General features: G+C 38.0%; 2 protein-coding genes across 3 annotated transcripts; one reads left to right on the top strand and one right to left on the bottom strand.

Annotated features, from left to right (window-relative positions):
• The first annotated feature begins 30,850 nt into the window (after positions 1-30,850).
• On the top strand, positions 30,851-46,884 carry LOC145636166 (subtilisin-like protease SBT5.6). Its single transcript, XM_081687639.1, has 9 exons — positions 30,851-31,078; positions 31,251-31,443; positions 31,936-32,127; positions 35,075-35,186; positions 44,078-44,639; positions 44,809-44,906; positions 44,997-45,354; positions 45,471-45,684; positions 45,793-46,884. The coding sequence occupies exons 1-9, from the start codon at positions 31,004-31,006 to the stop codon at positions 46,326-46,328; spliced, it is 2,340 nt and encodes a 779-aa protein (XP_081543765.1). The 5' UTR covers positions 30,851-31,003; the 3' UTR covers positions 46,329-46,884.
• A 173-nt stretch (positions 46,885-47,057) lies between these two features.
• Positions 47,058-59,523, bottom strand: LOC145636167 (pentatricopeptide repeat-containing protein At4g18975, chloroplastic-like). Of its 2 annotated transcripts, none has more exons than XM_081687640.1 (6): positions 59,390-59,523; positions 58,933-59,116; positions 58,405-58,507; positions 57,896-58,039; positions 56,103-56,315; positions 47,058-47,529 (listed from the first exon to the last, which is right to left on the bottom strand). In XM_081687640.1, exons 2-6 carry the CDS (start codon positions 59,076-59,078, stop codon positions 47,326-47,328), a joined length of 810 nt encoding a protein of 269 aa, XP_081543766.1. In that variant the 5' UTR covers positions 59,079-59,116; positions 59,390-59,523; the 3' UTR covers positions 47,058-47,325. The 2 variants fall into 2 exon arrangements, with proteins under 2 accessions (XP_081543766.1, XP_081543767.1); XM_081687641.1 differs by having other exon boundaries at positions 58,933-59,087; positions 59,390-59,512.
• Between the last annotated feature and the right edge of the window lie 12,566 nt (positions 59,524-72,089).

Below are 72,089 nucleotides of genomic sequence, written 5' to 3'. Positions count from 1 at the left end.
TGACAACAACATCACCACAAAGATGCGCACCCGCTGCTCTCAGGTGGTCGCATCGTCATCAAGAGCCGCTGCCAGTGTCGAGCGGCGAATTCCTCTAGCACTAAACTGAGTCGTCTCGACCTCAGCTCGGGCCCGAATAGCGATCGGCCCCAATAGCTCCTCGACCTCTGAAGAAAAGACGTCGATTCCGCTGTCAAACGGCAGCGGCACAAAGGTGAACTCCAGTCCTGTGATGAGACTGAAGTCCGTAGGGGTGACCATCATCTCGCCCCAGGGGAAATGGAAGGTGTTGGTGGTGTCCCAGAAGAACTCCACCAAAGCGCGCACTACATGGTGACCCCCGCTGGAGGCCATCATAGCCTCGGAGGTCTCGAACAAATTAGCTAGTCCGCAAGACTCCCATAGGAGTCTCGTCTCAAGATCCCTGGCGATGTACATCATGTACAAATCACCTAAACCATCACAGCCGGAGCCGTGATGCCGCGTCTTCCCGGGCGCGATGCCCCGTCTCACCCTCTCAGAAATGTGGTACACAGGGGCGAAGAACAGGGTCCGCTCATCCCACTCCGGGAGTCGACCAAGCGAAGTGGACGGCTCGGCGTCGTCCTCCACGGGCTCATGCTCCCGTCTAGCGTTTCGGGACCGTGAACCCGAGCCTCGCTGTCTAGCCATGCTACATTGTGCAAAATTATCATAAATTAAGGTTCCATATAGTATCTAAGGTTCGCCTAGCCGCATGATACTATGTTCGCAAAAACAGAGTACGTAGTACTAAAACAGAGCACAAATTCAAATTGAGCATAACAGCATTTTTCAAGCGATCAAACAATTTCTTGCAATACTATAGTAATTATTGTGACGAATTGAACAAGAATTGCTAGCAAAAATATCAAGAACAAGCCACATTGTTCTTCACGACCTTAGGAGGTCCAACAATGGCAAATTGCTCATTTCTTCACCAAATTGAGTCAAACAAGTCTCAAATTACTCCCAAGGCAATATAGAAGCATAATCAAGCAATTTCATGGCATAAAACTTGACAAACAAAGCAAATTGAGCATTATAAGTTTTGAATTTTCATGAAATTCGTGAATAAACATGCCAAGAATTCGTAAAAACTGATGTGAGTTTGAAGAAAACTTACATAGATCAGGAAAATAGATGAAAAGAGCTTTGATTTGCAACAAATTTGAGCGAATTCGGTTGAGAAATGAGCAAGCACCGAGCAATTGAAGTTTTCGGACTTTTTTCGAGCAAAATCGCGACGAGCAGCCAGCAAAATGAAGAGAAAAGGGGCATTTAAGGAAATCCCCGTGCTGGCGCCAAGCCCTATGCATTGGCGTCACAAATTAGGCTTGGCGCCTGGCACCAATATCAGCGCCTGGCGCTAATGCTAATAAGGTGGCGCTGATGGTTTTTCAGTGGCGCCAAAGCACCCAGCAACCTGATGAGGTTGTGCTAGCCTTCTGCAACATATTTTCGGGTTCCTTGGTACGCTAGTTAGCCCCTCTAAGAAATTAGACATGATCGGCTTGATTACATGAAGTGATCGACCAGATAAGAGATCGTCTCACTTAGCTTAAAGCGCTTAAGCATTGGCTCATTAGCAAAAAAGCACCGACATATAGGTTCAAAAGCAAAAGAGCACCAACGTACAGGTTCAAAGCAACGGAAGCGCCGACGTACAGGCATAGTGGGAGCAAAGTTCAGGCAAACTTTTAAAGATCGACAGGCGTGGATCTTCGGTAATTTCCTTTGGAAAATTATTGCAACAACTGAGGATTGTTTCAAGAGAAGCAATCTCCAATAGTATTCCCTTGGACGCGGAATATTATCAATGCGGATGGAGATTGTTTCAAGAGAAGCAATCTTCGATAGTATTCCCTTGGACGTGGAATATTATCAATACGGATGAGGGTTTGTTTCAAGAGAAGCAATCTTCAATGGTATTCCCTTGGATGTGGAATATTATCATAGCGGAGGAGGATCGTTTCAGGCGAAGCAATCTTCCAATTTGGAAGCATTTACAGGCGTAGCGGTTTTCAAGCGGGATGGCGTTCTCTAGCTTGTAGAGGTCATCAAGACAATCGGTTATCTTTCAGAGACGTGTGCTCGACGGTGCAAGATACGCGTTTCTTAACTCTTTTATCTGTTTAACTAACGCTAGTTTGCAGGTATCGGCGTTGCAAGATTGATTTAGGATCGCAAAACGTTCTGAATCATTCTCCGTCCCTATCGCTACTTTGACTTTTGTTTTCGAAACTTGCGTTTCTCCAAACTCAGTCAAAGTGAGGGCTTCTGTAGACACTCATTTGTGTCTCCCCAAAACCAAACCCAGTGATAAGTACCTTTCACGTCGAATCATAATCGAATGAAGCGAAAGTGTGGAAAGTCTAGTGTTGCGGAAAGTTTTATTTTCTTTTCTCTTCTCTCTGTTTTTGAAAACTTATTTTAAGAAAACAGCCAATCCAGTTTGGTTGGTCCATGATATGGGTCCAATAGTAGTGTAGTTGGATGGGGCTTGCAAAGACCTTTCCAACGATATATTATAAGCCCAATCCCGATGAATATTGAGGAAGTTATGGCCAATTTACTAAACTGGGCCCGGTTTGAGCCTTATATACGACCCAATGATCTAGGGGAGGGCCTAATATGATTTATCATTCCTAATGCAATTAGGAATGGTTTTAGTCTTCTAGAAGGTTCTTTTCATTCCTAATTCAATTAGCATTGATAAATTGACTTTTGACTTTTCAGAGTTTTAATCAAAATCAAATAGCATTTTCGAGGAAATTATATGATTTTATCCTCCAGTACGGTAAACTTATCTGATTTTCGAAAACGCGTTGGAAATAAGCTTGGCGCCTAACCCTAGGCCTTGGCGCCTGGAACCAGGCCTGGCGCCTGGCGCTAGTGTTGGTCCCTGGCGCCAGTTAGCCAAGGGTGGCGCCAGCTCTGTTTTTTTGCGTCAGACTCTGTTTTGTTTAATTTATCTTTTTGGCTGATTTTCTCTATAAATATCGTATTAAAAACTCCGTTTTCATTCATCATCTACATCCATCATTAACCAATCCTCATCAAGTTTTCTTGATTATTTCATCTTTCTTCTCTAAACTTTGTTTTCACATACAAAATTCCGCATTCACAAGATCTAGAAACACCTAGCCATATTCAAAGTTGCCTTCGCCCTAGACGTGAAAGAAAGAGGTACGAGGCATCAAAGTAAGTACTTTAATGGTTTTAATTGATATTATGATGTAGAAATCATGTTTACATTGTTCTTATGATATTCCTAGTATCATGTCTAGGGTAATTTTAATATTAAATATGATTGTTACGATGCTTCCTATGTTCTTCCTAATATTTATTCATGTTAGTATCATGTTAGGGTTAAAGATTTGATTTTTATTGCTTAGTGACATGCTAGGGTTTGTTATTAATCTTGTTAGTATCATGCCTAGGATCTTGCTATTATTATTATGCTTTAATATTTACATGAACATGATTATGGTTATAATTGTTATAATTTATGATGATCATGAATATTATTATTTTTATTATTTTGATGATGATTATTTTATTTATGATGATATTATTATTATTATGATTATTATAATTTTTATTCATGATTATTGATTATTATTATGTTGCTTGATGATATTTATTGTTATTACTTGATCACACCTTCTATGCATGCTTAAAGGGAATTTGTACTTGTAATCATGCTTAATAAGATAATTAATAATCTTGTTAGGTTTAATTTTGATTATAATTTCAAGTGATCGCCAATAACAGTTTATTTGTGCATTATTATTCAACCAACATAGATAAACAGGTTTAGGGTTAATCCTATTGATTGCATGTTAATTAGAAAGCGCACATGAATACGATCAGAATAAAGTAGATGCTATTATTAGGGCAGATTCAATCTCTTTTAAGTTGGATTTGTACCTTCATCCCCGAACCCTTATTTGGTTCTAGACCTTATGGAGTTGACGATCTCTTGGAACGTTAAGGGGTGTAACCTTCACCTCGTGAACGGTTTACAAGTTCCTAAAAAACTTTTTGGCGACTCTTTTGCTCTATCTTCTTCCCTTTTGGACGCCACCGTACTTTAGTGTATGATCACAGTGGGGTTTCAAGCTAGTGGGATTAAGGCTTGAAATTATTCCCTACAGTACCGGATTACCGGATAGGTAAATAGCACTCACATTATCACAATATACCAAGGTATAGCCTTCTTAATTGGACAATGTAACTCCAATAATAAATTACGAAGCCAACATGACTCAGAAACCACATTGGCCACACCCCTGTACACGGCCTCAGCATAAGACTTGGAAAGAGTAGGTTGGCGTTTTGAGGACCAAGAAATCAAGTTATCACCCAAAAATACACAGTATCCGGACGTTGAACGTCTCGTATCGGGACAACCACCCCAATCAACATCTGTATCGGATATAAGTGTAGAAGTATATGAAGGATAAAGATGCAAGCCATGCTTAAGTGTACCTTGTATGTATCAAATGATTCGCTTAAGATCAGCCATATAAGTATCCTTCGGATCATGCATGTGTAAGCATACTTGTTTCATGGCATAAGATATATCCGGCCTTGTAAAAGTAAGATATTGCAGCGCTCCAGCCAGGCTGCGGTACAAGGTCGAATCAGCAAAAGGGGCACCCGAAGTACTGACCTTCGGCTTAGCTTCAACCGGAGTGGCCGAAGACTTGCAAGAGCTCATCCCTGCCCTTTCAATGATTTCCTCTGCATATTTTCGTTTTGACAAATATAATCCACCCTTATGTCGTGTCACAGCAATGCCAAGAAAATAATTTAGAGGACTCAAGTCCTTCATAGCAAACTCTGCGCTAAGAAGGGACATAATAGAATACCTTAGAGCATCAAAAGAAGCTGTAAGAATAATGTCATCAACATATAGTAATAAGTAAGCCACATTCTTGCCAACACGGTAAATAAAGAGAGAATTGTCACACTTGCTATTAGTAAAACCAATAGAAGCAACAAAGTCAGCAAATCGCCTGTACCAAGCTCTGGGTGCCGTCTTAAGACCATATAACAATTTCCGTAGTAAACATACATAATCAGGGTGAGTCTGATCACGGAAACCAAGAGGTTGATGCATATAAACTGTCTCATTAATCTCACCATGCAAAAAAGCATTCTTAACATCAAGTTGATGAATGTCCCAAGCCTTGGATAAGGCCAAGCTAAGCACAGTACGGATGGTTGCCGGCTTCACCACCGAGCTAAAAGTATCCCCACAATCAATGTCAACCTGTTGTTTTTTTCCATCACCTACAAGACGGGCTTTATGCCTCTCAAAAGAACCGTCAGATTTCACCTTATGAGTAAAAATCCACATAGAACGAATGACATTAACATCAGGTGGACGGGGCACCAACTACCACGTCTTATTTTTAATAAGAGCATTAAATTCATCATCCATAGCCGATTTCCAATTCGGGTCACGTAAAGAAGAAATGGGGTTACGAGGTAAAGTAGATTTCTTAACACTAGACACCATAGTATTGAATTTTTTATATTTCGGGTTTGGTTTAACAATTCCATTTTTGCTTCGTGTGACAATAGAAGTAGGAGGGGGAGGTTGTGGGGCGTGAATTTGTGGGCTGGGTGAAAGAGTAGCACGTGGGCTTACTATGTGGGTACCTCTCAATGGAGTTGTGGCTAATTGAGCATGCCCACAATCCATTTGAGAGGCATTCTGCCCAACAATAGCCTCGGTGCTATTGGGTTTGGTAGGAGAATTAGGAGAAGAGAGCTGAAGTGGGCTGCTAGGAGGAAAGTCAGGAGGCGGCCCACTTCGATCTTGGGTTGGTGAAGAGAAAAACGGAAGTGGGGATGAGATGGCTGGTTGCGGCCCATTTCAGTTTGGAGAGGTTGGAGTGATGGGTGTGCTTTGCTATAGGGTTGGATGAGATTCAGCGGGCTGCCCAACAGATTGCATATGGTGAATGGTATAAGAACTAAGACCATTGTCCAAAAAATCATATGTATGAGATTTTGGAGTATGTAATTTAGCAAAAGGAAACACATTTTCATCAAACACAACATGTCTACATATTATAATTGTTAGAGGGTCAACTCAACCAAAATCTTAAACTGATGGTTGAGGCCCAGGAATATGCTTTATACTCTATCACTCCCCCTCACATGAAAGACCCTTTGGGCTCGAAATGTGGATGCAAAACACGCCCACCCATACCTGGTGCGAATTAATTCCACTTTGAAGGAGGGGCGGATGAGATTTAAACCCGTGACCTTTGTGTCACACTGGCTCCGATACCATGTTAAAGGACCAGCTCAACCAAAAGCTTAAGCTTTTGGTTGAGGCCCAGGAATATGTTTTATACTCTATCAATGATTTTATTAGAAGATAAATCATAACACTTATATGCTCTATGATTTGGTGGAAATACCAAAAATACACATGGTGTAGATCGAGTTTGGAGTTTATTAATGGTAGTGGAAGGAAATAAGGGATAACATAAACGCCCAAAGACACGTAAGTGAGAGTAAGAAGATTCCTTTTGATAAAGAACTTGGAGAGGAGATTTGTACTCTAGTAATTTACTTGGAAGAATATTATGGAGATAAGTTGCCATTTGCAAAACATGATGCCAAAAAGGCGGAGGTAAAGAGGCATGAGCAAGAAGAGTACGAATTATATTGTTCAAGGATCTAATTTTTCTCTCGGCCTTTCCATTTTGTGATGTATTATGAGGACACGAAAGTCAAAAAGACATACCATTAGACTCACACAATGCCCAAAATGGTCCATTGTCATATTCCCTCCCATTATCACATTGAAAAGTCTTTATAGGTCGTTTGAATTGAGTACGAATATATTCTTGGAAAGCTCAGATTTTATCAAAAACATCCGATTTTTTTGCTAAAGGAAAGGTCCATAAAAACTTAGAATAATCATCCAACACAAGTGTAGGCGTCGCTCGAAGTGCGCCTACGTTAAAAGCATGTGTGAATATGCTTGGCACTCATAGGAAGTGGGAATTGACATTACGATTAGGGACAAATAAAGTAGGGAGCCGCCAACAAGTTTTTAAGGAACTTGTAAACCGTTCACGGCTCATAAAAAGGCAACCACGATAAAGGGACAACGATAGGCAACAACGATTGACCCGTGAAGGTTACACCCCATTCATAATCCATGAGATTACTAACTCCATATGGTTCGGAACCACGAAAGGAGGATCGGGGATGATGGTACGAAGTGAGTCATGGAGTCACATTCGCCCGTATTGGCCTCTACTCGATTCTTATAGTGAAAAGTGATTCCTGCGATCTCAAAGGCATACAAAAAATAATTCAATTTGCTCCAAACTATTATTTAACTAAATTGGTTCAAGATTAATGCACATATAATTCTAAAAATTTAGTGATCACTTCAATTAATAATAAGATTAAAAGGGAACCTAAGCCGGTTGTCCAAATTATCTTATTAGTCGTGATTTTCAATTACATATTCCCTTTAACATGCAATATGGTGATCATAAAAAAATAATAGAATCAATATTAATATAAAAACCAATTTAATCATAATTCCAACAACATAAAAATCGTTAGAAAAATAACAATAATAAAAAGAGCATGATCCTTACTTTGAATCTGTTTGTTTGCAACTACAAAATAATAAACGAGTAACTTCAAGGAAATAATAAAACAATAATTAAATTAAATTAAATTAAATAAGGTTGATTTTGGGGCCAAACCCTCAAACGATTCTACCTTTCACGCCTTGGTTTAAGGACAGAACCTCGAGTAAAATATGGACTTCTTTGAGTGCTTGAAGAAGGAATTTTGAAGTAAAAAGGGTAGGCTAGTGTTTAGGTTAATAGCATAGAAGAGAGAAAATAAGAATAATAGAATTCTCGTTGCCCCGTACATCAGAAATGAGGGGGTATTTATACGGAAATGTGCTGAGGGAGCACACGGAACCCTAAAATGATAAAAACCCTAAAAAAGTATCCTGTGACACGGTCAGACTGTACCGTGACACGGTTAAACTGTACCGTCAGACGGTACAAGTTCCCGTGACACGGTCAGTTTTGGAGTGACGCGGGAAATTTTCAGAAAACGGAACGGAAAACGCGTTAAGGGTTTACGCGGAAAGGACACGGAACTCTCCGTGTCACGGCAGACCTCCCGTGTCACGGGAAGTCCCACCGTCAGACGGGAGGGGTTCCCGTGACACGGTCAGGCTGTACCGTGACACGGTCAGTTTCAGTCCATTTTTCCTTCTAAATTCATTTTTAACCCTAATTTCTTTCGGCTTTTTAAGTGTCAATTGATAATTTCGGGCTTTTTCTGACTTTTATTATTCGGGCTAAAATAAAATAAAATAAAATATTTGGGCCAAAAATAAATAATAAAATAATAAAATAAAAAGGTTTGGGTTTAAAATTAATTAACAAGTTTGGGCTAAAATTAAAACTATGCTTTTACCAAACACCAAGACTGATCATAGACCTTTCAAAAATATGAATTTAATAAAATACGATTTTTTAAGCACTCTCGGGATTAAATACTAAACCCGACCAATAGTGGCGGTGAAAGGTTATTTATCATCGGGTTTGGTTTCGGGGAGACATTTTTAGGTGTCTACAGAAGCCCCCACTTTGACTGAGTTTGTAGAAACGTCAGTTTAGTTTCGAAAACGATAGTCAAAGTAGTCGATAGGGACGGAGAATGATTTAAGACGTTCTGCGATCCTAAATCACTCTGTATACGCCGATACCTGCAGAAAAATGTTAATTCCAAAGATAAAAGAGTAAAAGGATAGAACGCTTATCTGACACCAGTGTATCGGTGACAAATGAGTTCGGTATTTTCCTATGCTTGAAGGAATCTACCGAGTGACATTGGTTGAAACGCTTTCCATGCTTGAGGAAAGCCGACTGAAGAATTTGGTACCTTTCTAAGCCTGAAGAAAGCTACCGGATAATACTTTCCATGCCTGAGGAAAGTCGACGAACGAATTTGGTGTCATTCTATGCTTGAAGAATTCCACCGATAATGCCTTCCATACTTGAGGAAAGCCGACAAAGGAATTTTGTGGTTTTCTATACTTGAAGAAAAATCCACTGATGATGCTTTCCATGCCTGAGGAAAGCCGACTTGGCGGTTTTCTATACTTGAAGAAAAATCCACCGATAACGCTTTCCAAGCCTGAGGAAAGCCGACTTGGCGGTTTTCTATACTTGAAGAAAAATCCACCGATAACGCTTTCCAAGCCTGAGGAAAGCCGACTTGGCGATTGATAAGTGTATGGTGGTTCGATTATCCCCGAACGTGGGCCGCAGATAATTCACAATTTTAAGCCGATTATCCGACCATATTAAATGCTTAAAATGCCGAAAAATAGGCTTTGACGCTTGCCAAGGGTAAAATGGTAATTTTAGCCCCCCCTTAAATATCAGTTGGGATTTTCCGCGTAACTGTAGTGAAAAATAATCGCCCAATAAGCTCGGAAAATTAGTCAAACTGGTCAAAAAACCAAGAATATTCCCTGACCAAATGCAGTTTTGTCGTGCCACGTCAGCAGGTTGCCGTGACATGGTCAAGGCGTCCCGTCAGACGGGACAAGGATCCCGTGTCACGGGACCCCTATTTTTTTTTCTTTTTCTTTTTTTCTTTTCACTGTTTGAATCAGTCAACAACGGTCACTTTTTCTATGTTTTGTCCTTTTCTGTCTTTAAATCCGCATGCTTGCTTTCACCATTTCACATTTCACATTTCTTCTTCATACTTGCTTTCACACTTCACCATTTTTGCTCCTTTCTTACCAAAAACTGTTGCGCCACGTCTGAGGTTAACCGCCGGCCGTTCGAAGCTCGCCGTGACACGGTAACGGCGACCGTGACACGGTTAGTCCGCAAATCTTTTCTCTTTTTTTTCTGTTTTATTGCGGTTTTCCTGCTACTGTTCTGCGCTGCTGCTGTCTGCCGTTGCTGCTTCTGCTTCTGTCCCGGAGCTGCCGCCCAATTTGCCGGAGCTTCGTCAGCCTTGAAGGTCGCCGTGACACGGTACTTCTTCTCCGTGTCACGGTTAGACTTGACCGTGTCGCGGCAGCTGCGCTGGTGGCCGAAATTTTTTTTTCGAGTTTTGCAGTTCGAATTTCACCCATTTTGCTGTAATTTCTCGATCTTCTCCTCATTTTCAACCCTCTACAAACATTCATGTAAGTTTCCTTTGATTTTTGCTTTGAATTTGCTTCACATAAACAATTTCATGACAAACCCTAAAAAATCAATTTGGGGGTTTTTGATTTTGACACTTTATGTTGAAATTCTTGCCATGATTTTACTTATATATGTATACATGTGTGTTTGTGAGAAATTTGAGACAAAAATTGCATGATTTGATGGAGAATTGAACAAATCACCATTTTTGGGTGCTACTTTGTGAAATAATGTTCATGCTTTGAAATGGTGAATTTTGTGAAATGATGTGTTGATTCATATTTTGCATATGTACTATATTGTCATGGAGAACATAGTATCATGCGGCTAGGAGAACTGTAGTATTAGTTTGTCATGGAGAAACTAAATACCATAATTTTGCCAATTTTTGGCCTTGAGGTAAAAATTTAGCATATAATTCAATAAACAACTAAATAACTTAGGAAATGATCCCAAGTATTTAGATTTATATTTTTTTATAAATATGCAATATAAAATGTTTAGGAAATGATGCCAAACACTTAGATTTTAATAAAATTTAGCATATAATTCAATAAACAACTAAATAGCTTAGGAAATGATGCTAAGTATTTAGATATTTAAAGTGTGCAACTTCAAAATGTTTAGGAAATGATGCTAAACATTTAGATTTTAATAAAATTTAGCATATAATTCAATAAACACCTAAATAGCTTAGGAAATGATGCTAAGTATTTAGATATTTAAAGTGTGCAACTTAAAAATGTTTAGGAAATGATGCTAAACATTTAGATTTTTATAATAGCATGCCTAGACGACAAGATTGCGACCTTTCTACCTGCGGCCGGCGTCGGGATTTTCGGGAGGACACTCCCACTGTCCCTGAGGGCGTGGACGACGACGTCTTGGAGTCTGAGCCTCGGACTTCTACGAGTAGGGGTAGGTGGGTTCCACCTCCGTGGACCCCAGACCAGTTGGTTTTCTGCCGTGAAAACCACGTCTCTCACCGCGCACTCTCCGGCATAGTCGATGGCACACTCCGCCAGCATGGTTCCGGGGCTGGTGATTTGATCCCTCGACTTTACCAGGTCATTACGGGGGATCCTGCTACGAGCGCCCTATGGGAGTCGTCTGGCTTGGTCGATTTCTACGCGGCGGTTGTAGGGTTTCGCAGCCCCCGGGGTTGCGGCGCGACGGTCGTTCGCGCATTGTTGGAGTATTTCTGGGATACTACCAACACGTTTCACTTTGCTTGGGGGGAGATGACGGTGACCCCCCTGGACTTCAGCATGATCAGCGGGCTGCGCTTTACTGACCGAGCAGTAGGCCAGATGTCTGATCTATCTTGGACATCGGCCGAGGTAGCTGATTTGTTGGGTCCGGTCGTTCAGCACATCAGGACCCGACCGGTGTCTCGAGGTGGTCCTAGGAGTGGACGATCGGAGTCGGCTTCAGTTCTTGCTCGTGGCTTCGATATGGAGGATACGATGGCCGAGCAGCGGGTGCGGATCTTCATCTTGATCCTGATCTCTATGACCCTCTCTCCCGACAGGAGTTCACGCGTGCTCCTCTGCTACCTCCCCTCTTTGGCCAGGATTCCCGAGATAGGATCCTACAGCTAGGCCAGTCTTGGGTACGTGGATCTTCTTCTATCTCTACGTCATGGCTGCCGTCAGCTGAATGACGAGTCCCCTATCACCGTTTACGGCCTGTGGAGAGTCGTAGAGGTGATGATCTTTTCCCTTCTAGTTTCATTTCAGCTTGTTCGATTCGTGTGCTGAATATTATATTTGTTGCAGTTATGGTTCTACGAGTACTTCCCAGGCTTGGCTCCTCGCCGGCGTCGGGGAGTGGTCCATGACTTCCCCGACGGAGCCAGCTGGCGTGACCGAGGAGAGTCACGGGTGGAGTCTGTTCCGGCACTTCGTGGGCTACTACGCCGAGGCACCTCTTCCGTTGGCGTAAGGATTAGCTTTGTTGCGTTTTTTCCTTCTGATGTTGTTTCTGTTGTTTCACGCCTAACTTTTTATGGTTTCCAGGTTCCCATCGATGTCCAGTATCGTCCTTGGGCCGGGATGACAGATCTACCCAAGGCCCTACGTCTTTCAGTTTACCGTACCATTTTGGTTGGTACTGGGCGCTTCGTCTGGTATTTGGGGGAGCGAGTCGTCCGTCAGCATAGCGGCGATCGCTTTGTGGTGCCTTCTTCCCCGCCAGAGTCGATGCTGGACTCCTGCTTGATCAGAGGATTGATCAACAGGGGAGAGCGCTACACTATTCCGTGGCAGGAGCTCGTTCACATGGAGAGCGACTACGCGCGGGATTTGCTTCCCTCTCTGGCTCCTCCACCCCGTCTTCCCGAGGTATGATTTCTTTCGAGAATCTTCTTTGCTAGTCTCTGTTTTAAATAGTCGGATAACTTGATTATTCGATCATATTTTCAGACGACCATTCACCCTGTGGGGAGGATTCAGATTCCTCCTCAGTCTGTCCGCTACCCTGGGCCGATCGGTATCACGGAGGATCATATTGCCGACGCGCCGGACGGTTATAGACAGGCGCAGGAGTCAATGCCCGAGGTTTTTGAGCCGGTGAGTTTTCTTTGACGCATTATCCACTCCTTTAATGCTGCTTATTACTGATTTTTCTTTGTTTTTATCCTCAGCCTAACCGCCCAGAGGTGATGGGAATCATGAAGCTGGTGGACGCACTGAAGTATTGCATCATCAAGCTTCGGCGTGGTGCGAGTTGTCGGAGCTCTAGCGACGTCCTTGAGGTATCATTTATTATTTTTTCATTTCTACCATTTGTTTTATTTTGCATCATTGACACCTTTTGATTTTGTGTTTTTCAGGAGCGACGGAGGTCCCGCTCGCGCTCGAGGCCCAGAGGCTCGGACGAGGAGGAGCTTGGTCGTGGTAGACGATCTCCCGAGGCTCACCGGCGTTCTCAGCGGGAGCCGCAGACTACTCAGCCGTTCCAGGAGGCTCAGTGGCAGCAGGGTCAGTCTTCTCAGCGTCCGCCAGTTCCTGAGTTTGGGTCTCTTTTGGATCCTGGTTCATTCTCGGCCCCATTATCCGGGATTCCTCCACCACTGTCGGGCTTGTTCTCGGTTCCGCTGTATGGGACGATGCCTTCGCCGACGATTCTTGTATCTTTGGGCCAGTCTACTCCATTTTCCGGTTGGACGGGTCCTGCCTTGAGCTTAGCTAATGCCGGGCCTACGGGAACTAGTAGGGACGGTACTCCCCGTACTCGGATGGTCGAGGGACTCTTCGGTTTGCCGTTCCCATACACACAGGGAGGTCCACATGCACAGGGTCAAGATGAGACTGATTCTGATTCTAGAGATTTTTGACCGAGGGTTTTTGTGCATACTGTGATGACACTTGACACATTTATATATTACGACTCTTTGTACATTATTTACAGTTTATACATCTATTATTACGTGTGTTAGTGTGTGTGATTGTGTACTTATTAATGACGCGACGAAGAATATAAGTGGAGTAATGGAGGGTACCGACCTTCCCCAAAAGAAAAGAAATAAATACTTAAAAATAAAATTTCCCAAAAGAAAAGAAAAGAAATAAAATAAAATGATGAGTAAATAAATATAAAAAATATTTTCGTAATAAACAAAACAAATATAAAGAAATAAAATAAAAATAAAAAGGTGAGAATTGTATTAGAAATAAAACTCTCGGAAATAAAATTTTAAAATAAAGATAAAAAAGGTGAGAATTTTATTAGAAATAAAACTCTCAGAAAAGACTAAAAAATAAACGTTAAAGATAAGAAAATATAAAAAAATCCGGATAGATACGGAAACGATGAAAAAATCAGGCGCGTAAAAGGCCGTGACACGGCACTGTTCACCGTGTCACGGCAAAACCTGTCGTGTCACGGCAAAGGTTCCCGTGACACGGTGGAATTTCCCGTGTCACGGGAAGCGTATTATTCAGTGGTTTGTTTCACGCGTGCGAAAAGATAAATTCTAGGCAGTTTCGAGCGCTTTTGCTATAAAATAAGACCAGATTATTCATGATGTGCATAATTACGAAACACAAAATAATTTAGAATTTCATATTTCAATAATCATGTCTCAGAATTTTGATAATACATTGCGCGACTGGTCTTATTCTTTGACCAATGCTGAAAAAAGAGAGTTAGAATTATTTCATGTCAGGGGTTTGCTAGCCCTGCGACATGTAGCTATTGAACATGATTTTCTTAGAGCAGCATTAGATTATTGGAGTCCAGAAACGCACTGTTTCAAATTTGATTATGATGAAATATGTCCTCTGCCGGAGGAATTTGGTGCGATATTTGGATTTCCTGCTAGGAATCTTATAGCCATGCCTACCTTACGTGAATATTATTACCAAGACTTTGAACGCCATCTGAATCTAACAGATCCAGATTTAAATAGAATTGTTTGTGGCAATGAAGTAGACTTAGAAAAACTTGCTAACTTATATTTTAATCGCCCTGTCTCTGAGTCTTATCATGTGTATCGTAGAAGGGCATATATTTTTTGCATGTTTAGCAAGCTACTTTTTGCAAACGGTAGGGTAGGACATGCTTGTCTAGCGTCTGTGCTTGAACATGTTGAATCCGGAAGATCCCCTATGCCGACGTGCCTTGGAGAAACATTTCGTGGTCTTGACGAGGCAAAAGCTGACCGGAAAGCCATCAGGAAGGGCTCTCTGGTACTATTACAGGTAAAAATACGCTCCGAATGGCCCCCGTGACACAAAACAGTCACCGTGTCACGGTTAGAGTATGCCATGACACGGTCAAAACTGCCGTGTCACGGGAATCTGCATTTTTTTTTATTATTATTTTTTTTTATTAATATTCTCTTTTTTTTTTCTTGTTTTGCAGATTTGGTTGATGGAGTGCTTGGAATTATTTGAAGCCCCCGACGATATTGAAAAATATGGCCCTAACGACTTAGTCCGTAGGAAGAAGAATTATTCTGCGAACATGTCGTATGAAGATTGGAAAAATTTCTTTGCAAAGAGAGAATTTTCCATTCGTTGGGTGGTGCCTTGGTGGAGGCTTACTAGGATGGTTGGCACGAATGAAACTCCATATTGTCGTGTTCCTAGTATCTCCAAACTGACTTTTTATTGTCCCTCTCGACTAATGCGGCAGTATGGACTTGAACAAGTAATTCCACGCTATAACGATAGTCCTCGTGAAGTATCTTTGCATGAAAGTAACGTTCACAAGTACGAGGCTTATTGGATTGGAAGACCTTTGTGGATCGTTTCTGCAAGTGACCAAGCTCCTCCTCCATTATCTAGTGCATACAAGGCGTGGTTGAATCCTAGAAGTAGGAGGGAACGATTCGGATCGCGCAAGTCTAATGTAAAGAGTCGTCTTGGAGAGAAGAAAGTTCCTCTTTAAGATCGTCTAGGTCCGAGAACACAAGGAATTGAGTTTAAGACTCCTAAGATGCCAAGAAAGAAGACCTATGTGAAAGGAAAGGGTAAAGAAACGATGGTGTATAGGGAGAAACAACCGAAAAAGTTCAAGAAAGGTGAAAGGGGCGAAAGTTCGACTAGGGGTGTGACGGTTCGGGCTACAAAAGACACACTAATGGTGAAGGCTGACCTAATTGAACAAGAGAAGGATGTTCCTAAAGAAAAAAGAGACTAGATCAATAGTGCTTTGCTTTTATTATTTATAATTTTTATTTAAAATAAGGCGTATGACGCCAATATTGTAGTCGCATTTATTTTAATAATAATAGCGCATTTATTTCTTAAAATAAAAATTACAATGACTTTTATTTATTATCCGAGTCAAGGAGTCGGACGCAATGGAAGAACGAAAACAAAAACTCGAACAGGAAATTCGCAATGAATGCGCCAATAAATAAAACGGGAAACTGAAAATCTGCCGTGTCACGGTCAGAGGGTCCTGTGACACGGTTCAAATTCCCGCGTCACGGCAAAATTTTTTTTTTTTTTTTTTTACTGACAGGGTGACGTGGCACGGGACAGTTCTCCCGTCAGACGGGAACAAATCCCGTGTCACGGGAGGCACTCTGTCCTTTTTTGCCGCTCTGAGTTTGCCGTGACACGGGATTTTCTTCCGTCATACGGGAATATATCCCGTGTCGCGGCATATTTACCCTTTTTTTTTTTTTTTGCCGTGACGCAATGTTGAACCGGGCATATATTAAATCAATAGAGGGAGGATTTTTTTTTTATTTTAAAGTGGCCGGGCCCCCTTGAGGGGTTACCTACGTATCCTAAAAAGGAATCAGGCCAGACGTAGCTCTATTGGGTCATGAACCCATGCGACTAGGCGTAGAATTTTTTGAGTTGATCCAAGTTGGTTAAATTATGGAAGCCGCTGCCGTCCATGTCTACCAATTGTGCCGCTCCGCCAGACAGGATGGCTTTAACAATGTACGGGCCTGACCAGTTCGGTCTGAATTTTCCTCTTGGATCTAACACATTTTTGCGGAGTGCCTTAAGCACTAGGTCACCCTCTTTGATGTTCCTGGTCTTGACTTTTTTATTAAAATGTCGTGCCATACGCTGTTGGTAGGTTTGGACATGATGCAAAGCTGCCAAGCGTTTTTCATCAAGCAAGACCAGTTCGTCGTATCTTGCTCTAATCCAGTCGGCTTCATCTAGTTGGCTTTCCAATGCGATTCGGAGAGAAGGTATCTCGAGCTCAATTGGTTGTACAGCTTCGACGCCATAGACTAAAGAGAAAGGGGTAGCCCCCGTCGACGTACGAACAGAGGTTCGATAACCCCAAAGGGCGAAATGTAGCTTACTTGGCCAATCCTTATAATTTTCTGTCATCTTTTCGATGATAGTCTTCACATTTTTGTTGGCCGATTTGAGTGCTCCGTTCGTTTGTGGTCTGTAAGGTGATGATCGATGATGTTTGATATGATATTTCTGCAACAATTCCGCGCATTCGGCTTGGAAATGTGTTCCATTGTCACTGATCATCTTATGTGGTACCCCATAACGGCATATAATATTTTTCTCAAATGAATTGAGCTACATGTTTTGCCGTCAGCTTGGCATATGAGGCTGCCTCGACCCATTTGGTGAAGTAGTCGATTGCTACGAGAATGAATTCATGCCCCCCTTGTCCTGGTGGTGTGATTTTTCCAATGATGTCAATGCCCCAAGTGGAGAAAGGCCATGGAGAAGTATACGTGTAGAGAAGTGAAGGTGGAACATGCTGTAAGTTTGCATAGATTTGACACTTCATACATTTTTTGACGTACTCGTGACAATCTCGCTCCATAGTAGTCCAATAGTAACCTTGTCCTTGAATTTTTTGGACTAACATCTTTGCATTCATGTGAGTTCCACATATACCAGCATGAAGGTTTTCCATGGTTTTATGTGCTTCTTTCTTGGTTATACATAAGAGATTCCTTCCCGTTGTGGTTCTTTTGTGGAGTTCTCCCCTGATGAGCACATACTGTGAGGCCAGGAGCCTCAAAGCACGGCGTGCCCTTTTATCAGTATTAGGAGGATACTCTGCTCTTGTCACATAATTAAGGATGTCTGTATACCATGGTTCTTCATCTTCTTCCTGTGATTCTTGTTCATCATCAAGTGTATGAACATAAGCTGGTTCATATCTTCTCTCTATGGTCAGTGGCATTCTGATCGTGTCAGCTGGAATTCGCACCATTGATGCTAATTTAGCTAGTGCGTCAGCGAGCTGGTTTTCTTCTCTTGGCAGATACGTATATTCCACTTCATCTAGTTGCTCCGTGAGAGTTTCCAGATGAGCTTGATACGTAGCGAGACTTTCACTCCTCACTTTCCATCTCTTAGAGATTTGGTTAATGATTAGTGAATAGTCACCGTAGATTCTGAGTTTCTTGATTCCCAAGGCGACAGCTGTTTCTAATCCCAAAATACATGCTTCATATTCTGCGGCATTGTTGGTGACATCAAAGTCGAGCTTCATGGAAATTGGGATGTGTTCTTCATTGGGTGATACGAGCAAGACTCCCACACCACATCCCTTTTGGTTTGAAGCTCCATCGAAATAGAGCGTCCAACTATCGTATTCGGTCATGAGTAAATCTTCGTCAGGGAAATCGTACTCATCTTCTTCTTTTTCAGCTTCTTCTAGCGGAAAGTCTGCTAAGAAGTCAGAAACTGCAGAACCTTTGATGGCCTTTTGTGGCACAAATCTCAAATCAAATTGAGCTATATTGACTATCCATCTTGATAATCTGCCGTTGAGTGTTGCTTTCTCGAACAGGTATTTGAGAGGATCCATCTTAGACACGACATGCACTGTATGAGTGAGCATGTAATGTCTCAGTTTTTGTGCGGCCCATACAAGTGCGAGACACAATTTCTCGAGTGGCGTGTATCGCGTCTCATATCCTTGGAGTTTCTTGCTCAAGTAATAGATTGCATTCTCCTTGCTTTCGATCTCTTGTGCTAGCATTGCCCCCATCATTTCTCTTGTGACCGTAAGGTAGAGTCGAAGAGGAAAGTCAGGTATTGCTGGCGCTAGCACGGGTGGGTTTGCCAAATACTCTTTGATTTTGTCGAAAGCCTTTTGGCAGTCATCATCCCATGTGACTGGGACATTCTTCTTGAGCTTCTTGAATATAGGTTCACATATCGCTGTGAGCTTTGATATGAACCTGCTTATGTACTGCAACCTTCCAATGAAGCCTCGAATCTCCTTCTTGTTTTTGGGTGGTGGCATGGCCATGATTGCTTTTACTTTTGAAGGATCTATTTCAATCCCTCGGGAACTGATCACATATCCAAGTAATTTTCCTGACGTGACTCCGAATGCACATTTTGCTGGATTTAATCTCATGTTGTACTTACGGAGTCTTTCAAAAAACTTGCGAAGTGCGACAATATGGCCTGGGCGATCCTTAAACTTGACAATCATATCATCGACATAGACCTCCACTTCTTTGTGCATCATGTCATGTAAGAGTGCTGTAGCTGCTCTTTGGTAGGTGGCACCCGCGTTTTTCAACCCGAATGGCATTACCGTATAGCAATATGTACCCCACTGTGTGATGAATGTGGTTTTCTCCATGTCTTCTTCGGCCATCAATACCTGATTATATCTGGCGTAACCATCCATGAATGACAGGAGTGCATGATTTGCTGTATTATCGACCAGAATGTCAATGTGAGGTAGAGGGAACCCATCTTTTGGGCTTGCTTTATTGAGATCCCTGTAATCAACACACATTCTGACTCTTCCATCCTTCTTTGGAACTGGAACCACATTTGCTATCCATTCCGGATACTTGGATACTTTGATGAAACCTGCGGCCAATTGCTTTCTGATTTCTTCCTTGATTTTAAAAGCCACATCTGGTTTCATTCGGCACAGCTTTTGTTTGACAGGCTTCATACCTGGAATGAGTGGTATCGTATGCTGAGCTATATCCCTGTCAATTCCTGGCATATCTTGGTATGACCAAGCAAATACATCAACAAATTCACTAAGCAAGTTAATTAGCTCTTTGCGTTCATCTTGACTTAGTGTTAATCCAATTTTTACTTCTTTAACAGTCGTATCATTGGAAATGTTGATTGTTTCTGTATCTTCAATAACTACTGTTTTATTTTCGTGTTCTTCCATTGCTTTTATTATTTCTTTGTCATTTTTATCATTAGCAAAGCAATATTGATCAGGGCTAGGGGAATGGCACGCGTCGTAAGCAAAGGTATTCATTTCATTGAATTTATTGGCTAATACATCAAGAGAGGCAAGGTCGGCTGCGACCTCACCAGAATTATTAGGACTAGAAGGATAGGACTCAACAAGAGACTCAGGGTTAAACTCTATAGCAGAAAGAGGGTCAGCCTCAGACTCTAAGGACTCATCTACAGACTTAGACTCAGACTCGGACTCAGACCCGGACGATTCAGACTCATCAAACATAGGACCCTTGCCAGTGGTTATTTCCAACTTCTCTCCACTTGGCGTAATGATCCTCAATGTCTTGCGCCATCCCCTTGAAATGTTGTCAGCTTGGACAATTAACTCGGAGGGGTCGAAATCCTTGTTCGCTAAGACGGCTTGAACGAGCTCGGAGTTATCATTGCAGACCGGCTTGGATTCATTTTTCTCCATTCCAAAAAGAAGATTGATTCCCAGATCATCAGAGTTCAGGCTCGCTGACTTCTCGACTGTGGAGAGCTCTTCATCGATGAAGTCACAATCGAGGAACACCTCGAATCCCGGTTCACGGATCCCATTATGGACAAATGGTTCAGGGAATTCATAGCATGGGAAGTCTTCCCCTTCTTTGATGTACTGGTCGTTAAGAGTGAACGGATATGGATCCATGGCCATTTCCGTCTTCGTGATTCGAGCATTATTGCGAGCCTTCATTTTCAAGGCAGCTTGTTTCAGATCTTCCTTTGTCGGCTCGAATCCTAAGCCGAAAGTATCTTTCTTGAGCGCACTAGGGTGGCCTCAAGATTTAGCCGTTTTCTTCTTGAGCCCAAGGATCATTCCAGGGAAGTGACCTTGTTTCTTCAGAATGGCGTTGATACTGTTATTTGAGTATGGATCGAAGTCGAGATGGCACCTTTCCCCTTCTTCGATCACAAGAACATCATCTAGTGAAAACCCCCACAGATCTTCATCTTCCTCGTCGTGTTCAACATGGACGATGGGAGTATCAATAACTTGAATGCGCATAGGAGAAGCGTCGATGGTAATCGGGACCCCTCCAACTATGGCTTTCACTTTCTGGTGAAGCGATGACGGAATCGCCTTTAGCTCATGAAGCCAAGGGCGTCCTAATAACATATTGAAAGAGGCCTTAATGTCCACCACCTGAAATTTGGTGCGACGTTCAATGGCCTCAGTAGTTATATTCAGTACGATAGTACCCACGGCGGGTATTATCGTAAGCTCGAATCCCTTGAGTGGAGGGAGTCAACTCTTCATTCTTTATACCCAACTTCCTTGTAGTACGGAGTGGGCACACATTGATTGCAGAGCCATTATCAACCAGGCTCATAGGAACATTCATCTGCCTACACACTACAGTGAGGTGTAAGGCCTTATTATGTTGGTCCCCTTCCGGGGGTAGATCCTTATCAGAAAAGGAGATCAGATTGCTAGTATTTGGCAGCTCAGTAGTGAGAAAGTTGACCAATCCTTGAGGAGTCATGTCATCATCAACTCCTATCTTCACCAGAGCATTCATTACAGCCTTTCGATGCTCGTGGGAAGTGGCCAAAAGCTTCCATACATTCATCTCCACCTTGGTCTTTTGCAGCTGTTTGACCACATCGCTATTTACAGGGTCGATGGGATCAACTATCGGATTTGATTGTGGTGGAGGTGGAGGTGGGTTAGGTTGTTGCAACCGTCCACTTCTGGTGAGAACCTTGACCTCAAGGTCCCCCCAAACATCTTCACTAGTGCCGAGAGATGAACAGGCTATGTCTTTGAGATAGACGTCTTCATCATCACTATCCCAGATCCCATTCACTTCTTCAGTGCTTGAGATAAATACAACTTCCGGCAGAGGTTCATTCACAGATTGAATGAGTATCGACGGATCAAAGGAGACTTCATCTCCCATGATAGCCAGAGCATCAGAAAGAGGACCTGTTTGAATGTTAGGCTTCTTGCCCCCTGGAGGGACAGGAAGTTGGTTAGCATCAATCAGGTCTTGGATTGCGTCTTTCAACCTCCAACACTTCTCAGTGTTATGACCCTTGCCTTGGTGATACTTGCAATAAGAGTTGGGGTCATAGTTAGCGGTCCTATTCTCAGGTCGAGGTTCTGGAAATGGTCCGATTGGCATAATCAGTCCCTGACCATGAAGACGGTCATAAGCAGCATCATAAGTCATTCCCAAAGGCGTATAAACCCTCCTTTGCCTTTGGAATCTTTGAGGAGGAGCATTAAGGGCCAGCACATCATTGATGTTGATATTGTTGGTAGCATTATTGGGCTTAGAAGACGAAAAAGAAGGAGTGTCGTTCTTCTTGTTTTTCCAAGTGCTGTTGTTATTGTTGCTACCAACAGACTTCATCAGTTCGTCTTCGATATTGATTCCAATATCGTATACAGCATCAAAGGTACTTAGAGGCAGAAACTTCAGGTGTTGCTTGTACTTATGAGTCAGGTTGGCAATGAACAAGCGAACCATTTCCTTCTCCTTGGGAGGATCCACCAAGAGCGCAGCTGTTTCTCTCCACCTGCTTAGGTAAGTGGTGAAGCCTTCATTCTCTTTCTGTTTGAGAATGGAGAGTTCACGTTCAGAAGTCTTGGCCTGGATGTTACACTTGTACCGATTCATAAAGCTTTCAGTAACATCCTCCCAGGTCGCGACATGCTTGGATTCCAGAGAATAGAACCACTGTTGACAGGCATGCTCTAAGGAAAGAGGAAACACCGTAGGGAAGAGTGTCACATCTACTCCCTTAAGAGCCATAGTTGCAGAAAAATCCTTCAAATGGAACAGCGGGTTATCAGTAGGTTTGAACTTGGGAATATCAGCAGTGGAAAACTTTTCAGGAAGCTTCTCTCTTATGGACGAGGAAGTGACAGGCTGTTCCACATAAGTGAACTCTTCTGAAATCTTACTTATCTGTTCCTTGATCTTGTCCATCGCAGCAGCAGTGACACTGTTTTTCTTGTCTTGCTCTACAGTGCTGACTCTAGTAGTGAGTGTCTGCATCATGTCAGACAACCTTTCGATTGTCCTGTTGAGGTTCTCGATGTCTTCCTTAGTGGCCATTGGTTGAAAGTAGGCTGGAGACGGATCTTGTGGAGATGACTGAGGTGGTTTCCTTGTACGCCTCTTTGGTACAAGAGGTTGTTGAGGTATGGACTCGAACCGTAACAATCTACCCTTGCTTCTTGCCCAAGCGCTGTGACACCGAAACAAACACACCTTTAATGACCACACTTAACCTTAACCTATCCGGAAAAAAAAAAAAAAAAAAAAAACAAAAACAAAAAAAAAAAAAAAATTTGAAGCTCTACTTTTTTTTTTATTAAAAAAAATATAAGAAAAACATGGGAGGATACCATCCGACTTGCTCCAAAAAAAAAAACGACACAAAAACGAAACTTCCCTAAAATACGGTCAAACGTAGTGCATGACTAAAAAAAAGTGTGTGGACATAACATGTGAGTGATTAGGTGAGGTTATAGACGCGTGTTTTGACCGTATAGCTAGACACGACTCAATACTGGACACAAAAATCGAGAAAAAAGACTGACGGGACACTTTCCTGGGCACCGTGTCACGGTGCAGACTGGCGTGACACGGTTAAGCCTACCGTTAGACGGTAGACTCTCCCGTGTCACGGCACTGTTCACCGTGACACGGCAGACAATGCCGTGACACGGTGCGCAGTTCCAGGTCAGTTTTGTGATTTTTTTTCAGATTTTAATCGATTTTAAGTCCGTACTAATTACTATGTGAGAATAAAAACCCTCGGTCATGGGTCAAACAAAAAGAGCAAACACAGCAAACACATTAGGGTTAGCACCAAGCAAACACATAGCATTTAGGCACGATGATGTAAAAAAGTTCGCAACCTAAAGTCAAGATCTATGTTCAACTATGGTCAAGCTTTTGGGTGTCAAAGGGTACCATGGTTAAGATTTTGGACGCGTTAGCAAGGCAGCCTCCCTTGAGGGTGTATGCCAACGGGCGGCTCCGCGAGTTCGTGATGAAATTGAACTCGACTCCATGGTTTGGGTGAATTTAATGACTCGGATGAACCCTTATTGCCATGAGCGTTTTTGGGTTGATAGAGCTTAAATTCCCCGGGGCTAAGACGCATGTAGAACACATACGTTTTTTCAGAAAAATCGAAGGAAGTCGACTGTGGGAAAAGAAAATAGGTCACCGGACTGATTTTAGGACTGCCGTGACACGGAAGAGATTCCCGTGTCACGGTACAGTGTGCCGTCAGACGGTACACTGTACCGTGACACGGCAGAGATTCCCGTGTCATGGTACAGTGTGCCGTCAGACGGTACACTGTACCGTGACACGGTAGACTCTGCCGTGACACGGCAGTCAGAAAATCTGACTGGTGCCCTGTTTGCTTTTGCGCGCAACCAAGTTATCCAATTTTTTCCTACGGGACAGACCTGAATGCAACGTTAAAACGTCTATGCAGATGCAAAAATGCCAAATTAATCACAGGAATATTTTTTCAAGAATCTTTCAAGTCTCATCCCCTCATCTTAATTAAATACCGATCACTCAAATCGATAAATAATTAAGAATCCTCCCCAGAGGAGTCGCCAAATTGTAGGCGTCGCTCGAAGTGCGCCTACGTTAAAAGCATGTGTGAATATGCTTGGCACTCATAGGAAGTGGGAATTGACATTACGATTAGGGACAAATAAAGTAGGGAGCCGCCAACAAGTTTTTAAGGAACTTGTAAACCGTTCACGGATCATAAAAAGGCAACCACGATAAAGGGACAACGATAGGCAACAACGATTGACCCGTGAAGGTTACACCCCATTCATAATCCATGAGATTACTAACTCCATATGGTTCGGAACCAGGAAAGGAGGATCGGGGATGATGGTACGAAGTGAGTCATGGAGTCACATTCGCCCGTATTGGCCTCTACTCGATTCTTATAGTGAAAAGTGATTCCTGCGATCTCAAAGGCATACAAAAAATAATTCAATTTGCTCCAAACTATTATTTAACTAAATTGGTTCAAGATTAATGCACATATAATTCTAAAAATTTAGTGATCACTTCAATTAATAATAAGATTAAAAGGGAACCTAAGCCGGTTGTCCAAATTATCTTATTAGTCGTTATTTTCAATTACATATTCCCTTTAACGTGCAATATGGTGATCATAAAAAAATAATAGAATCAATATTAATATAAAAACCAATTTAATCATAATTCCAACAACATAAAAATCGTTAGAAAAATAACAATAATAAAAAGAGCATGATCCTTACTTTGAATCTGTTTGTTTGCAACTACCAAATAATAAACGAGTTAGTAACTTCAAGGAAATAATAAAAAAATAATTAAATTAAATAAGGTTGATTTTGGGGCCAAACCCTCAAACGATTCTACCTTTCACGCCTTGGTTTAAGGACAGAACCTCGAGTAAAATATGGACTCCTTTGAGTGCTTGAAGAAGAAATTTTGAAGTAAAAAGGGTAGGCTAGTGTTTAGGTTAATAGCATAGAAGAGAGAAAATAAGAATAATAGAATTCTCGTTGCCCCGTACATCAGAAATGAGGGGGTATTTATACGGAAATGTGCTGAGGGAGCACACGGAACCCTAAAATGATAAAAACCCTAAAAAAGTATCCCGTGACACGGTGAGACTGTACCGTGACACGGTTAAACTGTACCGTCAGACGGTACAAGTTCCCGTGACACGGTCAGTTTTGGAGTGACGCGGGAAATTTTCAGAAAACGGAACGGAAAACGCGTTAAGGGTTTACGCGGAAAGGACACGGAACTCTCCGTGTCACGGCAGACCTCCCGTGTCACGGGAAGTCCCACCGTCAGACGGGAGGGGTTCCCGTGACACGGTCAGGCTGTACCGTGACACGGTCAGTTCCAGTCCATTTTTCCTTCTAAATTCATTTTTAACCCTAATTTCTTTCGGCTTTTTAAGTGCCGATTGATAATTTCGGGCTTTTTTCTGACTTTTATTATTCGGGCTAAAATAAAATAAAACAAAATATTTGGGCCAAAAATAAATAATAAAATAATAAAATAAAAAGGTTTGGGTTTAAAATTAATTAACAAGTTTGGGCTAAAATTAAAACTATGCTTTTACCAAACACCAAGACTGATCATAGACCTTTCAAAAATATGAATTTAATAAAATACGATTTTTTAAGCACTCTCGGGATTAAATACTAAACCCGACCAATAGTGGCGGTGAAAGGTTATTTATCATCGGGTTTGGTTTCGGGGAGACATTTTTAGGTGTCTACAACAAGCATATAATAACGATGACTCGATGAACTCAGAACGGGAGAAGCCCAAAGATCACTATTAACAATATCAAAAGGCATATAAGTAGAAGAAATTGATGAAATAAATGGCAACTTAATATGTTTTCCAAGTACACAAGAATGGCAAACACTAGAACTAGAAGAGTGAGTACATTCAATGTGTTTATTATTACTAAGAGTTTTTAAAATAGAAGATCCCGGATGTCCCAAACGATCATGCCAAATAGACGAAGCTAAAGTTGTAAAGGTTGATGGAGAAGTGCTTGATAAGGTGGTAGTGAGTGGATAAAGGTCCCCTTGGCTATCACATCTCATTATTGGCATCCCCGTCCGATAATCCTTCACAGAAAAACCATAAGGGTCAAACTCAACAGACACACAATTATCAGTTATGAACTTACGAACAGAAATCAGATTTTTAATGAGTTTTGGGGCATGTAGGACTTTAGAGAGAGACAAAGGTGGGTTTGGGAAAGGTAAAGTAGTACTACCACAACCACGAATTGGAATCGTATGACCACTACCAATAACAATATTATTATGATGATTGCTCAAATTAAAATAAGACGAGAGATTACCGTTGGTGGATTTCATATGAGAAGTGGCACCGGTGTCCATGTACCACGAAGGATCGGGTTGTTGTAGAGTCATAGTGTGGAGGGCTGCTTCAATATCCGTTGGAGCATAGGATTGTTGAGAGGCTGCATAAGCTTGGTGTGGACGTGGCACAAGAAGACCAGGCTGATGCTTTGGGCCTTGTGGATGAGCCCATCCTTGGGTAGGGAATGGACATGGGGGAGCATCCCATTGAGAACCCCCTACCCACGGATTGTACTGCCCCTGCTGCCATGGAGGAGCGAACCACAGCTGTTGCTGTGAGGGTGAGCCGCGGCCCGCACCGGAGGCTCCACCTGACGACTAACCGCTGCCGGAACCACCTGACGACTGACCGCTGCCGGAACTGCGACCACCACCGCTGTTTTGCTTCCCGCGGCCACCCTTATTTTTCTGATTTTTATGCTTCCCACGACCATTCCCCGAGCCTTCCGAGTCAGCATCTCGCGAATTAGCCACCATGGCTGAAGCCGAGGTCGTGGCGGCCCTTTTTGCCAAGCCCGCTTCTTCAAATGTTAGCATCGATCGGGCTTGGTAAAATTAAGGGAGGGGATTGCTTTGTCGAATTAACGTTGCAACCCCGAAATATGATTTTGTGCGACCGGAAACAAGCTGAAGGACGAGACGGTTGTTGTCCACCGAAGCTTCGACATTTTTCAATTGGTCAGAGAGGCTCTTAAGCCTTTGACAGTACGCCGAGGCATCAGGAAAGTCCTCCATTTGAGTGTTTGAAAACTCATGTTCAAGATTAACGGCAAGGGAGTTTTGATTGTCCTGGAATATGTCCTTCAACCTATCCCAAGCCTCCATTCCCGTTGAGTAAGGTTCAATTATGGTGTTCAAAAGGTCATGAGAAATGGTGGAATAAATCCACCCAAGGACAGCCGCATCCAACGTCGACCATGCATGTTTCTTTTTCTTCATCTGTAGAAGGTGCGGGAACCTTCTTCTTCGGGGCAATAATATGATGAAGGACCTTATGAGAACGAGCATGAACCTTGAATAGCTCCGTCCATGTGGAGTATTGTACATTCTCCATTTCGAGTGTGATGGGAATGACACTTTTTATGTTATTGACAGTTAGTGCGGGATAGAATTTGGAGTCCGACATGGCTGGAAAATAACAGAGGAAAGGAAGAAAGAAGAGGATGAAGAGGAGAAGAGGTGAAGGAGGGCGGAACAGTAGGGTTGCAGCGGAAGAGTAACCCTAGCAATCTGATACCATGAAGGAAATGTTTTCCGTAGCTTTCTCATTACAATTCACAGTAATTATATACAAATACAAAGCTTATCACTATCCACTAATTAGGCTACAATTTAGGAAAAGACTATAAACAAAACTATCCTAAGCTATAAGTTAGGCAACGGAATATTTACAATAACTAAGGATATATTATACTAATATATCCTTAACAATAACTAAACAATGTACTTTTAAAAATATGCTAAGTTATAAAATACGGAGTAACAAAAACCAAAACAAAAAAAAAATAACAATGACATCATATATTGTTTTGGCGGGAAAATTTTTAATGATAGTTTGACATGTGTCAAAAATGATGTAAGCATGTTCTGGTTTAGTATTAGTTATTAGAAGATTATATATTTTTAACTAATTTAGAAATATAACTAAAGTAACAACTGCTAACACCATACCCTATTTAAATTGTACACATGTCAAGTTGTGGCCTGGTAAAAAAATTTCCCACCTAAATTAATTGCTGACATCATATTCTTATTTTTATTTTTACTTATTTTTTGAAACCTTCTTATGTTTTACTTTAAATTATTAAATTATATATAAGGAGTTTTTTTTTTAAGACAATTATTATATTATGTTTTTTTTTTAATACATTGTTATGGATTTATAAAAAAAAGTTATTTGGCTTCCAAACATAATTACTCCCGGTTTAAGAGTACTCCTTATTATATAATTTAGTTAAATTTTTACTATGTTCAAAATTATTTATATTTAGATAACATTGCAATTAATGGTTATGTTTCTATATTTTTTTCTCATATATATGAGGTACATATATAAAATATATTTATTTCAAAGAAATTTTTTATGTCGTGCATCGCACGGGGCTAATTCAATTTATAACTGTAGATTACCGTGCATGGTAGTATGGCACGGAATCTAACCTAATTAGATAATCAAATTGGTGATACTTTAGGAAGAGAAGTAAAAAGTTTGGAATATATCTGTAAATTTTCTTATGCATGCTATTATGAAAAAAAAAAATGGTCATTATTTAACCCCTTGTCAACCAAAATATTTTTAAAGACATGTTTTATACAGAATGTTTCGCTTTCTATATAACGCAACTTGATATTTTGACCGATCTTTCTATGCATCTAGGTGGAAAATGAATAATGCTCCAAAGATAAAAACGAGTACACATTGCTTTGTAGATAAGCAATGAATGGTGGTGGTAGCTAATTTAGGCGTATATTTCCTTTTGCAAATGAAGTGAACCCAGCAAATCTAGACCTAAGTAGATGGTCCATTGTGACCATGCAAAAGGAGCTACGGTGAATGGTATATATATGCACCTTTGCTTTTTAAAGTGTAAAGAAATGTTTGATTACAACATCCACAAAAACCCAAACTACATGAAATGAAATGGTCAAATGATGTTACAAGCAAAAATGGTAACCAATATACTGTATGATTGCTTAAGTTTAGTCGTATCACTCTTTTTTTAAGGTACTGTAGAAGCTAGGTGCTCTACTGCATCGAAACCTCAATAGAGATTAATATAATTCACCTTATATTAGCGTTTAATCTAATTTTCGTAGGAGTGAGGACATTAAGAAAATTTAATTTCTACCTCTAAATGTCTCTAATGAAAATAAGATCCGTATTTTGAAATTAATTATGAAACACAACTCTTATCAATAGACCAAGTATTACTCTTATCAAGTCAAAATATGAGACAAGAGAATAGATGCATATGGGCCGACCTATGCAAAAGTGCAAAATTATTAACTACTTGCATTTGTTCTTCAAAGGTGATCACGAGCGTGGATAACAACATCCAATAGAATGAATAGACCAATTAGAGTGAATAGACCAATATTCACACGAGACAAAAGTAGAAGAAAATGAATAAAGGTATGGGAGAAAGAAAAATACGGAGTAAAAATTATGTAGCAAGACTCAACTACAATTATGAGCATAAATCTTTTAAGCCATTTAGCTGATATGAAATTTAGGACTACTTTATTACTAGGTATGGATTTACCTGAGTTGTTTTTGCACATGTGAATGCGCGAGTATTAAACGAGTCACATGGCATTTTCGTAAATAAACCAATAACTTTATTCAACTGTAGAGCCACAATAATAAAATTTAAAAAAAAAAAAAAATTGTTGATTTATTCACGAAAATTTCCCCATGAGAAATAAATTTCGTTTCTCACCATGAAAAACAGGGAATTTCCCGTATTAAACTTTGAATGTATCGAATGGGTTATAGTAACTCAATATGATATCTACAAAGTAGGTAGCCACCAATAAATTTTTATAAATTTGTAAACTATTATTTGGATCCTATTAATGAGACAATCGAATGTAACCTACAACGAATGGATATTCATCTAGCAAGGCTACACCCCTCATGGATCTTAAAGAATTATGACTACACATGTGGCTTTTGCACGGTGTTGCAAAAAGACATTCCTAATCTCTAACTTGTATCTTACATATTTTTTTAAAAAAAAATATGTACTACATATTAATATACAAAGTACTCCGCATATACTAATTAACAAATACACTTATAGCCAAAAATTTCATTTTTTTTTTCACTGGTGTAAACACCTACATAAATTACAACCTTAATAAAGGAAATTTTTTATTGTGTAACATATAGCCAAATAGCCAATGGCCCAATAAGGTTCGAAATACCAAAACAAACCCCAAATGACACTCTACATAATTTGGATTTTTTCAATCACATAATTGAGATTGAAACAAGCATTCGCTTGCATTGGTTGCAACCTGTAAAATATGAGGTAATACAGTTTCAATTGTCTAATAATCAAAAATAAATAAATCCAAAATCTTGAAAAGATAACCTCCAATATTCTATGAGATTCTAATAGTATAAATACCACTTACTACTCTACTCATTTTTCATATCTCAACCCAAACACAATAGAAAAAAAAAATCATCAATGAAGATAATCTCAACTTTCTTTTTTCTCTTCGTTTTCCTCCTACCAATTCTAGCTTCCTCCTCTAATAAACAGGTTCGTCGCGATAACGATTAAACCGATAGCTCTCGACCCGTGGCATAGTATGGGTCTAGGGTATTGATACCTAGCATATATGTATATAAGATGTTATGGACTTGTGCTTTTTGTTCAAATTTTAGTATTGGGTACATTTTTTATTTTATAATATGATATGATATAATGACAGGTTTATATTGTATACTTTGGAGTGCATAAAGGAGATAAAGAATCACATGAAATTGAAGAAATTCATCACTCTTACTTGTCCTCTGTCAAGGAAACAGAGGAAGAGGCCAGAGCATCTATGCTTTATAGTTACAAGCATAGTATTAATGGCTTTGCTGCTACACTTACCCCTGCTCAAGCCTCCAATTTATCGAGTACGCAATTTGTTCCTTATGCATGTCCTCTTTTATTTGCTCGTTTTTCGACTCTAAAGTCACATTCAAAATTTGTTTAATTGGATTCTAGGAAATATTTCATATCATTATAATTAGTGTGATAGCAGAATATAATTAATGTGTATGGTAATTAGAATGGATAATCATGATTTATCACGATTACTTTGAAATGAAATATCTGGTCACAATTAAGTGGAGAAAATCTAGCTATTATTACTGATTTTATTCAACAGAAACTTTTTGCATTGTCGAACGTGATAAAAGAAAAGTGTCATCTATTTTAAAACAAAAAAATATATCATGAATTTGATTTTAACAAGATCACTAATTTGAATACTATTAGAGTTTTTTTTTTAAAATAAATAAATAAATAGCTTTAATCCTATTAGTATTTAATTGTTTTGGTATAATACACTATGTGAAGATCTATAATTTTAGCAAAATAATGAATTTGTGTTTCTATCATTATAGAATTAGATGAAGTGGTATCGGTGTTTGAAAGCCATCCAATGAAGCACAAAATGCACACAACAAGATCATGGCAATTCGTAGGCCTGGAGGAAGAAATCAATACACAGTTGCACTTCCAATCGGAGAATAGTGAAGGTTTGCTATCAAGAGCCAAGTATGGACACAATGTCATTGTTGGCGTCTTAGATAGTGGTAAGCTCTTATCATTTTCTCTAAAATTAATAATCACATTAATAGTATAAATTGATTTGATATAGTGTGACTTTTTTTTTTTCCTTATATACTTGGAAATTGGGATCAAATATTGCATGGATATAATGATTGCAACATGCAATCCGAAAAGAATCACAAGACATCCATGGACTTTCCTTTATGGTCTTCTTCAAATGAAGAGAATAAAACTAGCCGAAATGAATGAGAATAAAAGTTTTAGGACCTATCTTTTAATAGTTGTTCATCTTTTTCGGAAAGAGATTATGCTATATCCAAAACTACTACGGAGTAATAAAGAAAATTCATTTCGTATTCTTTTTCTCCAAGCCAAGAAATATAATGTAACATGACTTATTTTTAGCATCTAGTTTGGAAAAGGAAAAAAAAAAAATCCAAAATACGTTTCTTCTAATTTTAATTAACAAATTAAAATATTTTTAAACAAATTGCTTTTCACATATCAATACTCACCATAGTGTCCTTTACTCTAATGGTTGCTATTTCATTATCTTTTGCCTCCCAAACGTAGTATTTACACGAAACTGCAAAAGTAGATCCTAAAATTAATGCAAACACTAAAAAGCATGGCAAATTAACCTCCTAAAAATATTTAATTTTAATAAATAAAAATACATTACTTTACTTAAGATCTATATCAAGTTTAGGATAATTCTTTAAATTTAAATCTTATAATCCTATTTAATATTGTATGTGATAGATTATGAAGTTAATTTATTTATGTAGGTAATATTTTTGTATTTTTTTAGTTGGTTTAACCTAACTTAACATAGAATACTTTTGTATATATTTGAACGTATAATCAATGAGAAAGGAAAATATTTCTTATATTCTCTCATGGAGCAAAAAATTTAAATACTTTAACAAAGATTGTCGTTAATATATATACTATACTATATAAAAAAAAAATTAAATTAAATCCTTTAATATGTTCTTTATAATTTCAAATATTTATAATTTTTACAATATTTAGATAGTGAAATAAATCTATCAAGCATCTACATTTACAAAGTGAATTAAAATAATTTACTCTTTAATATTCTTTCAAAATAAAATAAAGGAAAATTTGCAAATTGCAGCCATTTAAAATTTTTTTTGCAAATTGCAGCCCAAAAGTTCAAATAAATTGTAAATTGCAGCCCAATTCAACTTTTACATCGATTTACACGTAGAAAAAATCTTCGATTAAAATTTTAGGGGCCATTTTAGTTCTTAAGGGTCCGAATTGAGCTCGAAATTAGCAAAAAAAATAACATAAGTGCCTCGTTTTGCGTAACAAAAATATATCGATTTGTGGAAAACTGTAAAAATGAGACACTTACGTTACTTTTTTGCTAATTCATAGCTTAATTTGGACCCCTAAGAACTAAAATGGCCCTTAAAACCTTAAACGAAGATTTTTCAACATGTAAACCGATGAAAAAGTTAAATTGGGCTGCAATTTACAATTTATACGAACTTTTGGCTGCAATTTGAAAAAAAAAATTTAATAGCTGCAATTTACAAAATACAAACTTTAAATGGTTGTAATTTGCAAATTTTCCTAAAATAAAATTTTACTCTTTTACTTATCTCATATTTGTACATTCTAATACGTATGCATTCTAATACTCATATCTCATACTCCGTAATAAGTTAAGCGTAAAAGTATTCTATCTCATACTCCGTAACAAGTTAAGCGTAAAAGTATTCTGCTTAAGATCTCACAGAAAAAGAGGCAAGCAACATACAAGAAATATTCAGTTATTCACGCACTTCATGAAAAAGTGGATAGAATATTCTGTACGCAAATACACCTATATCTAGTCTTATGTGTGCCAATTATTTGTTTATTCTTATTCATTCCCAATTATCTCCGTCATCCATTCGTGAAAAAGATTAATATAATCCATACTAATTAATTTATTTTAATAAAATCAACACGGCATTTATCTCTCCAAAAAGATAAGGTAATTCCTATCGTATTGTAATATACTCATTAACACGATTATTACAAGGATGCTTATTTAAAGCTTGATAAACGAACTAGCATAAATGTATTACAAACCTTTTTACTCTTACTAAAGTGTATTGTTAGCAATACGTTTTATTGTACACTTAATCTCATTATTATTATCTTAATCTTAATAGTCTCGAATCACATATACAGTGTATTATATCAGTATATATTTTTAGTTTAAAAACAAGCTAAGAGATATACACTTATTTCTCAATATAGATATAGTCCGAAAATATGTTAATTCTATCCTTTAATATATTTAAAAGGAAGGGTTAGATGAGATTCGATCATGTGATCTTTGTGTACATTATCTCTGATACCATGTTAGAGAATATATCTATCAACATATTCTTTTGGTCATTATCATTCTTAAGAAAGATGACGTTAGCCTCATAATGTAGCCGAGAAGTCTGACCTCCCTCTTGTCAAGTATGTCAACTAGGTACCCATATATAAGATGACATAATACTATTGCATTTCATTATCTATGATGCGATTTTTCTTTCATCAACTGTAATAATTAGTGCTTATTTTATAGTTGGTATTATGAAAAAATTTGTGAAATGTTTTCTAATATGACTAATATCCCTATCATTTCATAACCTAGGTTATATTTACTAATCTCACTATGAATTACATCCATGAATTATACAATATTAAAGGTATGTTCTTAATTACTGAGCTGAACTGAATTGTTTATGAGAGAAGAAAATTAGGAACTAAGCTGAACTGAACTGAAATTAAGCTAAAGAGAACATATCCTAAGTACTACATACGATTAATCAAAGTATGTAAACGTTATATAAAGCGTTAATTTAAGATCGTCACTATTGTTCAAGATTAGAGGAAGTTACAAATAATAATAATAATAATAATAATAATAATAATAATAATTTACTTGTAATTCAGGATTTTGGCCCGAATCAAAGAGCTATAGTGACGATGGAATGGGACCAATCCCTAAATCATGGAAAGGTATCTGCCAAACTGGTGATGCTTTCAACTCCTCTCATTGTAATAGGTCAGTTCACCTTTCCTTTCTTTTTTGGTTCTTTCTCACAACTTACAATTATTATTCCAATATTCTATTTATATGAAATGACCACTCAACCAATTTATATTATTAGCATTATTTTTCATATTGTTGTATATCGTATTAAAAAAAAATTCGACCTACGGAGTACTCATTTAGAACAAATACTCCTATAATTTTATGAGTTGATGATAATTAATTTAGTTGGTTATAGTCTAATTATAAAAGTAAAGTCGTAAACTTGGGATTAAATTTTGTCTTACATAATCATCCTACGTGTTACGACTCCTTTTTCACGGGATTATGATAAATGGTGAGACTGGAAGTTTGTTTAAACCCATCCTTAGTACTAATTATGGAGCCTAGGACTTTCTTTAGAAGAAATCCCGTGACCCGAAATTGTAGTGAAGTGCATACAATATGACCCACCACACATACTGATCTTACTATAGTTGTTTGGACATGCTTTGGGATGCCCCAATTACCAACTTGATACGTTTAATTACTTTTTATTATGGGTGTATTTTCCCATATATCTATATTTCATGTGAGCCTGTTACTACATGCATTGATGCAGAACTATTGACCACAACCATACAACTCTTTTGTTACTTTGCTTATAGACAAAGTTTGGTATCAAACAACCCCTAAAAAGGGTTTTCCTTTCCTATCGGACGATTCGACCTGTACTTGTATTACTTGTTCCAACTTAATCAACTGTATCCATCGAGTTTAAATTTTCATGATGCAACAATACTGATAAAGGAACTTTTTTAATATTTCGATTTGAGTTTTAATTTGATTGTTTTGATTTTTAATTAGTCAAGTTAAAAAGACTAATGAAGAACGTACACATACCCAAAGATGATTTAGATTATTTGTTTAAGAACCTACACGGCTACGCAATGCTTCGTATGTGGCATGATTGCACAATCATAGATATAAATATTCTTTTTTGGTTAATGATCACCAGATAATCAAATCATTACATAATTATTCAATAATTTGGTTTATTCACGATCACCTAATTAAATCTTTTCCGGGGATTAGATCCTAATTTGTAAAGTATGCTTTCTTTATTCTCCATTATATCAATTTAATCTTACTAATTTAAGATGTTGGAGTGAGGCAGACACTTATGACTCTATAACCTATGAACATGTAATGTCCTTATCCATACGTTTATAACTGTATATTCCTCTTTAATGTCATAAAATAGATTGTCTTTCCTAAGTGCATATATTAATGCATGATAACAAAATTTTTAGCAAATAAACTAATTAATTAATTCATGAACTGGAAGAGCTAAAGCCTATGATATGTAATGTGGTACTTCATTTGTTCCTATTGAGTTAACACACATTCCTTTTACAAAACTTTGACCTTTAATATTTAAATTATTAATTAATCAGTAAAAAAAATATAAATAATTAATCTTTTAATAATATGTAATAAGATAATCTTATTGGTTAAATTTCGAAACAATATGAAATGGGCCTGGACAACCCGAATAAGGATGAGATTGGTCCACAAACTAGGCTTTGGAGCTTCCACACTAAAACCAATTGACAATAGTAGGAGTAACCAGTGGCTTGGCAAATACCCAGTTTTTGAACGGCCCAGCAAACCTGGGCTCTGATACCATGTTAAATTTCGAAACAATATGAAATAGGCTTGGGCAACCCGAATAAGGAGGATGAAAATTTGGTCCACAAACTAGGCTTTGGAGCTTTCACACTAAAACTAATTGGTAATAGTAGGAGTAACTCCTCTACCTTATAAAGTGGAACCACCTCTCCTCTTTCTCCAATTGTGGACACTCACAAGTGGGATACAATGGGTTTCAACTTTCAACACTTATTACTGGTAATTGTTTTTATAATTAGCTAAAAAACAATTTTTTTGTGTTATCAAAGTGTGTAAGCTAAACAAGTACAAATTAAAAAATAAATAAATAAAAATTATAAAAAATTAAAAAAAAAAAAAAAAAAAAAAAAAAAAAGCCTTTTGTAGATACACTAATTGTATTGACTTTTCTTATTGATAATGTTAGGTATGGTACATCTATCTAAGTACCATTCCTAGTCTAATGATGGCAACAATTCCTATTTCTTTCCATGAAAAAGGTTCCTTTTTCTAGAACTAAAGAATGATCACATGAAATGTTTGGTGAATCATGCTCACAGGTGTGACTTTGAAGTCTAAGCTTGTGAACTAGTATTAGCATCCTACCAAACAATCCCCGATAAAGAAGCACCAAAAATTTCGAAGTATAAATTTCAACATATTTCTTTTTAATTTATTTTTTCATGACTTAATTATAAATTTAAACATATTTCTTAACACAATCATTAGTCTTAATATTCTTTCATGATTTTCAACAATTGATTATTAAAATATAGTGATCCAAGTTATAAAAAGAAAAACTTGAAAAATGAAATAATCCTTTTTTTATTTTTCTTTTTTGGTTAAGTACCTCGCTTTGAATCTTTGCAGTATATACATACTTTACTATGATTTAAATTGATGATTTATGCATAAGTAAAAAATTCATATTGTCTCAATGTGTTTTTTTTTTTTTTAATCAACATTTGATTATTTATACTTCATAGTTATTAAAGATGTTATTGGTAAAGTTACACTTTAACATATATCTCCAATCAAAATGGATCACTAAGAAAATAAACGGAATACATTAAGGCCCTGTTTGGTTTAATGTAAAAGGTTTTCATGGAAAATAAATTTTTTATTTGTTTCCCATTTTCCTTTGTTTGGTTTGTTAAGGAGTGGAAAACAATTTTTCAAGGGTGGAAAATTCCATCCTAGAAAATTCCATCCTTAATGATGGAAAACATTTTCCTTCCAAAAACAAGGGAAGCCACATTTTCCTCTCTCCTTCTTACCTTTTTTTACTTCCCTCTCATTCATCCTTACATTTCCACTTTTATTTTTTATTTTTCTTGGATTTTTCTTGTATGCAATCAAACAAAGGAAAACTAATTTGCAATTGTGTGTTAGAATATATGGCAAGCCATATATTATGAGTTAATTTGCAATTGTGTGTTAGAATATATGGCAAGCCATATATTATGAGTCAATTCATAATATATGGCTTGCCATATATTCTAACATTGTGTTTTTCCTTGAAAATAGTTTTCTGTTAGAATATATGGCAAGCCATATATTAAGAGTTGACTTTGTATATAACTAATTTGGTTAGTGTAGATTTATTAGCCTTGTTTATAGCCTATTTTCTAGCTAATCAGTTGACATGATTATCGCTTGTATTTTGTATATTTATACCCCAAAGATAATCAATAGAGATCAACGATCACATTGCTTTCATGGTATCAGATAAGGTTCGATTCTAACCTTCCTTCTTCCCTCTCTTTCACGGCCCATCTTCTTCTTCCTCAACATTTTTTTCTATCACTTCCGCTGCACCACTCCATGGCAGAAACTCCTAAATATCACCCTGCTTTCGCAATCACAAATGTGAAATCTCTCATTCCAATTACTTTAGACACTGCTGGAATGTATCATTCTTGGGCCGCCCTCTTCAAGGTGCTTTGTAGGGTTCACGACCTTACATATCACATCATACCTCCTACGGAGGCGACGGAACTCGCGGCATATGAGAAATCCAAAACGGCAGACTTGGCCTATTGGAAACGCCTTGATGCCGCGGTCCTTAATTGGATTTACGGTTCTATCTCTCACAACCTCCTAACTGCCATCCTCCTCAAGGATGACACCGCTCAAGGCGCTTGGGCTCGTCTCGAGTCTATGTTTCAGGACAACAAAGCAGCCCGAGCTTCCCATCTCGAACAAGAGCTTGCTGATCTTGATTTCGAGAATTTTACCTCGATTGACGACTATTGCAATCACATCAAATCCCTTGTCGATCGTCTTACGGATGTTGATTCCCCGATTCCCGATACTCGTCTCATTCTTAAGTTAACGGCTGGCCTTCCCGAAGCCTATGCCGGCACAGTGGATTTTATCCAAAATCAAGAACCATTGCCATCCTTCAAAAGTTGTCGTTCTCGATTGAAATTAGCAGAGCGGACCATCAAAAACCGCCTTGCTAAGGAGGGGGGGTCCACGACTCGCTCACCGACCGCCCTTGTATCCACCAACAGTCATCAGTCGGACTCCTCTGTTCATACCTCCAGACCAAGCAACAAAGAAGGAAAACTAAAGAAGTCCAACTCCAAAAATTCTGGAAAGTCGCGCAATACAAATTCGGCCCAGCAGCAGTCCGGCCCAAATGGGCAGCCTTGGTTCTTTCAGCATGGTCAATACGGTTGGCCTGGTTCTTGGGCCCCTTGGCAGGCCCAATGGCCTAATCCCCCTTGCCCATATCCTAATCAGTCATGGGCTCCAAAGCCTCCTGCCTCTTCTTCCGGGCCGCGCCCTTCTGGGCCTGGTATATTGGGCCCAGCTCCACAAGCTTACAGTGTTGTAGCTAATGGTTCGAATTCTTCACCAACTAACATCGAAGTGGCGATGCAAATGCTTGCTAATCTCAACCGTCCGGATAATAATTTTTATATGGACACTGGAGCAACATCTCTTATGACAGCCAATCACGGTATTCTTTCTTCCTATATTAATTCGAGCATTAAAAAATCAAAACATTGTTGTTGGTAGTGGTGATTTAATTCAGATTATTGGTCATGGTAGTACTACTTTGCCCAACCCATACCCTCCTTTTACCCTTAACCATGTTTTGCATGCTCCCAAATTAATTAAGAATTTAATATCCGTCCGTAAATTCACAACTGACAATATGATTTCTATTACTTTTGATCCTTATGGGTTTTCTGTGAATGATTTACAGACGGGGGCCAACCTAATGAGATGTGACAGTACTGGTGACCTATATCCACTCTTTCCAACTCGACAAGCCAACCCTTCTGTCCAACATTCAAATTTTACTGCTCTCTCTTCCGATCTTTGGCATAATCGTCTAGGGCACCCTGGAGATGTTGTTCTTAGATCATTAAGTAGTCAAAAATTTATTGAATGTAACAAGGCTTGTAATTCTTTCTGTTCTTCATGTCCTCTAGGGAAACATGTTAAATTACCTTTTTATGATTCTATGTCATTCACTGTTTTACCTTTTGATATAATTCATAGTGATCTTTGGACTTCTCCTATTACTAGCTCTTCCGGTCATTGTTATTATCTATTATTTCTTGATGATTATAGCAAATTTCTATGGACATATCCGATTGCAAAGAAATCCCAAGTAAAACATCTTTTTCAATCCTTTCATAAGATTGTCCAAACTCAATTTGAGCGTAACATTAAGACTTTTCAATGTGATAATGGCACCGAGTATGTCAATGGTACTCTTAAAGAATTTTTGATACTCATGGCATGCTCTATCGTCTTTCTTGTCCTCACACCTCTCCTCAAAATGGAAAAGCTGAACGACATATTAAAACAATAAATAATATAATACGGACCCTTCTTGCTCATGCTTCTTTGCCTCATTCTGTTTGGCATCATGCTCTAGCCATGGCTACTTATTTATTAAACATTCTTCCAACTAAAGTCTTAGGTTATAAATCTCCTACTCAAGTTTTATACCAATGTGATCCCATATATTCGGAATTACGAGTCTTTGGTTGTCTTTGTTACCCTCTCTTTCCCTCTACTACTATCAACAAGTTGCAAGAAAGGTCCACTCCTTGTATCTATCTTGGTCCCGCTCCGAGTCATCGTGGCTCAAAGTGCTATGATTTGTCAAATGGTAAAATCATCATTTGTCGGCATGTGAGATTTGTAGAAAATGAATTTCCATTTTCCAAAGTTCACAAACCAAAATTTGAGGATTACGATTTTTTGGACTACAATCCACTAGATCAACCACTCCATTTGCACACAAATCAGCCCAATCCCACCCCTTCCCAAGCCCAGCCCGCCACTCCTCCAATGCGGACCCCAGATCAGTCCACTAATTCTCCTCCTGTGAGAATTTCGGATCATCACTCTCATGGGCCACCTTCTTCCCCAGGCCCACGTACTGTCACAACCCACTCTCCTCAACTTGGGCAGCCCATACCACATCACACGCCCATCCTTGAGCCTCCAGTTTTTGACAGCCCAAACATCACTACCTCACGTAGTGATGCTCACATTTCCCCATCACCGATTTCACAATCCACCTCCCATACATCATCTCCCCAGCCTTTCCACATAGACGACCAACAAGCACCCACCTCCCACCATATGACTACCCGAGTCAAAGATGGCATTGTTAAACCTAACCCAAAATATTTTTCCAACCTAAACACGATGACCACTACTACTATATCTCCTATCCCAAAGGACCCGGTTAGTGCTATTCGTGACCATAATTGGAAAAATGCAATGTTAGAAGAATATAATGCTCTTATTGGTAATCATACATGGGATTTGGTTCCTCGGCCTCCTAATGCGAATGTCATTCGTTCTATGTGGATATTTCGTCATAAACGAAATTCCGATGGTTCTTTTGAGAGGTATAAGGCTCGTCTTGTGGCTGATGGCAAGACTCAGCAGCAGGGTATTGATTGTGATGAGACTTTCAGTCCGGTTGTCAAACCGGATACTATTCGTACTGTTCTTAGCATTGCTACTTCACACTCTTGGCCTATCCATCAGTTGGATGTCAAGAATGCTTTTCTGCATGGTAAGCTCAATGAAACAGTTTATATGTATCAGCCCATGGGTTTTCGTGACAAGAGTCGCCCTGATCATGTATGTCTTTTACGGGGATCTCTCTATGGTCTCAAATAGGCTCCTCGAGCCTGGTATCAGCGGTTTGCAGATTATGTCACCTCTATTGGATTTGCTAACAGTAAATCTGATAATTCTCTATTTATTTTGAGACAGGGAGCTGATACTGCTTATATTCTGTTATATGTTGATGATATCATTCTTACAGCATCTTCTGATCATCTACGGACCCGTCCGAATTTGCAATGAAGGATTTAGGTCCTTTGAGTTTCTTTTTGGGCATTGCGGTGACTCGTGATGCTAATGGTTTGTTTTTGTCTCAAAAACAATATGCTTCTTCTATCATTGAAAAAGCTGGCATGTCAAACTGTAGTCCTTGTCCGACACCTGTTGACACTAAATCCAAACTTAGTGTTTCTCATGATGCTCCGTATGAGGATCCTACTAAGTACAGGAGTCTTGCAGGTGCTCTTCAGTATTTGACCTTTAATAGACCAGACATCTCCTATGCAGTTCAACAGATCTGTCTTCATATGCATGATCCGCGCAATGCGCACATGGGAGCCTTGAAGCGTATTATACGCTACTTACAGGGTACTTTGTCTTTTGGTATGCATCTATATAAGTCCTCTGTTAATAAGCTTGTTGCTTATACTGATGCAGATTGGGGGGGATGCCCCGACACCAGGCGATCTACTTCGGGTTATTGTGTATATTTAGGTGATAATTTGATTTCCTTGTCTTCTAAACGGCAACCTACATTATCTAAATCTAGTGCTGAGGCTGAATATCGTGGGATTGCTAATGTGGTATCTGATTCTTGTTGGATCAGAAATTTGTTGCTAGAGCTCTATTTTCCTATTCATACTGCAACTATTGTTTATTGTGACAATGTGAGTGCCATCTACCTCTCTGGTAATCCGGTGCAACATCAACGCACGAAACACATAGAGATGGACATTCATTTTGTTCGTGAGAAAGTCGCTAAGGGCGAGGTACGTGTTTTACATGTTCCCTCTCGGTATCAGATTGCGGATATTTTTACGAAGGGACTTCCCCGGGTTCTGTTTGATGACTTCCGTGCCAGTCTTAGCGTCCGTGAATCTCCCGCTACAACTGCGGGGGTGTGTTAGAATATATGGCAAGCCATATATTATGAGTTGACTTTGTATATAACTAATTTGGTTAGTGTAGATTTATTAGCCTTGTTTATAGCCTATTTTCTAGCTAATCAGTTGACATGATTATCGCTTGTATTTTGTATATTTATACCCCAAAGATAATCAATAGAGATCAACGATCACATTGCTTTCATTTTCCATGAAAACTAATTTTCCATTGAAAATGTTTTACGTTAAACCAAACGGGGCCTAAAATTTAATATCTTTTTCGATGTGATCCGGGATATTCTCATTCACGGCGTTGGGTATGGATATAAAAATTGCCACATTAGTATGAATTGATACTTTCCACTAGAAATTGTCATAGTTTTAAGTTTTAACACTACTTATAGATGTCAATGACCCAAGCCGAGTAGGAGCAAAATATTAATTTGTTCGAGCTAAGCTTGATATAAAACACATATGCTCGTGCTCGAGCCAAGCTTAACCAAGATGTATAGAGATGTCAATATGAGCCGAGTCAGGCTGATCAGAGTATAATTTGTTCGAGTTGAACAATATGAAACACAAGAGCTCCAACTCGAGCCAAGCTTAGTTGTAAATTTTCTTGTTTGTGCTTGACTCATTTAACCTGTTTGTTATTTGAGCTTAGCTCATGAGTAGCTCGATTTTATTATTCGAGCTCGAGTTTGAGACGAGCTAAAATAATATACTACGTAAACGATTGAAAAACGAGCAAGATCTAATCCAAAATGGGTATATTAATTGCTTATGTGATGAATTTATAAGTGCTTATAATAAACAAATAAATACTAAAAATCATATGAAATACTTGTTAGTCTAACAGTTAGTGTTAAAAAAAATTACTAACCGATTTAAGTAACTTTTGTCATTTGATTGATACAAAAAATGTCTTACCTTAAAAGAGTTGTATACATTTGATTAAGAAATTTTGTCAATTGATTTACAAGTACACAAAATTTTTATGTAAATAAGCTCTTTTCCCTTGTTGAATTTGATCAATGGCAGGAAAGTGATAGGGGCTCGATACTACATTAAGGCCTATGAGAGCGTCTACGGTCCATTAGACCGAAAGCTAGACTACCTCTCCCCCCGCGACAAAGATGGACATGGAACACACACTAGCTCCACCGTAGGAGGCCGAACAGTCCCTGATGCTGCCTTCATGGGCGAATTAGCGGAGGGCACAGCCTCCGGGGGTGCACCACTAGTCCAACTAGCAATATACAAGGTGTGCTGGGGAATACCGGGGCATGAAAAGGTTGATGGAAACACATGCTTCGATGCAGACATGTTGGCTGCTATGGATGATGCTATCAATGACGGTGTACATGTCATGAGCATTTCGATTGGGACACCGAAGCCAGTTGGGTATTCGCAGGATGGCATTGCTATTGGAGCTTTGCACGCAGTTAAGAAGGGTATTGTGGTGTCTTGTAGTGCTGGGAATTCGGGACCTCACGCAGGGACGTTGTCTAACACTGCGCCGTGGATTATTACTGTTGGGGCTAGCAGTTTGGATAGGGAGTTTAGTGCTCCCGTTGTACTTGGTAATGGAATGGTCATTCAGGTAATTTATGATTCCTGAATGCCTTAGTAGTCCCTCATTTCTATACGAGTTAATCATCACTCTTTAACTTTTCTCATTTCATATTATCTGTCACTTCATATATCAAACTTTTTTCAAAGGCATGTCGTATTTTTGTTTTGATTATGATGAATCTTATGTTGTTTTGCAGGGTCAGACAACTACCACTTTTCGGCTGGATAATATTACACATCCACTGGTTTATGCAGGAGATATTAGTCTACCCAATGTCACCCAAGAATTAGCTGGGTAAGTAGCTGGTTTATGTTATTTTTGCCTGCTTGTTTGCTGATATAATTTCACAATGATGTAACACTTCAATTTGCAAATTTTCGACAGGCAATGCCTTCCTAACAGTCTGTCATCAGAAAAAGCAGGTGGTAATATAGTATTTTGCCTAAGAGGAAATGGAACAAGGGTTGGTAAAGGGATGGAGGTAATGAGAGCAGGTGGCATTGGCTACATCTTAGGCAATGCTAAAGGCCAAGGAGAAGAGGTTGTGGCCGATCCCCATGTTCTTCCTGCAACTGCTGTGGGTGAGTATGAAGCCGTGCAAATCCTCAACTACATCAAATCTACAAGATATCCGGCAGCCAAGATCCTGCCAGCAACAACAGTGGTTGGCACATCACCAGCACCTTTTATGGCCTCTTTCACTAGTAGGGGACCTAATGTCGTCGATCCTACTATTCTCAAGGTACATCCATGTCCTCTTCAGACTTGAAAAACTCCCAAGCTTTCATACTTTGCTAGATACAAAGTGTATAATTACATGAAAATGCAATAATCTTGAGTTCAATTTGTTACTTGCAGCCTGATATTACCGCCCCTGGATTAAACATATTGGCAGCATGGAGTGAAGAAGATTCACCAACTAAGTTGGCTACAGATGACAGGAGAGTACAGTGGAATATTTACTCAGGAACATCGATGTCCTGCCCTCATGTATCTGCTGCTGCCGCACTCCTCAAAGCAGTCCATCCTACTTGGAGCTCTGCTGCCATTCGATCTGCACTCATGACCACAGGTAACAATATACTTCACACTCTCACCTCAGTAGTAGCACTCTTAAAAGTTTGAAACACATTTCAAAATTTTACGTTCTTTAGCTTAAACTTGATTCTTCTTCATACAGCTGGTCTGAAGAACAACAATGAATCTCTCATAACTGATTCTATGGGCAACCCAGCAGACGCCTTTCAATACGGAGCAGGTCACTTCCGACCCACAAAGGCAGCAGACCCCGGTCTAGTGTATGATGCTACTTACACTGACTACTTGACTTACCTCTGCAGCTTAAGAATGCCAGGTTTCGACCCATCATTTAAATGCCCACAAAACCTACCTAAGACTAATGACCTAAACCAGCCTTCCCTTGCAATCTCAAAGCTCAGTGGAAGTGTGACAGTTACTAGGACTGTCACAAATGTTGGTAAAGGCAGAAGTTATTACGTTGCTTCTGTGAAGCCACCAACGGGATATAAAGTCAATATCTCACCAAGTATGTTGATATTCAGGCATAAGGGGCAGAAGAAAAGCTTCAGTATCACAGTCGAGAAAGATGTATATTCCAATAGCCAAGCGAGCGGACAGGAATATGAATTCGGGTGGCTGACTTGGTTTGATGGATTTCATACAGTGAGGAGTCCCATAGCTGTGTCTTCTGTATAAGGAAGAATTTTGGACTTCAGGGGCTTATACCTTCCTTGATTTTTAAACTGAAAAGACAGTTTAAAAGTTTCAAGGCACAATGGAATAGAATTAGGGTATAATAGAATGTTTACTTATAGTTTTTCTTTTTAACAGCCTAATTAAACATGTGAGTTTTATAGGTTCTCCATCATTAGTAACAAAGCAAGCCTTCTTTAAATGTCCCTTAAAAGATTGTTCTGTAGCTGCGCCGATAGTGTCATCTATTTCTCACACAAACAACGTAAACATTTTGTTATAAAATTTAAAGGAGCACGATATATTGCAGAGTGAAGTTGAAGCACAAAAGCAGGATATTGATCTAATATTTCAGCACTTAAGCACAGAGGTTGTAGAACAAACAGGCTGATGAAATGCAAGAATTGAGGATATGCTCGGCATGGTATACGGTCAACATTGAGATCAACTAAATAAAGAAATTTATGTATCTCTGGTTTGTAATGAACTGTTGCAAAAATCATGTACATCTACCTATGTATTAACCTTAATATATAAAGTAAAAATACAAATACAAAAAGCTAATGGCAGTATTGTATCCAAAAAGCTAATGGGTAAAGATATAGACAAAGTTGGGTTAAATTGAATCCTCGATAAATTCCTGATTTCCAACTCCAGAATTCTACATTCAGATACCTCAGTCTCCAGCAGCTCAAACATAATCAATTGAATGCAGGTTTTTTTGGAGAATTCTATATTCAGATACCTCAGTCTCCAGCAGCTCAAACATAATCAATTGAATGCAGGTTTTTTTGGAGATGCTTCACCTAATTTATCCAAGACTCTTGAACAAAACCGGCCTTTCAAAAATGAACATATATACAACAGCAGAAACTAGGAGTTTGACAAGCAGAGCATACATGCCACAATCTAAAGAATACTACATCTCATTGACTTTTGTAAATCGTCTTCACTTTGGCTCAGAGCAGAATCTTTTTGCACAAGAAGTAGTAGACAAACGCTAATTCAGCTTTGAATCAACCAACAGATCTCTCCTAACTTTGACTCTTTCTCCTTTAAAATGGATGTATTTCCATTTACAACCATATCTTTTTATGACCAAATTCTTCTTGTCTTCTTGTCCCAGTCTCTCAAAGGTTCGTGCTACCCTCCTGACTGTATCCTCATCCGGTTTGACACCCAATTCTTCCATGTCTGCGAAGACCTGGGTTTTGCAAAGAGACATAAAATCAGATGCAATTGATAAATAGTAACCATACGAGTGTTAACAATTAACATATGCAAAATATGGATGTGTTTAAATGAACAAATTCCATTTCTAAGTTTGTACTTGGATTAAACCAGACGGGAAAATATAGCGTTGAGCACCAAAAAAAACAGCACAAGCATGCGTTCAGATCTCAACAGGAAATCAAAGAATTCTAAAATTAGCACAGAAGTGAGGCAGCACATACAATTAATACAAATATGAACACAGAACAAAGATACACATTGGCATGCATGTTGTAGAGGTAATGCAGAAACATTTCTCTGTTTTTATTTTACTTCTTTTTTTTTTTTTTTTTTTTTGAGGGGGTGGGGGGTGAGGTGGAAGAGCTGTGCACATTGAAGCAACAATGTGATATTTGTTTAGCAGATGCAGTGGCAAAGTAAAGTTTTCTAGAGCAAAACGCCAATTTGGAGTGTACGCTCCTGTAGATGTTGGCCCTTACGGATCTGATGACAACAAACAAACCTTACTAATGACTATTTAAGCTCCTGAGCAAAGATGAAATGGGAGTTTTAGAGTAGGAACCACAGACTTCAAAGCAATAGAAACTTGATGCAAACACCAAGTTCCTTGGTAGGAACACAACATGAAGCTGCTGGCTTAAAACTTTGTAAAACTTGGGCATGAAGACTATATTGCAACGGACTAGCGTGTAACAACAATAATATAGTCGAAAGGTTGAGTGTTTGATTGATAGAAAGCTTAAAGCTTGCGAAAGGGTTTCAATGGCTATAGGCCATAACTCTCCATGAGATAACTTACAATTTTCTGGATGCCTCCTTCTTACTAGACTACTACTATTTATACTGCCATTACATTCTAGAGTTGGCAACAAAGCCTTAATTACTACAAGTACTACTCTTGTCCTCTTACTACTTTAGTACAATAGCAAACAAATACTTAAAGGTGCTTGTCCCCTGCTTAACGGTCCTCTGTTTCCTCCTGCTGCTGCCATGGTATGTTGTTGTTGTTGGTGGTCTGCCCTTGCTGCCCTCTCTGACGTCTGCTGTAGGTGAGTGTCACGGGTGGTGGCCTTGGGTTCGTTGCAACACTCCCCCCCAAAAGAGCCACCTTGTCCTCAAGGTGGAAGCCGGGAAATCTAGCCTTAATGAACTCCGCATCCTCCCATGTAGACTCGAACTCAGGCAGCCCCTGCCACCGTATTAGCACATCGAATCCTTCTGACTTCCCTAGCTTAGGCCTGCTGTCCAGCACTTGTTCCGGCTCGACCACCAACTCCAGCTCAGGTGTGATTGGAGTGGGAATGGTGGGTGAACTAGGGCTATCACCTAGTGCTTGTTTCAGTTGCGACATGTGGAAAACAGGGTGGATTCTACAATCTGCTGGCAGCAACAACTTGTATGCCACTTTCCCAATTCGCTGAACCACCTCAAACGGCCCATAAAATTGCGCAGCCAATTTCTCGAATGGCCTCTTGGCTAAAGAACGTTGGCGATATGGCTGTAACTTGAGAAAAACTCGATCCCCAATCTGAAATTCCACTTCCCTTCGTTTCCCATCGGCATTGGACTTCATGACTTGTTGAGCTTTAAGCAAATTAATTTTCAATTCATCCAGCATCAAATCACGCTCTTGTAAAATCTCCTCCACCGCCACCGCGGTTTGACCACATCCCATCCTTATGAGGCGTGGTGGTTCACGACCATCCTTATGAGGAGTGCACCGCGGTATTGTACGAATATTCGGCCCATGGTAGCCACCTAGCCTACGACTTTGGTTGCTCTCCGGCGAAGCACCTGAAGTCTCCAGCCGTTTATTCACCACCTCAGACTGCCCGTCAGTTTGGGGGTGATACAATGTGCTACGCTTAAGGTTTGTACCTTGCAAACGAAATAACTCCTTCCAAAATGCACTCACAAATACTCGATCTCGGTCTGAGACAAAATACTATTCGGCACTCCATGGAGTCTCACCACCTCTTTCACGAACAACTGCGCCATGCTTAAGGCTGTGAAAGGGTGTTTCAATCCCAAAAAATGAGCATACTTGGATAATCGATCGACCACCACTAATATTGTATCAATTCCCCTAGATTTCGGTAAACCCTCCACGAAATCCATCGTGATATCATCCCACACTTGTTCCGGTATTGGCAGGGGTTGCAAAAGACCCGCCAGAAATTGTTGTGAGTGCTTACTGCGTTGGCAAATTACGCATTCCCTCACATAATTTGCGATTTTGTGCCTCACTCCCACCCAATACCATTCCCTAGCCACCCTCAAGTACGTTTTGGTTTCCCCTTCGTGGCCCCCCTCCGGCGAATTATGATAAGCCCCGAGAAGAGTCTGCTTCATGGTCGAATTTTAGGGTATGACTAGTCTGCCCTTATACAGTAGGTGGCAGCCCTCCATCGTGTACCCCGGGCTTCCCTCTCAACTGCCGATTTCAGCCCCTGTATCACCGCCAATTTCTCTGTCCAGCACTTCCCAATTAACCCCTAGTACAGCGATTAAAGCACCCAATTCAGACTCACCTTCGCTACTGCCCCGCCACGATAGGGCGTCGGCCACCCGGTTCGGCACTCCCGGCTTATATTGAATTTCAAAATCAAAACCAATGAGCTTTCTGACCCAACGTTGATATTCCATTCTCGCTTCCCTTTGTTGAATGATAAATTTCAAACTTTGTTGGTCACTCCTTACAATGAACTTCCTCCCTAAGAAGTAGTGCTTCCACTTTTGCACGGCTAAGCACATGGCCATTAATTCTTTCTCCTAAATAGACTTGCTCTGGCTGCTCAGCCCTAACACCTTGCTGTAATATGCCACGGGCCTTCTTGCATTAAGACCGAACCCAACCCAAATCCGGACGCATCTGATTCTACTACAAAAGCCTTGGTGAAAATTGGCATGATTAATACCAGCGCCAACGTCATAGCTAATTTCAGCTTCACGAAAGCTTGCTCCGCCACTTCGGACCACCCAAAGGAGTCCTTGAGCCGGTCAGTTAGGGGCAAGGTAATTTGGGCATAATGGAAGATGAACTTCCTATAATACCCAGTGAGGCCTAAAAAGCCTCTCAATTCCTTAGTGGTTTGGGAGTGGGCCACTTGAGCATGGATTAGACCTTGTCTTGATCTACAGCAACACCCTCCTTTGAGATAATGTGGCCCTAACCACACTTTTTCCAAATTCACATTTTTTAATGTTTGCATACAGTGAGTGCTCTTTGAGGATTTTTAGCACCTCTCTCGCATAAACAACATGCGCCTCTTAACTTGGACTGTACACAAGTATGTCATCGAAGAGTACGAGGACGAACTTGCGTAAAAGGGGCCTAAAAACATCATTCATCAACGATTGGAATGTTGTCGGAGCATTTGTCAACCCGAAAGGCATTACTAAGATCTCGTAATGACCCTCATGGGTACGAAACGCCGTCTTGTGGGTGTCTTTCGGCCTTATAAGTATTTGGTGGTAGCCAGGTTTAGCCAAGTGAACACTTGAGCCCCATCCAACTCGTCTAAGAGTTCATCAATAACCGAAATCGGGTATTCGTCGGGGACGGTTTCCTTGTTTAGTGCTCGATAGTCCGTACAAAACCGCCACGACCCATCCTTTGTCTTCACTAGCAACACCGAGCTCGAAAAAGGGCTAGTAGAGGGACGTATAATTCCGGCCATTAACATTTCCCGATTAATTTCTCAATTTCATCTATTTGAAATTGGGGATATTGATAAGGTCGGACACTAACGAGGTCACTCCCCTCCTTGAGTACTATAGAGTGTTCATGTCCTCTACTCGGAGGTAATCCCTTTGGTTCCTCAAACACGACCTTAAAATCCTCCAACACCTCCTTCGAAAATGATGGCACTTCCTCCTTTCCCTTTTCGCCCTTTGGCCCCCCTATTCTATTTACTTCAACCAACAAACCCCCCTTTTGCTTCTTGAGAGTTTTGACCATGGCCTTGAGAGTAATGCCGATTTTTGCAAGACTTGGGTCCCCATTCACCGTGACTACCTTCCCGTTCATGGAGAAGCTCATTTCTTCGAGCTTCCAATTTGTCAACACCGAGCCCAACTTCTCCAACCATTGAACACCAAGAATGACATTGGAGTTCCCTAATTGGAGTGGGAAAAACTCCTCCTCGATGTCCACCTCGTCAATGAGTTTCAATTTCACCCCTAACCACTACCCTCTTCCTTTGATAGTCTCCCCATTCCCCAATGATACTCCAAAAGCCGCATCTCCCGTCACTTCTAACCCCAAATCCTTCACAGCTTTTAATGATATGAAGATATGGGTTGCCCCTGGGTCAATCATCACTACCACACTCTTCCCTCTTATCTCTCCTTGTAGCCGCATGGTTGTCGGATTTGCAATCCACACGATTGAGTTCATGGAAATGGTTGTTGGCGTCTCTTCCTCCTCTTCTCCTAAGTTCTCCATAGCTATGAACTCATTAGTCGTCTTCCTCTCCTTCCTCCACGAGGACACTCAATCCTTTTGCCGCACACACATGCGTGCGCCCGGTCCAGCGGCCATCACACCGGAAACAAAGGCCATTGGCCTTCTTCTCTGCAATATCTCGCTCCGTCAACCGGCGTACTTGGCCGGTGAATTGAGAGGAGCCATGAGTGTTGCGTATCTGAGAGATTGAAGCTGTTGAACCTTGAGGGGTTTGGTTTGATGGTGGGTTTGTTAAGTATGTGTTTGGGTTGGTGGGAAGTGGGCTGATAGTAGGAAGGTGAGGTTTAGGCCGGCCCAACCCCTAATAGTGTTAAGCAGGGCTCCGATTAAAATATGAATACGGCCCGGGTTTTGCATATGCCCCACCCGTTTTCTTCCGTTGACCCGGTTATGCTCTACAACCCGGATCGCAAGATCCATCGCATCTTCAAGGGTTAACGGGTTAAGCATACGGATCTCCGCCTTAACGTCTTCTCTAAGTCCATTAACAAACTGAGCCTTCATTATGCTCCCTGGGATATCAACCAACGCAGCAGCCTTTTCAATGAAGGTTTTCTGGTATTCCACCACTGAGACGGCTAACCATTGCTCGTGCAGGGTGCCTCTGTTCACCGGCCGAAATTGCATGAGGACGCGCAACTTCAGGTCCTCCCAGCTGATGACCGAATTGGTTCCACCGCAACGCATCATCGTCCATGGCGACGGTCGCCTGAATCTTTTCCACTTTCGTCAAGCGATAGAACTGAAAATACTGCTCTCCCCTGAGTATCCACCCACCCAGGTCGGATCCGTTGAACACCGACATATCTAGTTTTTGGTACTTCCAATTTCCTCGGTTCTTTTGGTGGTCGCCGTGGTGGCGGAAATTTCCTCCAACGCCTGGCTCTCCCAGTTGCCAAAACGACGCCAATTTAAGCCTCCCATTCCCAAGGGTAGCTCGTTAAATCCGCCCCGTAGAACCCACCTGCGTTCTGGGGTTGCTCCACCTCATCTTCCACTGTGATCGGTTGCAGTGGTTGTTTGCCCAGGCTTTTCATGGTGCCTCGAATCTCCTCCATAAACTTGTCTTGCTTGCTCGCCATCAAGGAATTTTGTTGATTCTGGTCGTTGCAAAAACGGTCAATTCGGCCTTCGAGCACCGTTGGTCCTTCAACAAGGTCTTGCTGAAGTGAATTTCCTCCATCTCCTAACTTCTCGAAAATTTCCTCCACACGCTCCTCGAACGCTGCCAGCGACGTCGGAGGCATCCTCGCTCTGATACCAACTGCAACGGACTAGCGTGTAATAACAATAATATAGTCGAAAGGTTGAGTGTTTGATTGATAGAAAGCTTAAAGCTTGCGAAAGGGTTTCAATGGCTTTAGGCCATAACTCTCCATGAGATAACTTACAATTTTCTAGATGCCTCCTTACTAGACTACTACTATTTATACTGCCATTACATTCTAGAGTTGGCAACAAAGCCTTAATTACTACAAGTACTACTCTTGTCCTCTTACTACTTTAGTACAATAGCAAACAAATACTTAAAGGTGCTTGTTTCCTCTTGTTGCTGCCATGGTATGTTGTTGTTGGTAGTCTCCCTTGTTGCCCTCTCTAAAGTCTGTTGTAGGTGAGTGTCACGGGTGATGGCCTTGGGTTCGTCGCATATATATACAAGTTTATTCGTATGATTTAAGTCAGTAATCGGAATCTTTGGAAACATGTAGTACTCTGAAGCCATAGGAACTACTTTGGTCTATCAAAGTATATTAAGAGGATTTTTTTATGAATATAAGTGTTGTAATTACTTTGGATTCTTATTTAGATTTTTTTCCTTATTCAATACATATTAAAATAAATTTTATTTTATGTCAAAAAAAAATTTATTTTGAAAGAAAAATATACTACAAAGATCCCTCTATTCCCAAATAAATGTCTTATTTGGCTTTTACACACATTTTTAGGTAAGTGAATATTTAAAAAAAATAATAATAAAAATTAAAAAAAAAAAAAAAAAAAAAAAAAAAAAAAAAAAAACAAGCAAAAAGAAGTGGGGTTTAGTTTATTCTACTTTTTCTGCTTGAAAGCTTTAATCCCCATAAGTGGGGCCCTCTACATGAACAACATGAGGACTTCCCAGGATTTCACCTATCCTAGTACTACTATCAATCATTGTGGCTCATGTCAAGCGATGTGACAAGTGGTGGAATTTAGTTGATCAAGGAAAATATAAAAATAAGTAGTGGAGTTCACTAAAAGTGAAAACAAAAATAAAATAATGGGTTTGATTAATAGTGAATACAAAACTGGATAAAATGAAATGGACTTTTATATAGGGCCAAAGTTACTGCTATTTATAAACACAGGACTTCACCGAGTTCAATTTTGAATAAACTGTTTTCCTTATGCCATCATGCACTTAGCAATGGAGAACTCTCCAAACCAAAGGATAATGCTCTCAAAGCTACTGAATCTATAGATGAAGTTGTCATGCTCGTGAAAAAAGTTCAGAGAATGTACTACAAAAAAAAGGCAACATGATACTTTCGAACAAGCCTCGTCTTGGGTGTTACAGCTTACAGGTACTGTATACATTTGCCATAAAATACTATGTAATTATTGGGATATGACTGGTTGTATAAATTACTCCATAATCTACTTGAATTGAAGCAGTTATATTTGGTATTCATAACCTTTCAAATTATTGAATCTTTGATAATCAAAGCGAAGAAGTAGCTCCTTCCCATACTTTTATTGAAAATCCTTACATCACTTACACAGTAAATAGTTTTTATCAGGTTTATTGGTGTTTGTATATAAAATGAACTTGTTTGTGTTTTTTTGCTGTTTCAACTGCTGCTAAGTAATAGGCACAAAAATTGCACATTGTTGTGAAACATATTGACATAACAATCACTCATATTTGGAAAAAGGGGGAGGGCAGGGTGAAGAGAAGCTGATGAGGTTCTCTTGAAGTAGTAACATCTTATACATGGATACTCATAAACACCAAAACACACTTTTACTAGAAAAATGAAGTAGAAATTTTTCAAAAGATATGAGAATGCATTACTACTTATTTTATACAGGTTAAGTAAAATAACATATATGAATCACAATAAATGGCATATACTTGTAACAAATAACACAATTACATACGATACCCTCAAATTAAAGACTAAGAAAACCCATTAATTACACTATTATAACAATGTTTGCTTCACCTAATTTCATGAACATATTACTTAACAACATTACTAAATTGTTTACATTTCCTCAACACCCTCATCCATCAACCATTGGTCTCCAAACTATCCTAATAGTATTTAGGATGGACCTTATAACATTTCTTCTCGATCAAAGGCTAGTTATCTTTCTTTGAAAATTTTGATACCATTCATTCACTCTTCAGTGTCATGTACCATGTATATTGCTACACATGTGAGTGATGTAAATTATGCACATGGCTAATCAGTAGGAAAAAGTGTAATTTTAATGAAACGTGAAAGTAACATGATGGAGTGTTGGAGTCGTTAGGGCTTCAGGGAGTCTTCATAGAGCTTCTAGAATAACTTTTACTAGGAAATTTATCTTGTCTTCAGTAAATGATACTCCTGACAGTATCCTAGATGATTCTCTAAGTACACTTAACTTCCATCACCTATGTATACTAATAACCCAACATAACAAACCCTGCCAAATCTAAGAGCTTGGCCTCTTAAATCCAGTGCTAGTAGTAAGCTACATCACTTGTAGGGGGTAAAAAAAGGGGATGCCCCAGTTTCTCATAGTGAGAAACAAAATTTGATTCTCACATGGCATTTTCGTAAATAAACCAACAACTTTATTCAATTGTGGAGCCCAAAATAATGAAAAAGTTGTTGATTTATTCACGAAAATGCCCTCATGAGAAACAAATTTCGTTTCTCAATATGAGAATCAGGGAATTTCCCATAAAAAACACCTAGTAATACTTAAAAGCTACTTAAACATTGGATTGTATCAGGAGGCATAGATGGTTTTGATGCAACAGATAAAAACCAATAAATCTTACTTCATAGGTAACATATTACAAAAATGAGATTTTTGGTTACCTCTATCACTTTCTCTGTCATATCGTGATGATCGTATAATGAAATCATCCGAGAAAACAACCGCTTTGAAATAGATCGTGTGTGGGTATGCAAAATCATATTCCACAAAGACCCAGCTTCATCTATTCTCTCCTCCATATCAAAAGCCAACAAGACTGTATCATATGTTGCCATGGTTGTACCTTGGCCCTTGCTCAACATCCACTTCACAACCTACATAGCATCAAGAACCCGTAAACAGTTCATTTCTGCACCAAGTTAGATGACAGTCATGACACCAACTGACAAAGAAGATGAAAATGCAACTTTAGGCTTGAGATCTCAGCACATTATATACTTTTTAAGTAAATTTTAGATCTTTCTATGCAAAATATATGTTTGGAACACAAAATATATGAATGGACAAATATTCACTTCCATCTAAATAACTGGATCCAACATGAATTCTCATTATTTAAAAGTTTAAATTAACTTTTATGTACAAATTTTATGCCCCTTGCACAAGTTTCAGAATTGTTCCTATACTATCAATTTGTAAAAGGAGCCCATAAGAAGAGATTAACCAATTTATGCCCCTTGCACAAGTTTCAGAATTGTTCCTATACTATCAATTTCTCACAAATGCTTTTAAATTTCCACTTCATAACAATGCAAATATAGCTTCCAGTGAGAATTTCGACAAAGTATAACCTAGCTGGTGCACAACATCTGTGTTGAACAAACAAAGGTGGTGGTTTTGTTAGCTATTGAGTAAGGAAAGGAAACATGAAAGGGTAAGAAAAATATAGAAGATCAAACCACTTGAATTGCACATTTTGTTTGGCAGATTTAGATTACGATGGGGTTTAGATTTAAGGCCAAGGCTGAGTGGTGGTGGGGTCAGGTTGTTGGGGTTTGGTAGGTGTATTGACCTAACGCCCCTGTGAATGAGCCAACAGGCTAAAAATATATACAAGTGTTATATTTTTGCCTAATTAACAGTACTAGCCTACTAGGTACCAAATAAATACAAGTGTTATATTTTTGCCTAATTAACAATACTAGGTACCAAATTGTATATTCATATGATCATATTCAATCTCATGCTGGTGAATTAGGTAACATTTGGGCCAGGAGTTGTTACCAGTGGTGGACTAGAGTGAGTATAGTGTATAGAGTGGCGGTCAATGCTGGTCAAAAGCATGGTGAAGGCTGAAAAGGAGCTTGGGGTTGATCAAATACCTAGAAGGAGATAGGAACCAGATTAGAGGAATTTGGGGCCTTGGGTGAGCTCCTTAATTGAGTAAATTAAACATTTTACGTTAGATGCCACTAATACAAGTTCACAACAAGACCCTGCCAACAGAATTACTAGACTTTAGAGTACTTTACTAGCAATAATGATGAATACTGCAATATCAGATATCATCAAAGGCATCCTTTGATTCTTAACAGAGTTATTGTACAAACTACAAACAGGATATATAATGGACAAGCTAAGAGCCTAAGAAGTGAAGTTATAGTTCTAAGTGTACTGTAATTGCCATCCAATACAAATATGCTATTTCAATCTTTCATATTCCCTTTACTCTGTTCACTTCCGATTCACTATTTCAACATTGGAGAATAATATTTCAATATCTTCACATTCAAAGCCGTTTTACATAAAATAGAAGTAGACAAACATAGACAGACATTAATACGCTCATAAAAGAATCTTACTTGAACAACTTTAAAAGAGCTCATTGACCAGTGATCAAACAAATTTTCTAAACACATTCAAAAACTTTAATACGCTCATAAAAGAATCTTACTTGAATAACTCGCGGCCACTGCCTCTGGTTTTTTAAAATTCTTAGAGCCTTAGCTACCGCAAGCATTGGAAATTCCAACTCCCATGCAATCCATTCGTCTAATGCACAATAAACTGCCTCTTTCTCATTAGGAAGTCCAGAAACCTACCAATACAAACTACCGCACTATAAGGTCTGTAACCAACTAACCAAGAGCAAAAGGATGCCCTTACAACATTAAAACATAATACAACAATGGGAAAGCTATATTTATCAAACTCGCAGCATGTACCAGTGCCTCCTCTACAAGTAGTAATCAATTAAACTGTATTGGAAGGTCCACTAACAAAAGTTATGGAGAGAAGATGGAAAACTATTAATACAAAAAGATTTTGGTAAAATCTTGTACAAATGTCAATTGTAACGTGCTGGAAGAAAGCCTAGGCAATATAGGCCACGATCTTATAAGCTTCAGGTAGCTCATACAGATTACAACAATAATAGGATAGATAATAATGACACAAACTTACAATTCGAACTAGATTCATTGCTTTCTGACCAGAACCAGCAGATTCTTTACGTTTCCATAGGTGATGTTCTCTCTTTCCTGGCTTCTTGACATTTTTTCCTAATCTTCACAAACAGTATCAAAATGAAAGTGCCAATAATTACTGTCAAGTAGGCAATTCTAACACTCTATTACCAAATTATTGGCAATTTACTTCCTAACAATAAACCAACAAGAAGTTATCGTCATAGTTTCTAAAATAACATTGTCACACACAATTAAAATTTACAACAATGTAACACCTTCATTTTCCTCTAATCACAATGTATTCCATTTTGAGCCGTTGGTAAAACATCGCGGCTAATGATTCTCTCTATCCTTCTCCTCAGTTCCCTCTTTTTACCTCTCCGCATCTCTCCTCTCCTCAAAATATATGCACCCCCAACGTTGCAATTAAAAGAGAACAGGTAAAACATTGAACATCATATGATTCATATCTACGAGCTAAGCAACCGCAAAATTTAGTTTTTAAAAAAAAAAAATAGCTTACTTCTTATTGACATTTGAAGAGGAAGATAGCTGAAGCATTGGCTTGGAAGAGCACTGAACATGAAATGGAAACTTTACAAACCCGAAGCAGAGCCGGGGCAGGAGGAGCGGCCGCCCCGGGGCAAGAGAGAAAAGGTTCAATTTCATAGTTCCGTCCTACAATAAAGGGTTATGAACATATAATCCTGCAACAAATTAGCAACCAAATTTGACTCAATTATCTAATTAGGCTCTAAAATTCATATTAAATTCTTCTACTAAAGAATGATAACAGCAAAATTCTAGCAACATAATCGAAAGTTATAATCTTACAGTAATTATAAACAAATACGTAGTATTCAAAAATTCAGCTTAGAAGAACCCTAAATTGATTATAATGACAATTAAATTGATGATACCCTGATTGTGAGATTGATATTGAATGATGTAAAGAAGAAAAAAAAAAAAAAGTATCTTACCTCAGAAACTGCTTCATTGGTGATAGAAAGCTGAGAAGCTGCTTGAATAGAGAATTCAGAGCTCAGCTTCAGTGGGGAAGAGATAGATAGAAATAGAGAGTGCAATTGAAATAGTTACCTAAGTTTATCTCAATAGGAACCAACGGTTTCGTGTGGTATGACTAGGTTAAAAAGTGGGGTTAGTTATTTGGCTCAACTTTAACTTCAAGTCCTAATAAACATTTTTTAGTCAATAAAGTCATAGAACTAAGCTTATTAAAATCTTTTAAAAACAATTTGGTGAGGATTCCTCAATTAAAAATAAAAAATGAGTTAGGAGAAACCTGTTTATTAATTTGTTCAAAAAAAATATATAAAAACATGACGACGATCAAGTGCTACTTTCCTACATTGACTCAGGGGCGGAGCCAAGGTGACTGATGGAGGCTCGGCCCCCCGTGGCCCAACAAGCGATACATCTAACTTGAAGGCTGGCTCCTATAAGTTTTTAGGATAAACGATTATTGTTTGTGTAAATCTAGCAATCTAAATTGTAGCTTAATGGTTGAGCGCTGAAGAATACAGCCTTCAGGTCATGGTTTGATTCTCGTGGTTTTTTTTTTTTCTTTTTTTTTTTTTTTTTTTTTTTTTTTTTTTTTTTTTTTGGTAAAGCTCCAAGAGCAAGGATTAGTATTAATAATTAACCAACATATTCTCCTAGGTTTACATGCATTTAATCTTTTATTTATTTTTTTTTATTTTATGCATTATTTCTTTTATATGTATTAGTTTTTTTTCCCTTAAAACTTACTAAGGGGTCGTTTGGTTGGGGTTAATCATCAAAGGGAATGTGAATCAACTGCCCTCATTCCCTTTGTTATTGGTTGTTAGCCCATTTTTCAATTCCCATTCTCATTCCCTTTACCCTCTTCATTTCCCCAAATCCCTCTAACTTCATTTCCCACCCCCTAGGTATTTCTATTCCCATTCCCTACCCACCTTCACATCACCACCTTCACACCTTCCATCACCATCGGAAAACCAACCCACCTTCATACCAGACCATCGTCGCCCCTACCCTGACCACCTCTGCCCCTCCCCCGACCATCGTTGCCCCTCCCTGACCCTCGCCACCCTCCCTCCCCCGCAAAAACATCCCACAACCCCCACAAAACCCTAGAAACCCTTCCCTATCCCCGTAAAATCGCCGTCCAGCCCTCCCACCACCCTCAAAACCCTAGCGGCACCACCCTCAAAACCCTAGCCGTTAGGGTTTCAAGGGTGGTAGGAGGGCTGGGCGGCGATTTTACGGGGATAGGGAGGGGTTTCTTGGGTTTTGCGGGGCCTGTGGGATGTTTTTGCGGGGCGGGGGGTGGGAGATGTGTAAAGGTGTGAGGAGCGACAGTGAGGGGCGGGGGAGGTGCGGCGGTGGTCGGCGAGGCGGTGGTCGGCTAGTGGTGGAGGAGGCGAGGCGGTGGTCGGCAAGTGGTGGAGGAGGCGCGACAAGTGATGGAGTGGCTAGGTGGTGGCTGGAAATTGTGGGAAGTGAAGCAATGTGGTGGTGGTATGGTGGTTGGACTGGTGGTTGTGTTTCCTTTGTTATTCAAAACAAACAACACCCCAAATTTGGGGTTCATTCCATTCCGATTCTTTCCCTTTGTTCATTCCATTCCGATTACCCTCTGCGAACCAAACAACCCCTAATATTAGCTTTATTCTTTTATTTAATCTAATTTATTTTTTTACCCCTTTAATCAATCTTTTTATTAGTTTGCCAATTGTTTTGATTTTAAACTTACTTAATTATTTTTCCTAAATTTATAATTAACTAAATCAGTAAATTACATACCTTACATTTTTTTAATTATTATATATTTATTTTTGTATAGATGAACCACAAGAGCAATACCAAATATATCGTACACAAACCCTCGCTTAGCTTTAATCAATAAGGCAAGTCCTCTTGGTTAAATAGTTTTTAATATTGAATATTTTGATGAAATAATAATTTGTATTGCTTTATAAAATATAGTCAAATCTAATTTAAAATATTGCAAATGTCGCAAAAGAAAATATTGTGTAATGAAAAAATTGTATGAAATACAATACTATTAACTACTTAATAAGGGTCTGTTCATATTTACTTATTTTCAGTTCAGTTCAGCTCCAATCAGTTCAGTTCATTTCAGTTCAGTTCAGCTCTAATCAGTTCAGTTCAGTTCAGCTCAGTTCAGCTCCAATCAGTTCAGTTCAGTTCAGTTCAGCTCAGTTCAGTAAATATGAACAATCCCTAAGTCTCGGCCTTCCCATATTTAAAAAAATGGCTTGGCCCCTGCATTGACTCATATTTTTTCAGCATTGACTTAGCATGTGCGTGTCATGTACCTTATGTTTTTTTCTTTTCACACCCCTATTTCCTAATTTCACTCTACTAGAGTGTTGTGGTGAGAAGTTGAAAAACAACTCATAAATAATATGATTTTCCCGCAATAAAACTCAATAGGAAGATGGAACTCATATCCCAAAAGTGAGCTCAAAATCTAGTTACAACCACCGGTCCACCCCCTCAAAGGCCTCAACTCCTCAACACAACCCAAAAGATGAAGGAATAGAATCCAAATGGAAACAACAACTAGAAGCTACAAACTTACAAATTCTTCTATGGACCCTAGTCTATCTAAAATAGCTAGACCCCTATTAAAACACAACCTTATATAAATGAAACACAATTTCCTTCTCTTCTTCTTCTTCCCACCATCTTTACAAAATTTTGTTTCCTTTTTTTTTACAGATCACTCACTCTCTCTCTCTCTCTCTCTCTTTTTAATCCACTACAAAAAAAATGAGAATAGGCAACACTTAAGATTGCAACACTTACAGAAATGATACTCTTAGTAATCTAAAGCAACAATATTTATTTGTTACCTTGAACTAAAGTAACAGATAAAAAAGTGTTGCTCTAGACTATATAAGGCTACAGTCGCTTAAAGTGTTACCTTTTTCTAGTCTAAGACAACAAACATAATAATCATGAAAAGATAACAATAACAAAACTATAGCTTGAAAATGTAACATTAATATCTATGTTGCCATCTACGGCAACATTTATATTAAAAAGACAACATAATTTAAGATGTTGGTTGCTTTTATGGCGAGTGTGTGTAATATATATATATATATATATATATATATATATATATATATATATATATATATATATATATATATATATATATATATATATATATATATATATATATGCTTGGGAATGGCAACATTTAGAAACATTTTTGAATTGTCTCCTTAGATGACAACATTTTTCATTTGTTGTCTTTGTAAAAGTGTTGCCTTTTGTATCATTTTACCTTGGTTTTCAAAATTGTTGCCTTTGAATAAAAATGTGTTGTCTTATGAATAGACAACGGGGGCATATACTACGCCTCATACTTGTTGCCTTTGCTATAAGGCAACACTTTTTTATATTAGGCAATGGTTTTTCACTGTTACCTTTGCTTTATTTTGTTGTAGTGATCCTTCATTTTTTTTTCAAATTCTTATTTTCTCTTTCCTCTGTTTTTTGTTTTTTTCTTCCATTAAATTTCTGCATTTAATGTGATGGAACAATTTAAAATTCCCAAAGATATCAAACCAGGTTTGTTATTATGAACTCATTGTGATCAATATTAATTTAATTTTTATTTTGAGATAAATTTATGGATGAAATAATTGTTTTAATATCAATTGAATTTGTGAAAGCTATTTAGATTGATTTCAATTCGTAATCGATTACCTGATTGTTTTTACTGTTCTCATTAATTTGTATGTATTTTTTTTATTTTGAGATGAATTTGTAGATGAAATCATTGTTCTAATATCAATTGAATTTGTTGAAGTTAATTCGATCGATCAATTTGTATCTATTATGATCGATTACCTGATACTTTTGAACATTTAGTAAACAAAATCTGAACAATTGTGAATTTTGAACATTAAAAAAAAATCTGAACATCAAATTTTTGAACATTTAGTGAAAATATCTGAACAATCGCAATGTACCACGCCTATACTTTTGAACATTTAGTAAAAAAAATTTGAACATCGCAAATTTTGAACATTTAGTAAAAATGTCTGAATAATCGCAATGACCACACCTACACATTTGAACATTTAGTAAAAAAATCTTGACAATTGCAAAATTTGAACATTAAGTAAAAAAATCTGAATCTCGCAAATTTTGAACATTTAGTAAAAATATCTGAACAATCTTAATGTATGCCTATACTTTTAAACATTTCGTAAAAAATCTGAACAATTGCAAATTTTGAACATTTTGTAAAAAAATCCGAACATTGTACCACGTCCATACTTTTGAACATTTGGTAATAAAATCTGAACCAATCGTTGTGGTCCAGCTATCCTAGATGGACCAGGGTGCATAATAGACTTATTGACTACAAACTAGCAAAACCACCACTTTAGCAATACTCTAAGCACCCCAACGGCCCAACAGAACTTAAAAGCCTAAGCCACCTTCACATACTCCAAACCCAACAATAATGTCCCTTAATTACTACTCCGTACTCCGTAAATATATGTCGACCTAAAAAAAATTAAAAATCAAAAATTAAAAAATAAAAAGTAAAATTAAAAATAAAATAAAATTGTCGAGGATTCCTTGCAAATTATCGTGGGAGCTAAAGACTAAAATTGACTAAAATCCAATAAATCAATAATCCATGATATCTGGCCAATTTGGGTGATTTGAATCAAGATCTTTTGCTTTTGGTGTAAATTTTATATTTTGTACTAATCTCACTCAAAAAGATTGAGTACTTTTAAAGTCTTAATACTACTATACAAGTATTATATATGGCCCTGCAAATTATATAGTGGACTATGGAGTAATGATTCCTATATGACATTAGCATTAGCCATAATATTTTGATTTAATAATTCATGCATTATATGTTACGTAAATTGCAGACACAAGCTATTTGGGTTGTCATCAAGGGAGTAATTTGGAATTAACGCCATTTATTAATATTTTTTTTTTTTTTTTTTTTATTTCCTTTTCTATTCTTTCAACGAGTAGCTAGAGTATACGTTCATAGTGTGATAGGAGAATATCTTAGCTTGGTTCACACTTGCAGAAACATTTTTGTTCGTCTGAACAACACTCCCGTTGGTGGACTTTGTGACAAAGTATAAAACATATTCCTAGACCTCAAACATAAGCTTAACCTTTTGGTTGAGATGATCCACTAACATAGTATTGGAGCCAGCGGGTTCGAATTTTATTCACCCCCGCTTTCAAGTGGAATATTAAGCGCTAGGTACGAGGAGAGCCCATGTTGTATCCACACCTCTAGCCCTAATGGGCTCTCGTGTGAGGGGGCGTGACAGAGTATAAAACATATTCATAGGCCTCATCCATTAGCTTAATATTTAGATATTTAGTTGAAGAAAATAATTTGTAGGGTTGTACACAGTTTGGTATAAACTTTAACCAAGCTAGACCAAACTGTATTTTAGCGGTTTGGTTTGGTTTATGGTTTATAAAATTACGTTTTGATTTTGAATTTTTTTTGTAAATATGGCTTACGTTTTGGTTTGATTTGGTTTTTCAAAAAAAATAAACCAAATTGTAAACCAATAAACCGTTTAACCGTATTTTAATATTTATATAACTTTAAAATAAAAAAAAAAATTATTATATATTATAAAAACAAAAAAAAAAATTTAAAAAAACATGAAAAATAAAAAAGACTATACGGCCAGTACTCAATACTTCAATTTGTTGTTGCCGCCTATTATCAATGACTATAATGTAGTAAGTTTTTTTTTTTTTTTTTTTTTTTTTTTTTTTTTTTTTTTTGGGACAAATGTATTATGAATTTATGATTCGTATGTATATATATATTTTTTACAAGATTAGTCTCGTTCCATGCACGATTGGAACAAATAATTTTTTAAAAATTTTGTTTATTTTTACATATCAAAATTAAAATAAAATAAAAAAAATCCCAAAATAAATAATGCATCAAATATTAAAAATAAAATTTAGAGTTCATATAAAAATCGAATAATAAAAGGGTTACGTGAAGAAGAAAAATTAAATTATTATTATTTGACAGATAGACTATTTTCGAAAATTGACACTCATAATAAAATAGCTTATCAGAATTTTAATTAAATCAAATAAAAAATCATGATGACATCATGTATAATTTTGGAGGGAAAAATTTTAATGACAACCTCACATGTGTCTAGTTTTAGGAAAAGATAATTTAAGCGGTTACTACTTTAGTATTATGCTCTGTTCTGTTTACCTTATGATAGGAAAAATAAGTTCAGATAAGTTCTAAAAAGTTGTGATAAGGGTTAATCAGGGCTGTCAAGTTTAATTTATAACTAAAATAAGTTCTAATAAGGGTTAATAAGTTCAGATAAGTTCAAATAAGATCTGATAAGTTCAAATAAGTTCAGATAAGTTAAGATAGGTTCAGATAGGTTCAGATAAGTACGTAAAAATCAGGTGAATCAAGCACACCCTTAGTTAATAGATATGTTAGCACTTGATTAGTTGATTGTTATTTTTATTGTAACTTTATAGTGTAATTTAATCCATTTGTGCTAATTATTTAAAGTTTATTATAAATTAATAAAGTATTAACTAACAATTTTTAGGAAAAAAAATGTTGTCCCATCATAAACCGCAAACCAAAGCGTATTATTATGGTTTGGTTTGGTTTCAATACTAATTATATGGTTTGGCTTGGTTTGAAAAATTGACCAAACCGTACTTTGCTGTTTGGTTTAAACCAAACCAATAGACCATGTTCACCCCTAATAATTTATAATAAAAAAAATATAATAAAAAAACAAAAGTTTTTAAGAAGAATAAATAAACAAAAGTTTTAGATAGCAAAGATGGTATGACTTTTAGTTATTTTCTAATGTATCAAAGTTTTTAATTGACATGTTCCCATTCTCTTTGGTGACGTGGCATCTTCTTGGTGGAAAAAAGGGGTGTCACGTGGCGTGTATTCTTGATTAGGAACGCCTTTTAATATATAGTATAGATATTTATTTTGGGTCGAATCAAATATTATTTTAAAATAATTCATGTTATTTCAGATAGGATGTAGGGTGATGTAATTTTTTTTTTTTTCATAAATACTTGTGTTTTTGCAAAGTCCTTGTCAATTTACCTTAACAAAAATAATATTATGAGTATTTAAAAAGTTAGAGAAAGTATCATGTGTGTCCCGATAAGATAGATATTATTAAGTTATTAAGCTGTTCACATAAGTTTTTTGAACCTTATAACTTTTGGTCTTTTGACATTTCATATAAATTTTAGAAAATTTCTTTAAGTCAATAATCATTAAAAATTTATTTGTAGAGTGGGTGGACTCACGGTAAAATTAAATGAACTTACTGTATACTCTGTGAAAAAATTTATGTGCAATATTTAGATAACACAAGAAAATCGTTTTTTTTTTCGGTGCAAGAGAGGGACAAGCCCCCAACAAAGAGAACAAAACCCCAAACCAAAGAAAGCAAAGAAACAAAAAACAAAACAAAACAAAACAAAAAAGAAAAACAACAAACAAAACTAAACTAGCAACGCAACTCAATCCCTATCAAGAGGTACAAGCCTTTAGCAACTACTCCACTCATATTCTCCATTAAAATGACACGAAAATCTCTAGGGACCGCTTCAAAAATCACCATCATTTGATCGGAAGAGACACCATAATTAGCTAACCAATCAACCACTTGATTTTCTTTCTTATAGCAATCTCCTACCTATAGATACTTCTCATCCTTGCCGCAAGATAAGAGATTTGCATTCATTTTCGAATAAGATGAATATAAGGAGAGTGTGGAGGCTAATAATTGGTCTTAATGTATACATATTGAGTATAAATAAGTATAACACTGTAGAATCAATAATAAAAGTATAAATTTTTTGCCGGTACAATAATTTTAGTTCAAATAAAATTAGGTGAACTGAACATGACCTAATCAGGGTGCATTTTTGTTATATTTGTGCCTTGAATGCTCCATGTTGATATATGTTTGGTATTATGGTGTTTGGAGCTTTAAGCAAAGAAGCAAGGCAAAGGGCTGACTTCAAATGGTCATATCTCAAGATCTAGAAATGATATTGAGATGATTTAAGTTGAAGGTGATAGATCTTTTAAAGAGCTTTCCAACGACTAGTCATAAACTTGATTTGGACAAGAATAGAGGAAGGTATGACTGTTTTACAAAGAGTTGTATGCACACTTCAGGAGTTCAGCCGAACTAATGAAAAGTTCGGCCAAACCTTAGCATGGTTCGACCGAACCTGAGGGAGGTTCGACCGAACTCAAGAAGGAAAATTTTTGAAGGCTACCGACATTGGAGTTCGACCGAACTCACAAGGAGTTCGACCAAAATTTTGAAAAGTTCGCCCAAATCAAGGGTAGGTTCGCCCGAACCTACCTAGTTTCGTCAGGATTTCCTTCCTTCGCGATGAGCTCTAATCTTGGCCGTTGGATTGTCCTTATTACCAAGCACTGTAAATACACTTTGTATAGGTTTTTTAAGATCCTTATTACCAAGCACTATAAATACACTTTGTATAGGTTTTTTAAGAGGTAGGTAAGAGAGAGAAACACAAGTGAGACATAGATCTAAAATTAGCTCACCAACACCATCTTTCTCCATAGTAATTCTTCCTCCATTGAAGAGTAAACAAGCTTCAATCTCCCCAAAAGTGAATGTAGCTCATTTCAAGTAGACCACTATAAATCTTATGTAATTTATTTTGTTCATTTTAAATTGCTTTCTCATTTTAGCTTTGCATTGTTCCTCGATCAAATTCAAAGTCCCAAAAGATTCTATTTCATAACAATTTTATTAACCAATATTCACTTATGAATATAATTTTCCTAATCTTTCACTGTATATGACAAACTTTGCTTGATACTACTAAGCAACAGTTAACGTACGTATTTAGGTATATAATTTTCCTAATCTTTCACTGTATATGACAAACTTTGCTTGATACTACTAAGCAACAGTTAACGTACGTATATAGGTATATATATGAAAGGTAATTAAACTAATAATTGGTAACATAGACATAGGCCAGGACAGAGGAATATAAACATGTGTCAATGAATGTTACACATGCAAAAGACCAAATTAGGCCAAAACCATATATAGGACAATCTTGGAAAGATATCTATATGATCAAGTTATATTATTACTTGTCCTACATACACACTCATAATTGGCTTGTTTAATGACTTGTACATGCATGTGCCTATGACAATCATCCCCCCCTTTCCTACGCAAATATTAATTGCCATTCATACATTGTCCAAAAACAGTAAGTACACTTAATAAATTTCAAGAGCAGATCAAATAATTCAATTCTTATAATAATACAATGAAACATTAACTTCTCTTAATCATTTAGTTATATCCTACTTGTATAAAATTTGAGAGATCATTTAATTTGCACACTTCCAAGTTCCAACTTGATCTATTATCATTGCTTCAACTCGATCTAAAATGCATTATTTACTTGTACATTATTTGGCAATGTGCCATCATGAAAAAAGTTAATTCCAACCGTGTAAAGGAGCTAATTGATTACAAGTATTGCTTGCTCTTTTTCAACATGCATGTACAACACAATGAGTGAGATAAGTGAAAAAGAGGTCACAATAGTATTTCTTCATTGCTCTATTCCTTTTTATTTGTCATATTTATAATCTTTCATTTGGATAGATTGATTGAGAAACACTTTTTTTTTTTTACACAATGATTGAGAAACACTTGACGAATAGATATGATTGTATTAGATCTTATTGGATCTATCTTGATGTTTAGTTCAAAGTATAAACTTTTTATATTAATTTTTATAAATATGTATTAAAAGTTAATTGTGCTCAAAATGTGCACAAAGTAAAATGCGACAAACCGAAAGAAATGGAGGAAAAAATTATCTTATCTTTGAATTGGAAATACTAATACTACATATCATATTATCATTGTTAGAGTGATAGGTACATATTACAACTCGGTTTTTTTTTTTTTTTTTTTTTTTTTTTTTTTTTTTTTTTTTTTTTTTTTTTTTTCCAAATGCATCGATACTCTGATATACAATTTTATCAAATAATTTTGTTAAGCAATGTTTACTGAATATTAATAATGTTAATCAATAATGTTCTATTTAATTGTACCTTATATTATTTTCACTTATTTTATATTTTTATTAACAATTAGTTATGACAAGAGCTAATAAGCTAAGGATTACCCGAGCCAATTTCAATATACAACTAAATTAAGTTCAAATAGAGACTAAAAAAATCATATAATCAAATTAAGTGAATATTCCTTCCCTAATTCGATCTTGTTGTAACGCATAAAACATGAAAAACTCCCCGTACTTAAAAAAACCCCATGTATAATAATATGTACTCATATTGTGCATTCTAATAACAATAATAAATACAAAGTAATATATACTCGTATTGTGCATTCTAATAACAATAAGAAACATAGTATGAATATATTAATCGACACGACCTAACCCAACCCAATGCGACTACAATCTGATCCATCTGTTTGATGACGCTACCAATGATTGGCATTAGGCATTAGGCAAAGGCATCAAATATGTTTGATAAATATAGATATAATTAGGTTTCCAAAATTCAAAGTAATTAAACTTAAATAAAAGAGACGTGAACCATAAGAAACGGAGCCGTTTTGAGCATCTTATCTGACTTGCCTTAACTTGCAACAGAGAAAGAAAGTACCTTAAACTTGCTTACTCCTACTTGTCCTTAACCCACCCCACCAATTACGGGGCTCCGTTCCTAATTAATAAACTTTATATTATTTAATTATTCGATTTCGATATCATCCATATCCATACGTCATGTGCTATCACCTATACTCTTAATACAATATAATTTATCTTCTTATTTGTACCTGAGATTCTAAGGAAAAAATTCATGGGATCTTACAAAATTGGGCAAAGTTTTACATCAATACTCATGTAAATTCTTCATGAGAGAAGTGAATTTTAATAGGATAACTAATGATCTTTTATAATAATAATAGAAGAAGAATCAAAACTTAGCATTAATGATGTACCAAGTACTTTGTATATGGCCTTGTTCAACAACATCTAATGGATCGGAGTAATTTTAATTATTTTAATTTAAAATAATTTGACAAAATACTAATGGATGATAATATTTAGTTTTGAGAGTAAAGGGATAAGTTAAGTGGTTAGTATTCCCCTTTTGATTTTAGGTGATCATGAAATCGATTTTCATTACCCGCCCTTGTAGCTCTATAGATTAAAAAAATAAAAAAAAGTAGTGTTTTCCTAAAGCTACGAGTAATTATTTTACTATGTCAACCGCTAATACGAAGTAATATCAAACACTCTTACCAAACAATTATTTTAACATATATCTTTTTAGTTGCTTGACATATAACATTTACATGCACAGAAGCTTTACTAAACCCTTCAAATTATAATTTTTCGGGTCAATTTCGAATCGAATCGGGTGTTATTTTAACACCTCTACTTCACTTCATCTTGCGTTCAATTTAAAATTAAATATAAAGCATGTGACATAACATCATCATTATCCGATCAAACCCAACCTAAATCCAACCCTTACATTCATTTTGACACCTCGATCTAAATACAAACATAAATATTCTTTTTTAAAAAAAATACTTGTAATTTTCTTGATCACGAAAGAAGTGAATAATTGTAAGAAATTAAAGAAAGAGGGAGTAGCGGGCGCCACACTCAACGCGCCAAAGAGATGACGCCACTATACCACATTAAACCCCCTTTTTTATTCAACCATGGACCCCACACCACCCTATATATTCCCATCTCTTATCCTCCTCCACTTTTCTTACACCTCTATTTTACATTAAAACAAAAACTCTTTCAAATTTATAGTTTTATACAAGTATCTATTGCCAAAATAATGGGAGAAGAATTCGACGAGTCCGATGTCGTATTTCCCGATATATACAAAAAACCAATCTCCCATTCCTACTATAGTACCACTAATCAGCTAGGGAGCACGAAGAAGCCGAAACAAAGACGACAAACCCGAGGCGGTGGCCACGGCCTAGGAGGACAATCTCCGCCGTTGGACATACCGGCCACCGCCCGGTATAGTCATGAGATGGAGTACGATGATTTTTATTATGATGACGACGACAACGACAATGACAACGACGAAGACTTAAGGGTGCCGCCACACGTGATCGTAGCGCGTAGAATAAATAACTACTATAACGTGAGCAGGAAAATGGCGTGTTCGTTTTGTATAGAAGATGAGAAAGGAAGACTTCTTAAGGGCAGAAATTTGTGTGAAGTTAGGAACTCTATTCTTCGACTTACCGGTTTTTATGAAACGTGACCGTTTTGATTTGCTTCACTTCATTTCTTTACGTAATTGGTATACTATTCAATTTTTTAAGTTTATTAATTATTCATCATTTCCATTATTGTTAGTATTTTTGGACACGCAAGTTAATTAATTAAGTTTAGGGGATCAAATTGATCAAATTTATTTAGGGGTTCATGAGTTTACGTGATCTTATCCTCTTTTTGTGCTGCGTAGGATCGATATGTACAACGATAGTATTGTACTTCTCATATTTTTGTTGTACAAGA

The sequence above is a fragment of the Chenopodium album genome, chromosome 6 (genome assembly GCF_948465745.1).
Source record: "Chenopodium album chromosome 6, dcCheAlbu1.1, whole genome shotgun sequence".
In the NCBI taxonomy this organism is placed as follows: Eukaryota; Viridiplantae; Streptophyta; class Magnoliopsida; order Caryophyllales; family Amaranthaceae; genus Chenopodium; species Chenopodium album.
This window is presented reverse-complemented; position numbering and strand designations above follow the sequence as displayed.

What these genes read in the sequence shown, in the direction of transcription:
- LOC145636166 (XM_081687639.1), top strand. Translation starts at nt 31,004, where the DNA reads ATGAAGATAATCTCAACTTTCTTTTTTCTCTTCGTTTTCCTCCTACCA. An exon ending in TGTTGGCGTCTTAGATAGTG is followed by an intron (nt 32,128 to 35,074) that starts GTAAGCTCTTAT and finishes CTTGTAATTCAG; the next exon opens with GATTTTGGCCCGAATCAAAG. An exon ending in ATCTGCACTCATGACCACAG is followed by an intron (nt 45,685 to 45,792) that starts GTAACAATATAC and finishes TTCTTCATACAG; the next exon opens with CTGGTCTGAAGAACAACAAT.
- LOC145636167 (XM_081687640.1), bottom strand. Translation starts at nt 59,078, where the DNA reads ATGAAATTGAACCTTTTCTCTCTTGCCCCGGGGCGGCCGCTCCTCCTG. An exon ending in AGTGGCCGCGAGTTATTCAA is followed by an intron (nt 56,316 to 57,895) that starts GTAAGATTCTTT and finishes GATGCTATGTAG; the next exon opens with GTTGTGAAGTGGATGTTGAG. An exon ending in TGACAGAGAAAGTGATAGAG is followed by an intron (nt 47,530 to 56,102) that starts GTAACCAAAAAT and finishes TGCAAAACCCAG; the next exon opens with GTCTTCGCAGACATGGAAGA.